At 44.9% G+C, this 63,308-nt stretch overlaps 2 protein-coding genes across 3 annotated transcripts in view; both read left to right on the top strand.

Annotated features, from left to right (window-relative positions):
• The first annotated feature begins 19,287 nt into the window (after positions 1-19,287).
• Positions 19,288-45,999, top strand: EIF4H (eukaryotic translation initiation factor 4H). Of its 2 annotated transcripts, none has more exons than XM_014455381.2 (7): positions 19,288-19,447; positions 36,282-36,469; positions 39,000-39,064; positions 39,153-39,249; positions 39,544-39,603; positions 43,523-43,678; positions 43,935-45,999. In XM_014455381.2, the coding sequence occupies exons 1-7, from the start codon at positions 19,392-19,394 to the stop codon at positions 44,072-44,074; spliced, it is 762 nt and encodes a 253-aa protein (XP_014310867.1). In that variant the 5' UTR covers positions 19,288-19,391; the 3' UTR covers positions 44,075-45,999. The 2 variants fall into 2 exon arrangements, with proteins under 2 accessions (XP_014310867.1, XP_006088297.2); XM_006088235.3 differs by having other exon boundaries at positions 19,289-19,447; positions 43,541-43,678.
• Positions 46,000-54,331: 8,332 nt separating this feature from the next.
• The window catches only part of LAT2 (linker for activation of T cells family member 2), an 11,395-nt gene continuing 2,418 nt past the window's right edge, over positions 54,332-63,308 (top strand). Inside the window, exons 1-9 of the mRNA XM_023753415.1 lie at positions 54,332-54,996; positions 58,800-58,920; positions 59,427-59,466; positions 61,739-61,782; positions 61,960-62,005; positions 62,519-62,556; positions 62,813-62,848; positions 62,927-62,957; positions 63,069-63,079. Of these exons, the coding sequence (XP_023609183.1) occupies positions 58,821-58,920; positions 59,427-59,466; positions 61,739-61,782; positions 61,960-62,005; positions 62,519-62,556; positions 62,813-62,848; positions 62,927-62,957; positions 63,069-63,079 (346 nt within the window). The 5' untranslated portion in view covers positions 54,332-54,996; positions 58,800-58,820. The remainder of the gene's footprint in view (positions 54,997-58,799; positions 58,921-59,426; positions 59,467-61,738; positions 61,783-61,959; positions 62,006-62,518; positions 62,557-62,812; positions 62,849-62,926; positions 62,958-63,068; positions 63,080-63,308) is intronic.

The following is a 63,308-nucleotide window of genomic DNA, read 5'->3' as shown; positions in this document are numbered from 1 at the left end:
CCCCCCGCTGGCCTGATCACCCCCAACTGCCCTCCCCTCCTGGCCTGATCGCCTCTAACCACCTCTGCCTCAGCCCCACCACCATGGCTTTGTCCAGAAGGATGTCCGGAAGGCTCCCGGTCTAATTAGCATATTACCCTTTTATTAGTGTAGATCAGTGATGGTGAACCTTTTGAGCTCGGCGTGTCAGCATTTTGAAAAACCCTAACTTAACTCTGGTGCCGTGTCACATATAGAAATTTTTTGATATTTGCAACCATAGTAAAACAAAGACTTATATTTTTTATATTTATTTTATATATTTAAATGCCATTTAACAAAGAAAAATCAACCCAAAAAATTAGTTCGCGTGTCACCTCTGACAGGCGTGTCATAGGTTCGCCATCACTGGTGTAGATGCTCTCTTATAAATTTGGGTCTTGGCCCTGAATTCTTTCTTAGCCAGAACCCAAGTACCAAGGTTGCTGAACCCAGGTCCAGTGTGACCCCACTGGCCTAACACCTGGTAGTGTTCCCATGGCCTTCAACAGGAAGAGAAGTTCAAGGCTTGACTCAGGTTAAACATTTTGACAAGAATAGCTCAAGGGTGGTGCATTGTACATAGGGGGAAGGAGTTTGAATTAGTCTCCATGTTTAGACTGATTATCTGGAACTGACTGGTGGACAATACAGGGAAAAAGCAAAAGCTGTGTATAGAGATCAGAGCTGCGGAGTGTGGCCTGGGCTTCCTTGTGAGATGGTGAGCTCCTCGTCGCTGGGGATGTCCCAACAGTGGCTGGGGGACCATCAAGTAAACTCATGAAGAGTCTCTTGCATCGGTTAGAGCGTCACACTCCCCTCACCCAGCTGGATACTTTGAGTGTTTTGGTTGTCACAATGACTGCAAACGTTAATAGACAGTGGACATGGCCCTGGAGCATGTGGGACAGTCCCATGAAAAGAACTGAGAACTTCTGGGTGAGAGGCTTGGTTAGAAAATGGCTTTCATCAATGAAAATATTTTTCAAACAACAGCTTCACAGACCCAGAATACAGAATAGAATCAGTGTTTAAAGACAGGGTGGCTCCCACCATGGCCCCGCTCCAGAACCCTAAGGCACCAAAGAACACCTGTGAAAACCACTGAGCTCGGTGGCCTGGGATCCAGATGCTTCTAAAATTCTCTGTCTCTATCACAGGAGTGGGACATCCATGCCAGTCCCCACAGCCACCATCACTCAGGCTCTGGGTTCCCGCAGGCAAACGCTGACTTCTCAGGCTCAGGCTCAGGGACAGCAGTGCCCACCTGCTCTTACAAGGACTGCAGGAAGCATGGCCCAGCCAGTGCCTGGCTTATGGCAGGGGCTCCATGTTCGTTAAAGCCAAATCCAAATTTCATTTATTCTCTTAAATTAGATATACATCCACATGGTAGAAAATTCAAAAGGTGCAAACGATTTTTGCAGCTGCCCCCAGCAGTTGGAGGTATATTCTTTCCCAGGTACTGCACACACTTGTTTTATTGTGTGTGTTTTTGTTAATCTTCACCCAAGGATATTTTGCCATTGATTTTTAGGGAGAGTGGAAGAGAGAGGGAAAGACAGAGAGAAACATTGATTGGTTGCCTCCTGCATGAGCCCTGACCAGGGCCAGGGTCCGAGGAGCCTGCAATGAAGGTACGTGCCCTGCCCTTGACCGGAATCGAACAAACCCAGGACCCTTTGGTCTGCAGGCCGGTGCTCTATCCACTGAGCCAAACTGGCTAGGGCACACACTTTTAAAAAAATATATATTTTATTGATTTTTTACAGAGAGGAAGGGAGAGGGATAGAGAGTTAGAAACATCAATGAGAGAGAAACATCGATCAGCTGCCTCCTGCACACCCCCTACTGGGGAAGTGCCCGCAACCAAGGTACATGCCCTTGACCGGAATCGAACCTGGGACCCTTGAGTCCGCCGGCCGACGCTCTATCCACTGAGCCAAACCGGTTAGGGCACACTTGTTTTTAATGGGTACATACTCCTGTTCCTTGTTCTTTCCACCTCATAACCACAGAGATCACTTCATTCCGGTACATGAAAAGTTTCTCATTCCTTATTGTTGACACCATTACAAATGTCCCCATTTCCCCTCCTTCACCCACCTCCACCCAGCCCTCTCATTCCTTTTTTTTTGTAGTTTTTTAAAATATGTTTATTGATTTCAGAGAGGAAGGGAGAGGGAGAGATAGAAACATCAATGATGAGAGATACTCATTGATATGCACACCCCACACTGGGGATCAGGACGGCAACCCCAGGCATGTGCCCTGACCGGGAATTAAACCATGAGCTCCTGGTTCATAGGTCAACGCTCAATCACTGAGCAATGCTGGCCAGGCTTTGTAATCCTTTTTTAACGTGTACTACAGATACATTAAAATTAGCGTATAAGGAAAACAAGGAATTCGCGCAAAGTGAACGCATTCATGTGACCAGCACCCAGATTAAGATACAGAAGAATCCAGCCCTCCAACTCCAGCATCATGCTACCTCAAAGTAACCACTATCCTGACTTCTAACATTAGAGTTTAGTTTTGCCTGCTTTTGTATATTTACTTTATAAATAGACTCAGAGTATGTTCTCTTTTGTGTTTGGCTTCTTTTACTCAACATTGTGTCTGTGAAATTCATCCACACTGTGTGTAGTTGCCCTGATTCATTCTCACTTCTGTGAGCTACTCCAGCGAAGGAATACATGACAATTTATTTATCCATTCTACTGTTGATGAGCATCTGGATGGGTTCTGAGGTTTAGTTGTAACCAATAGTACTTCTGTGAACATTCTAGTACATGTCTTTTGATGAACCAAATTCTGTTAGGTATTTCTGATAAATAGGTACTTGTGAGTAGACGCCTCATTCATTTTTTGGGGTACACAGTAAACTGCTGTATGGATGAACCATAAATTATAGATATTTAAATCACTTCCACCTTTTTTGCTGAAATAATCTTGTACATATATCATTTCTCATGATTATGAATATGTTGAAAGTGGAATTGCTGTGTTTTAGGGTTCTGTATAAGATTTGTTCCATTACTAAAATAAAATCTAAAACTATTCTTCAAACTAACCTTTCTCCCAGTGTTTCTCAGTACAGGCACTCTTAGCATTTTAGGCAATCTTTACTCTGTGAATTGGTCCAAAGAATCAGATTCATTACATGTCAATTTCACTCCCTAGTGGTTGAGAGAATTAAAAAAGAAATAAAAGTCCCCACACATTTCCCATTGGGAAGAGTATTACTTCCCCTATTGGGGACTACTGTTATAACCAACTCAAGAATTGCCTCATCAGAATTCTTGACCTCTGTTGAAATATCTCCAATGAGGGAGAGATCTCACTGCCTCGGGAAGCAGCCCTGCCAAGTTCAGGCAGCTTTGATCACTGTCCAGTCCGTTCTCCTCCTACATCTTGCAGCTATTATACAAGTTCAATTCTCTCAACATGTGGATGGTAAACCTAACCCCTCTTCAGCTTCAGCTTTCTCTTCTGGCTAAAAATCCCCAGGTTTTCCTCATTTTACATATAGGACATGGTTTCCAGACCTTTCAACATACTGGGAAGGAGCATCATTTTATTCACCTAATTCTACAGCTGTCGTGCTCAGAGCTGATAATGCCACCTTGCCAGTCCAGGAGCATTCCTTTTACTTTATTTAGTCTTTATGAGTTGAACTCTTGTGGCCACTTGTGATAGAAACCAACTCAAACTGGCTTAAGAAAAACAAAGCAAAACCAAAATCAAATCCAGTGGCTCCCAAAGCAGTCCAGCTCAGCAACCCCAGCAAGCCAGGGTTTGCCTCCCTGCAAATGTGCATCAGTCCAGGGAAGGCTACTGATTGACCTGCTGGGTTATGTGCGCACTACTTGGACCAATCACCGTCCCCAGGAAGGTACTATGATTGCCCAAGCCTGGATCCTATGTCCTGGTGTGAGAGATGGGTGAATGCATGAGAAACAGCAATGCTGGCAAGATGAAAATCAGTGGATGTCTATCACGTTACCTTAAAGATGAATGGCATTTGCTTTTTGGAAACCAGAGTTCACTGCATCTCAGAGTGAGATGACTTTACAGGCGACTACAAATTCCACTACAGCACAAGTTAAAGCCAGGTCTCACTTATCCTGAAATACTGCTACTAGCTTTTTCAAACTCCATTTATTCAGCAAACATGTTGCACCCCTGTTTGCCAGGCTTCAGTAGGTAGGTGGGACAGAAATAAACACCACGTTGCCCTTGGACTAGAGGACCCATAGCACAGTGGGGAGGCAGACATGCCAATAGACAGTGTTGCAAAATCAATGCTGTGAGCAACGCTCTGGAGGAGGTGGCACTTGCAATAAGCAGAGAGGAGTAGGTGTTTGCCTGTTGGACATGAGGGAGCATCGAGGACAGAGAAGGAAAGAACATTCGAGGAAAAGTGTGTGCAAGTGCACAGATGTGGGCAAGGACTTGGAGTGTCTCGAACCACTGGGAGTCCAGCACCATAGGAGGATGCATGTGGCAGAGGGGCTGGGGGTGAGGCTAGTAGGATAGGCAGGACCAAGCGTGGTGATACCTGCAGCCCTAGAGCCACCAAGCTCCCTAGCTTTTACAGAACAGCCATCATTCTAGCACCTGCTCCACAGTCTCTTGCCTCCCCTTCCCATGAAGGTAGGTCTCCAAAACCTATTAAAGGAAGCGCCTTGCCACGGGTATTCCTGAGAAGGTGGGAACATCCCAGCCTGAACATTGCACTGTCAACGATATAAGAAATGTCCAAACCTGCAGAGAATTGTTATGAGTTTCAGTCAAACTGAGATATAAGCCTCAGTTTGAGCACATGCAAGACCCCAAATGCTCCTTAAGGGTGGTCTCAAAAAAAAAAGGATTACTCTGGTATTTCAAGGGTGTGTTAACTTGGATGCACAAGAACAATAAACAGGGGGTCTTAAAAACCTTTTACTAAAGAAGTGACAAACCTGAGGCAGTGACTACTACCATGACCTGCCCAGTTAGGAATTTATGATCACATCGCCCTGTGAGGTTGCTTTCAGTTAGATTTGTTATAGCACCCCTTTTTCGTCCACAGCACTGACTGTGTCCTATTGTCCAGGACTGTATCAGGAGCAATGGCTGATGTTTATGCATAAGATCCTGCCCAGGAACAAATTCCAGCTCCCACCCTCGGTGCCCTCTGGAAAGTGGCAGGTGAGTTGCTTAGTAGCACTGTCACATCCTTCTGTCGTGGGTTCACACGTTTTTTGTGTTTGTTTGTTTTTTAGTATTATTTTTATTGATTTCAGAGAGGAAGGGAGAGGGAGAGACAGATAGAAACATCAATGATGAGAGAGAATCATTGATCGGCTGCCTCCTGCATGTCCCCTACTGGGGATCGAGAGGGCAACCTGGGCATGAGCCCTTGACTGGAATCAAACCTGGGACCCTTCAGTCCGCAGGCTGACGCTCTATCCACTGAGCCAAACCAGCTAGGGCGGGGGTTCATAAGTTTGAGTTTAGGACCAAACCCTGCTTACAGCACCATGATATTCCCTTACTATCCCAGACCCGTGTCCTCAGATGGCTGCGGTTTTGGTTTGCCGCAGCATCAAATCCTTCCTTAGCTGGCCCTGCAGCCTGCAGAGAATGAACAAGATTATCCCTGCCCTCCAGGCACTGTCTGGAGAAACCCACATGGACCCTGAGGAAGGGTGTTCCATAGCAGTTGCCCTTGGGAAGAACTGGGTGGCCTGGAACCCAGGGTGTGGGGGAGACAAACTTTTCACCATATACTCATGGATGAATTTTGAATCTTGTACATTGTGCATATAAAGCTTCCTTTTAAAAACAAATTATATTTATATTTATATATATATCCCACGTTCAAAGGCTGTTAAATCGCGTTGTTTACCCATATCTTCAGAAAAAAATCACTTCTGTCGTGGTAAACAACCTGCTTCCCTCTTTATAATGGTCTGGCCCTCTAGCAACTTCAGCACGAAATTATAGCTAATTTGCCTACAAACGTCAGGTGGTCATAATAATCTGGACACTCATTATATATGTATATGTATACATATATGTATAAATATGAATTAGAATATGTATGTTAGAGTATTTTAAGAATATAGAAGTTGAGCTTTCTAGGGGAGGCAACATTTGAGATTGATTTTGAAAGAGAATTAAAATGTACCAATTAGGAAAGTGGGTAGGGGTAGGGGTAACAGAGGGCTTGCTAGGAAAGGAGTACAGCACAGGCAAAGGACTGCAGGCTTGGGAAAGCAGGATGCATGGAGAATCATGAGATGCGTGAGGCTGTAACTGAGGTAACTGAGGCAAACCATGGCCCCGTGGTTAGGAGCACCCCTGCTGGAGGGGCGCTCCAGGAAGAGTCTGAGGATCAGGAAAGGGCTGAGGACAGAGTGGGGGACAAGGAAACCATAAAAGGCCAAGTTTTAAAAGGCAAAGAGGCAATGGCGTGGTCCTGACTCTCAGTTAGTGTCCCTGATCCTTCACAACTCTGTGCCACGCCCCAAGCAGATGAACAGGTGGGACCTAATACACAATCCTGACACACACCCCTATGGCCTGTCCTCCAGGTTGACTGGCTCAATTCATCAAGCACTGGTGGGTCCAAATCCACAGAATGGAATCTAGGCCAACCCACATGCTTCCCACTTGACCTCCATCAAGGTCATCAGAGGCCTGGACCAAGGCTGGAATGCAGGTTGTCCATGCCCTGGAATCAGTCTGACCTGAGCCTGCCAAGGCTGTGGGGTCATGGTCAGCTCCTCCTTCCTCTCTAAGGCTGCAATGTCCAATATGGGGACCACTAGCTACAGATAGTTATTGAAATTTCAATCTCAATTAATTAAAATGAAATAAAATGTGAAAATCAGTTCCACCTTAGCTACCTTCCAAATATTAAATAGTTCAGGTATTTCTGACTTTGAAAATTTAAAAACCTGAAATTTTTCTCATCACACTCTTTAAAATGGCCAATGAAACAGAACAGAACTTGTTTAAAACGCCCGGCTGAGTTCCCATGAAAGAAAGAGAAATAAGGTGCCAGAAACAAGAGGGGACTGACCCCTGCAGATGACAGCTAATGAGCTCACCCTGCGTCTGCCCTGGGGTGAAGATGGGGTGAGCAGCAAGGGCTTGTGCTTAAAGTTCATGGAGGGACAGGAGACAGCCTTGGGGTGCACCTAAGGCCAGAGTGGACTTGAGATCTCTGCATAAAGCTGGGCTCTTGAAAAGCTACACTCTCAGCAAAAGGGCAAACTTGAGAAAACGTGCCCATCGATAAGGCGATAAGCAAGCTTGTCTGTTTCAGCCTGAGAATCCAAAACTCCCAACCCAGCATGGCATGGTTTGGGATGTCAATTTACTGGACAGAGACTGTGGGAAAACTCCCCAGCCAATACCCTGGGGCCCAGTCCAGTGATGCTCTGAGAGCATGAACAGAAGGGGAAAGCCCTGAAGCCATGCTCCCAGGATCCAAGGCTGCAACAGATGCTACGGGAGGTAAAAAATTATTAAGCCCTGGCTGGTGTGACTCGGTTGGGCATCGTGCGGTGTTCTGAAAGGTTGCTGGTTCGATTCCTGGTCAGGGCACATGCCCGGGGTTGTGGGCTTGACCCTTGGTAGGGGCATGCAGGAGGCAGCCAATCAATGTTTCGCTCACACATTAATGTTTCTCTATTTCCCTCTCCCTTCCTCTCTCTCTAAAAATCAACTTTTAAAATTCTTAAAAAATAATAATAGTAATTAAGAATCAGCGACCCTAAGGATGAGCTCACAGTAAGAAATGTCAAAATCCCTGAGGGCACTAGGATTGAAACTGGGAAGACACAACAAACAGAAAAGCTCCAGAATACACAACAATCTGAAAGAGAACTCAAAAATGTCTTAAAAATGACTTAAAAGACTGTTTGCCTTTGGAGGGAAGGAGACTGGAAGTGAGCATTAGGGAGGCTTCTGGGGACACTGGAATGTTCCGTGTCCTGACCCAGGTGCTGGTTACAAAAGTTAGTTCAGTTTTTGAAAGCTGGGTGAGGTGTACACCTATAATTTGTACGCTTTTCAGGATGTATGTTGTAATTCAGTAGAATGATTTAAGAAATTATTGAAGAAAAAAATATTTGGATTAGAACTCTATAGAATAAGACTTTACAAGGGGCAGGTTTGTAGAAGAAACAAAGAGAACTTTTAAAAATTAAGGATGGCCCTTAGCCAGTTTGGCTAAGTGGATAGAGCGTCAGCCTGTGTACTGAAGGGTCTTGGGTTTGATTCCAGTCAAGGGCACATGCCCGGGTTGTGGGCTCAATCCCTAGTAGGGGGTGTGCAGAGGCAGCTGATCAATTATTCTCTCTCATCATGGATGTTTCTATCTCCTTTCCCTCTCCCTTCCTCTCTGAAATCAATAAAAATATATTTTTTTAAAAAGGAAATGAGGCCGAAACTGGCTTGGCTCAGTGGATAGAGCGTTGGCCTGCGGACTGAAGGGTCCCAGGTTCGATTCCGGTCAAGGGCATGTACCTGGGTTGCGGGCACATCCCCAGTGGGGGATGTGCAGGAGGCAGCTGATCGATGTTTCTCTCTCATCGATGTTTCTGACTCTCTATCTCTCTCCCTTCTTCTCTGTAAAAAATCAATAAAATATATTTTTTAAAAAAAAGAAATGAGTTACATATCAGGTAAAATGTACCTGAAATGAAAATTAATGAACTAAGACATATCTGAGGAACACATTATCTGTGCCCAGAAAGCACAAAAAGCTAAAATGATGAAAAATACAGAAGTTAGGAGACATAGAAGAGAGAATAACAAAATCTGACATGTCTAAAAGGATTCTATAAGGAGAAGGAAAGAATGGGGAAAGACAATATTTAAAGAGGTAATAATTAGTAAATTTCCAGAAATGACAAAATACATAAGAAGCACAAACCCTCCCATGCTTAGAAACAGTTTACATTTAGAACCATCATAGGGAAAACGCAGAACGAAGGCAAAAGGCAAAAATGTTTAAATCTATTAGGGGGGAAAATGCTGATTATTTGACAATAAAATTGGCAACAGACAGAAACCATAGCAATAACAGAAGACAAGAAAGACAATGGAATAACATAATCATATTCTATGGGAAAATAATTCTCAACTGTGAAATCTATACCCAGCTTAATCATCCTTCAATAATGAAAAGTAAAAATTTTTTTCAGACAAGACAGAGAATTTATCTCTCACAAAACCTTTCTAAAAGACTTGTAAAGTATGTACTCTGGGAAGAAAAAACTGGAATTCAGAATGAAATGGTAGGTTGTAAGATGTGTAGACAGCAAAGACATTAGTACATATGTATGTGGATAAATATAATAAGCATAGACTTTTAAAAAATATTTTTATTGATTTTTAGAGAGAGAGAAAGGGAGAGGGAGGGGGAGAGAGAGAATCATTGATGAGAGAGCTGCACATCAATCAGCTGCCTCCTGAACACCCTTCACTGTGGTGAACCCACAGCCGGGCATGTGCCCTGATGGGAAATCAAACTGTGACCTCCTGGTTCATAGGTCAATGCTCAACCACTGAGTCACACCAGCCGGGCAACAAATATCTATTCTTTAGAGATGAAAGGGGTTGAATATAAGTCAATAAAGGGTGGTAAGGGCCCTCGAGGCCAGCATGGCTTGACTCTATGAAGAAATGAAGGCCTAGGGCAGTGATGGCGAACCTTTTGAGCTCGGCGTGCCAGCATTTTGAAAAACCCTAACTTAACTCTGGTACCGTGTCACATAGAAATTTTTTGATATTTGCAACCATAGTAAAACAAAGATTTATATTTTTGATATTTATTTTATATATTTAAATGCCATTTAACAAAGAAAAATCAACCAAAAAAATGAGTTCGCATGTCACCTCTGACACGCGTGTCATAAGTTCGCCATCACTGGCCTAGGGTGACCAGATCTTCCCAATTTTGGAAGATGAACAAGAAATCAAGACATTTATATGAATTATTTTCCAATTCTTTGAAAGACTAAAAGGGTGTGCTCTTCTGTAGGAGGGTCAAACTCGGTTTGTGTCCTCCCTCTGCCCGCCAACCCCAGTTGGTGACTTCTGCCCAGGCCACAGGAAGGTGTAGATTTGAACAGGAGCTCTAGGGAAGAAAGGCTGGACCAGTCACCCTGAAAGCAGCCTACATTCTGCCCAATGAACAACTCCACTCTTCTGCCTCCAGGCCTCACACTGCCAGACTGTTCCACCACACAGGCTCCACAGCCAGGGTCCTCTGAGCCAAGAAACTCCTGGCTTTGGCCCTGAGCATCCCTTCCTTCTTTTCCCAATCATGTTCCCCTTGAAACCCAGTACCCTGGGAAGCCAGATCTCAGAGGGAACCCCCCAAAAGGCTGAAATCTCCCTGTTCTGAAGGAGACAACTGTCCAGTGGGAAAGGCAGATAATGTAAAATGACTCCTTGCCACAATACTGCCTGGCTGTGAGATAACAATGTGGGCATTACAGCAGGGAGGGTGAGGGTTCACACTTGGGAGAGACAAAGAAATTTTCATATCCAATACTAGAGGACCGGTACATGAAATTCGTGCACTTGGGGGCTCCCTCAGCCCGGCCTGCACCCTCTCGCAGTCCGGGAGCCCGGGAAGTGGGCCTAAGCCATCAGTTGGACATCCTTAGTGCTGCCACGGAGGCAAGAAAGGTTCCCACTACTGCCACTGTGCTCACCAGCCATGAGCCCAGCTTCTGGCTGAGTGGCACTTATGGCAACGCTCCTGCATTGAGCGTCTGCCCCCTGGTGGTCAGTGCACCTCATAGCAATGGGTTGTGCTGCCGTTTGGTCGATTTGCATGTAAGCCTGCTCAACCGCTCGCTATGATGTGCACTGAGCACCAGGAGGCAGACAGTCAACTGGTCAACCAGTTGCTATGACGTGCACTGACCACCGGTGAGCAGATGCTCTGACCAGGTAGGTTAGCTTGCTGCTGGGGTCCAGCTGATTGGGACTGAGCGAGACTGGCTGGACACACCCTGGAGCCCTCCGCGATCCCTCCCCAGCTGGCCAACCCTCCGCATCCCTCCCTGGCCCTGATCATGCACTGGTGGGGTCCCTCTGCCTGGCCTGCACCCTCTTGCAATCCGGGACCCCTCAGGGAGTGTCGGAGAGCCAGTTTTGGCCTGATCCCCCCAGGCCAGGCCAATTTGTGCACAGGTGCACAAATTCATGCACCGGACCTCTAGTATGTAATAATAATACATGTGAAAATACATTTCAACAGTTTTCCTTTTAAAAACGAATATATTTTTATTGATTTCAAAGAGGAAAGGAGAGGGTGAGAGAGATAGAAACATCAATGATGAGAGAAAATTATAGATTGGCTGCCTCCTGCAAGCTCCCCACTGAGCCACACCAGCTGGGCTATGTGAAAATATTTATAACTTTATTGTCATGTCTGGCATTATGCTAAGACCATTCTATGATTTGATCTCATTTAATCCTGGTAACTTCATGAGGTAGAACATGACAATGTGGACAATATTGATATTTCTGTATTTATTTCACAAAATTTATTTCTAAAAAGTGTTTAGGATGTATAAACTAAATATGCATTGTATTTCAAATATATTTTAACAAAATGTCAAATAAAAACTTATATTTATAAAAAATATTAATGGTTAGTAGAGTAAAAAGATAAAAATAAAGCATTATTCAAAAGTCATAGTCTGGCCCTGACTGGTATGGCTCAGTTGGTTGAGCATCTTCCCATGCACCAAAAGGTCACTGGTTCGATTCCCAGTCAGAGCACATGACCAGCTGCAGACTTGATCCCCACTCCCAGTGGAGGGTGTGCAGGAGGCAGCAGATTGATGTTTCTCTCTCTCTCTCCCTCTCCCTTCCTCTCTCTCTAAAAAGAAATGAATAGAAACATTTTTTAAAATAATAACTGCCCAGCTGGCATGGCCTAGTAGTTGAGCATCAACCTATGAATCAGGAGGTCAGGGTTCAATTCCCTGTCAGAGCACATGCCCGGGTTGCGGGCTCAATCCCAGTGTAGGGCATGCAGAAAGCAGCCGATCAATGATTCTCTCACATCATTGATAGTTTCTCTCTCTCCCTGTCCTTTCCTCTCTGAAATCAATAAAAATGTATTTTTTTAAAGTAACCTGAAAACTACCATTTAATGAAGAACATTAAATGGTGAAAAATTTAAATTGAAATGTTTTTCCCTTTTAAAAAGGTTCATCTCAAAAATATTAAGCAGATGAAACCAGACAGATATTACAAGAAAACTGCAAATCAATATCTCTTATGATTATAGATGCAAAAATCCTCAACAATAGACCAGCAAATCAAACCCAGCATGACCAAATGGTATTTATACCAAGAATACAAGGTTTGTTTAACATCCAAAAATTAGTTAATGTAATGTACCACATCAATAGAATTAAGGACAAACCTCAAAAAAACAACAACACACACACAAAGCATTTGACAAAATTCAACACTCCTTCATGATAAATCATTCAAAAAACTAGTCAATAACTGATAAAAGTTATCTATGAACAACCTCCAGCTAACATCATACTTAATGGTGAAAGACTGGAAATTTTCCTCTGAAGATCAGAAACAAGGCAAAGATATTTGCTCTCACCACTTCTGTTTAACACTGTAATTTTCCCCAGAGCAATTAGGCAAGAAAAGGAAATAAAAATGAATCTAGATTGCAAGGAAGAAGTAAAACGATCTCTATTTGCAGATGACATGATCTTGTGTACAGAAAACCATAAGGAATCCATTTAAAAGCTATTAGAATAAACAAGTTCAGCAAGATTGCAGTATACAAGATCAATACAGGAAAGTCAATTGTATTTTATACATTAGCAATGAGCAAACTGAAAAAGAAGTTAAGAAAACAATTCCATTTTACAATAACAGCCCCAAAATTCCTTAGAAATAAATTTAACAAAAGAAATGCAAAACTTATACTCTGAAAACTATAAAACATTGGTGAAAGAAATTAATGATAATGTAAGTAAATGGAAAGACATCTCATACTCCAAAATAGGAAGACTTAAAATTGCAAAGTTGGCAATACTTCTCAAATCAATCTACAGATTCATGCAATGCTTATTAAAATCCTAGCTGACTTTTCTCAAGAGATTGACAAACTGTTCCTAAAATTCATATGGAAAATCAAGGGACCCCGAATAGCCAAAACAATCTTGGGGGGGTGGGAATTGAAGAATTCACACTTTCTGATTCAAAACTTACTGCAAAGCCACAGTAATCAAGAGTTAGTGCTGGCATAAGGCTAGACTTATAGACCAATGGAATAGAACTGAGTTCAGAAATAGACTCTCACATTTCCAGTCAACTGATTTTCAACAAGGGTGCCAACACAATTATATGGGGAAATCAAAGTTTTCAACAAATGGTGCTGCAACTGGATATCCACATGTGAATGAAGTTGGAGCCCTATGTCACATATATACAAAACTGAACTCAAAATGGATCAAAGATTGCCTTGGCTGGTGTGGCTCATTGGTTGAGTGTTGTCCTGTGCACTGAAAGGTTGCCAGTTTGATTCCCAGTCAGCGCACAAAGCCCAGGGTGTGGGTTCAGTCCCTGGTCAGGGTGTGTGAGGGAAGCAACCTATCGATCTCTCACATTGATGTTGCTCTCTCTCTCCATCTCCCTTCCTCTCTAAGATCAATAAAAATGATTTTTAAAAATGGATCAGAGACCTAAATATAAGAACTGAAACTATAAAACTCTTGGGAGAAAACAGACATAAATCTTTGTGATCCTGGATTAGGCAAAGGTTTCTTAGATATGACATTTAAAGTATAAGCAACTAAGGGGGGAAAAAGAAAATGAAACATCATTAAAATTAAAAATTTTTCCTTCAAATGGCACCATAAAGTGAAAACACAGGAGAAAAAATTTGCAAATCATAGATCTGATAAGAGTCTTCTATCTAGAATATATAAAGAATTCTTACAACTCAACTCAACAATAAGACAACCTAATTTAAAAATGGGCAAAGGGGCCTCGCTGGTTTGGCTCAGTGGATAGAGCCTCGGCCTTCGGACTGAAGGGTCCCAGGTTCGATTCCAGTCAAGGGCACATGCCCGGGTTGTGGGCTCGATCCTTAGTGTGGGGCGTGCAGGAGGCAGCTGATCAATGATTCTCTCTCATCATTGATGTTTCTATCTCTCTCTCCCTCTCCCTTCCTCTCTGAAATCAATAAAAATATATTTTAAAAACAAAGGTTGTGGGTTCATTTCCCAATCAGGGCATATATCTGGGTTGCAGGTTTAATCCCGCTGGGGCGAGTATGGGAGGCAACCAAGGGATGCTTCTCTCTCACATCCTTTTTCTCTCTCTCACCCTCTTCCTCTCTCTCTAAAACCAGTAAACATCAGGATTAAAAAGGGAGGAAAAAAAGGAATGAAGTACTGATACATGCTTCAGCATGGATGAACCTTGAAAATTATGCTAAGTGAAAGAAGCCAGTCACAAAAGTCCACAATTGTATGATTCTATTCATACGGAATGTCCAAAATAGGCAAATCTACAAAGGTAGAAAGTAGATTAGTTAGTCCCTAGTTCTGGGGGAGGATGTGGGGATTAGGGAATTAAGGCTAAGGGGAACAGGATTTCTTTTGGGTAACAAAAATGATTCTAAGATTGATTGCGTTGATGTTTGTACAACTCTGTGGATATACTACAAACACACGAATTGTACATTTTTAAGTTTTTATTTACTGATTCGTGAGAGAGAGAGAGAGAACATCAATTTATTGTTTCAATTATTTATGTATTCATTGGTGGATTCTTGTATGTGCCCAGATTGGTGATCGAACCTGAAACCTTGGTGTATTGGATGATGCTCTAACCAACTGAATTACCAGGCCAGGGCTGAATTGGGCATTTTAAATGGCTGAATTCTGTGGTATGTGAATTATATCTCATTAAAACTGAAATATAATACCAATAAAGCACATGAATTATTGAGTCACGATGTCTTTTTAACCAAAGAGCTCCAGTGGCTACAGAAGCTCTTTGCAATGCTACCCAGGTGAGAACTGGGAGGAGATGGGATGATGAAGAAAGGGTTTTCATCTGACTCCAAATATTTCACTGGTCCAGGTGAGACAAGTGCTGAAAAAAGAGCCACCCAGCAGAAAAGAGAAAATTGGGGGCTGTTGCTATTTCAAATAGAGCAGCTAGGGAAGGCTTTTTTGAACAGAAGCCTAGCCGTGGTCAGCAAACTGTGGCTCGCGAGCCACATGTGGCTCTTTGGCCCCTTGAGTGTGGCTCTTCCTAAGCCTTAGGAGTACCCTAATTAAGTTAATAACAATGTACCTACCTATATAGTTTAAGTTTAAAAAATTTGGCTCTCAAAAGAAATTTCAATCGTTGTACTGTTGATATTTGGCTCCGTTTGCCAACCACCGGAAGGTGGGTGTCGTGCAGTTGTCGTGCAGTTGTCAGAACACAAGTAAAAGCAAAGGCTTAAAGTGGGAAGGTGATTGGGAGTTGAGTGATGGGAGGAGGAGTAGACACATGCAAGCCTTTTAGGCCATAGTGAGGGCTTTGGCTCCTTCCTACTCAGAAAAGTGAGAGGGTTGAGCAGAGCAATAACATGCCCTGATTTTGGGTAGAAGACACATGACGACTTGGGGTGAACACACAATACAGTGTATGATGATGTGTTTGTGCACCTGAAACCTGTCTAATCTTGTTAAGCAGTGTCATCCCAATTAATTCAATAAAAAGAAAAAAGAAGAAACACTATGACTGCTATGTGGAAAATAGACCAAAGGGGCAGAGTTGAAGCATCCTTCGAATATTTCTTCTTATTTGATATATTTTTGAACAGGGTTTTTTTTGTTGTTATTTTGCAAAATCTGCATTTTTTAATATATTTTATTGATTTTTTACAGAGAGGAAGGGAGAGAGATAGAGAGTTAGAAACATCGATGAGAGAGAAACATCGATCAGCTGCCTCCTGCACATCTCCTACTGGGGATGTGCCCGCAACCCAGGAATATGCCCTTGACCGGAACCGAACCCGGGACCCTTCAGTCCGCAGGCCGATGCTCTATCCACTGAGCCAAACCGGTTTCGGCCAAATCTGCATGTTTTTAATGCTAGTGAGCTATAGTTTTGGTTAGGAAAAAAGCATAGTCAGTACTTTTTTTACTCCTTTCTTTTCAACATGTATAGATGGACATTACATGTGTCAATTTTTTTTCACACTCATATTCACGTGTTTGGAAAGTCTTTTTTTAAATTTTTATTTATGCATTCAGTGGTTGCTTATTTTGTTTTGTTTTATCCTCGGGTGAGGATATTTTTCCATTGATTTTTAGAGAGAGTGGAAAAGAGAGGGAGAGACAGAAACATCGATGTGAGAGAAACACATTGATTGGTTGCCTCCTGCACACACCCCAACCAGGGCCTGGGAGGAGGCTGCAACGGAGGTACGTGCCTTTGACCAGAATTGAACCCAGGACCCTTCAGTCCCCAGGCTGACGCTCTATCCACTGAGCCAAACCGGCTAGGGCTATTGGTTGCTTCTTGTATGTGCCCTGACTGGGGATGGAACCTGCAACCTTGGTGTATTGGGACAACGCTCTAACCAACTGAGCTACAAGGCCAGGGCCTGTTTGTAAGGTCTTTAACCTATAGTAACACTCATGCTTGTAACAGAAGCTTTGCAGTAGCTCAATGCAGATGCTTATTATGATTCACACAGGAGTGGATCCGTATAGTTTGTAGAGTATCAATGTTTCTTTGCGCATAAATTGAATATTTAAGTCACTGATTTTAATCTCAACGTAAAAATGACTCATATTTCAGATTATTTTAGATAAGTTAACAGTATTATACCAACAAAACACCAACATTTCACAACTTAACAATAGTATGAATACTGAAAACTGGTATCCAACGACTATTATTCCTATTTTATAGACAAAGAAGTGACACATTAAACAACTTGCTTGAGGTCACACAGCTAGTAAGTGGCTTGGCCAGGATTTAAAATGCAGGCAATGTGAAATGCAACCCATAAGTTAACCACTAAAGGCTTCTCAGCGAAAGTAGCATCTGAGTGGGGCCTTCAAGGAAGGTTCCTTACCCCACCCTCAGGGCTCGAGGGAACTGGTAAAGGCTGAGATATCCACTCCGGGAAAGGAGTTAGAGAACAAATTGGGATCAAGGCTTATGAGGACAAGCTCAGGAGAGATTAGATATCTAACTTTTCCATGGAGTCAGTCACCATATTTATGGAACTTTGCAGTGTTGGCCTCAATCCTCTGCATCCTGAGGGGAAGGTGAAGACCAATGAAGTGGGAAAGGGCCTATCGTCTAAAAGTCTGGCCCAAAAGATTGGCTTCAGGTGCCGGTGGGGTAGAAGTGGGGAATGGACCAGGAGGGAAGGGATGATCCATGAATGGTCTGGTGCTTAGACAACCTTGGCCACAGGTCTTCCTTGAAGCCTTCCCTCCTTTTACTTCATTAATGATAAATTACCTCCTTCTTCTCATGTAGAGCTCTGTGGGAGATGACACAGGGATCCCTCTCAACATGGTTCCTATCTTCCAGGATCTCACCTGGAGGTGACTTTGGCCTGGGACACTTTGAAATAAAAAATTAAAGTACATTCAGTAATAAATATTAAGGTTTCCATTTAGTCAAATGCATTTAAGCGCACTTGAAAAGTAAAGGAGTTATGGGAAAGCGATGTGGAGGGGAGGTCCAAATTTAAACTGCACAAGGAGAGAAGAAACCATTGTTCTCTGAGCCAGGTGCTAAGTTCAAAGCCGTGTGACTTTGGGCAAGTCACTTCCTCTCTCTATGTGTTTCACAACTGTAACTTATATAAGAGATGTGGGAATTATATATGCAAAAAAACACCCATAATGCTGTCAGACACAGAGGAGGTAGGTGCTCCATAGAGATGATTGTGGACCAGGAATTTTATAAAAATTTTCTCATTTAATCTTTATAATCCTGAGGATGTAGGTGACATCCTCCCCTTATGTAGGTGATAAACATGAGACGGTAAAGAGGTTCAGTAACTTGCTTGAGGTCACACAGCTAGGTAAGAGGCAGAACTCAGGTTATGTTGGGTCTATCTAATAGTAAAGTGGAGACAGAAATATAAAAAGTGAGTTAATAGCTGCTTTGTCATCCCGGTACTGGGGTAAAATAGCAGAAAATGTTTAAATTTGTAACATTTTTATACTTTTATACCTGCTTAGTATTACCTTTTTTTTAATAAAGATTTTATTGATTTTTGTAGAGAGGAAAGAAGGGGGAGACAGAGAGAAAAACATCAATGTGAGAGAGAAACATGGATTGATTGCCTCCCGTAACTGGCAACCTTTCGGTGCATGGGATGCTGCTCAACCAATTGAGCTACACCGGCCAGGGCCTTAGTATACTCTTTTTATACTTACTGGGTATATGCAAGAATTCTGAGGTTCTTTTAAATTGTGCCTAGGGTTTGGAGTACCCCACATGACCACAATCTCAATCACAAACCTCAGCAATTACCAATGTAATTGTCAGTGAATAGCCAGTCTGTTACTGCTAGATGGAATTCCCGTCAGGGTTGAATTCTTTTCCAGCGTAGTGACTATGCAGAAGTGAGATGCACCGACTCTTGCTAATTCAGCTACAACCTACACTCTAATCTCATTCCCCACCCTTACCTCAAACCCACATCTGCACTCCCACCGCCCCACAAGCTCGGATCCTGACGCCAAGCTCACCCCTTCAAAGCCCTTCGACCCTGTGCATTCTCAGCGAGTGCACAGCCCTGGGGTCTCCGACCTGGAGGAGGTGACCCTTTGGTGTAAGCCAGCGACTCCTTGGCTGGGAAGAGGTGTCGGAGTGCGGCCAAGCTGAGCGGGATTCCGGGTTCCCGCCAGTTCTGGGTGACGAACAGCTAGGCGAAAGCAGAAAGTACTGCAGGCCGGGCACAGGGTGCAAGGCCAGCCGGGAGGGCGGCCGTCTAGGCGCGCGGACAGAGCCCCTGGAGACTCCGGAGGTCGGGCCAGCCTCACGCCACGGGTGGGGCGGGGCGGTGGCAGGAGGCGGCTGCAGGTGAAGCCGCGGGACTAGCACACAATGGGCCGGGGCCCGAGGCCGGACGCCGGGCGCACACCGCCCCGCAACACGTGGGCCGCAGAGCGCGCCAGGCCGGGCGCGGCGCGGCGTACGTGCGCGCGCATGTGCGTGCGTGCATGCGATTTGCGATCAGGCGGCGCTGCGGACAGCCCCGGCGGCAGGGCGGGGGGAGTTATATTGCGGGGTCCTTCCTCGTTCACCCTGGGTTCCTTTCGGAGCGGAGACGGCAAATGGCGGACTATACCTACGACGATCGGGCCTACAGCAGCTTCGGCGGCGGCAGAGGGTGAGGCGGCCGTGCGCGCACCCCAGCCGGGCGTGGGGGGCGGGCGGAGTCGGGGACTCCCGGGCGGCGAGAGGTCGGGGCCGGGCCGGGGCGGCGGAGGCCGGGGAGAGGCACCTGGAGGACTGGGGCCTGGAAATGGCGCGCTCGGGGAGGGGGCGGTTAGGCTCCCGGGGTCTTGATCGCAGGGCGGATCCCAGGCTCTGCCGGCGACGACGTGTGGTTTTCCCCTTCCTCGGCCTCCAGGCCGAACCGTAGGGGCACTGAGCGCCCGGGAAGACGAGCTCCCGCTTCCAACCCCCTCCCCCAGGACGGCAGGGCCAGCGCGGGGGCTCTGCTGCAGCGCGGGATCGGGGCCGCAGCCTGCCCCGCTCCGTCCCAGCCCCGCCGCGGCCCTCGTGTTGTTGTCCTGTGCCCCCGGCGCCCGGGCACCCTTCGCCCGGAGGCCAGCCGCCTGGGCCACGTCGGGAGGCCGAGAAAGGAGGGACCCCCTTCCCCTTCCGTGGCCGCTGGAGCCGGGAATGGCCCGATCCACGTCGGGGGAGGGGGAACCAACCAAAACAGATACATCAGAGCATTTCCTATTATTGACAGTTGTTACGTGCTTGCTGGCAGAAATTTTTATTTCTCCCTAGTTTCTCGTTCTGACCTAGAGGAGCAATCGCTTTTAGCCGCATTCTGATTCTGGCCAACTAGAGACTATATATAACGGGGGCGCCTTGTTTAAAAGAAAAGAGAAATCCTTCACTTTAATACAAATTACCTCGTGCGGAATTTAGAAGGTGGACTAGACACATCTTGCTGTTTGTCAAGGACACACTTAGCCTTTTGTGTGCTTTCACAGGAAGATTGCTTTCCCAGGATAACACCACAATTGTACCTACCGAGGTGTCCCGCCTCCCGGGTTTCGGTCCCCAGAGTATCATTGTTTTGGTGAAGAATGATCTCTTAATGCCTTGGTTTGGGAATGCCTCCGAACAGGCTTGTTTGCGTTTGGGAGAGGACCTGGTACCATTCATTACACCCTAACGCGGAAGTGGAGCCACCTGTTATTTCAAAGGATATTTTATTTGCTAATAAAAGAAATAGATGTTGGATGACGTGTGAAATTGTTGCCTTTGGGGTAGGTTTCTAGACATCAGATTTGTACTAGAAATTTAATAACTAGGATTATTATTATTATTATTTTAACTTTCATTTAGAAGTACCCGGGGAAACTGCTCTTAAACAGAGTAAGTAGTTCAATATGAGGTGTAATAAGATCCAAGGAGTTTTCATTGGAAGTAAGTCATATCATACTGAGCCCCGGGGACTTTTTTTTTTTTTTTTTTAATTCTACCTTTTCACAAACTTGCCATCTCTTCTGGTGACTTGAGGTGTTTGAGTTAGACTTTTAGTGGCTGTCAGCTTTGACAGTTGGAGTGACTTGAATAATGCAAAGTGAACAAAAGAAAAATTCTCTTGCCCTGGCCGGTATTGTTCGGTGGTCAGAGTGTTGGCTGGTGCAGCACAGGTTCTCTGGTTAGATTCCCTGTCAAGGGCATGAACCTGGGTTGCAGGTTCAATATGTCTCATATTGATGTTTCTCTCTCCCCCCAACTCCCTCCCACTGTCTCTAAAAGAATCAGTGGGGGAAATATCCTCTGGTGAGGATTAAAAAAAAAAGGTAAAATTCTCTTAATATGCTATTTCAAATATCAAAAGACAAATGAAAATGTTAGCCATTTGCCCAGATGTTCTCCAAAAACTGGTATGAGAGAACAGTAGCTAGCACTCTACATCACCTAAGCTTCCTAATAAAAAGTCCCTTTACTGTTAAGCACCTTCTACGTAAGACGAAGTTTTCCATTTGACTTCATATTCATGTAAAAGTACATAGGAAATATTGCTCAGATTCTTAAAAACCTATTGGTGAATTGTGTGTTCATTTAGATAATGTCTGGAGTGAGTCCAGAAATTTCACAGAAGACCAGACTTGTAGTATTGTGGTCTGTACCAAAGCTTTCCTTTTCCAGTAAATGTTATTTTAATTTCATCAATATTAATTTAATTTTATGTTATTGGGATTTCTGAAATTTAGCAAGATGGTAGGATAGTTAGCTGATCAGATATTGTTTAACGATAATTTCAATTGTTACTTGAATTATGTTCACACCAATGTTTTGGTGTTGTTGCTTATGTTCAAATACAATTCTTAAGCATTATATAAAATTATACCATCGATGGAAAGAAAGCCAGTCTTATATTGCTTTGCTTAGTACTTTTGTAAGTCACCTTCCCTCGAGTCCGGTAGTCTGGGGACCACTGATGGTCCATGAGGTCTGAAAGGTTGGCAGCCACTGGTTTAAGGAAACCTTTGGGGCAGCGGTCGCCAACCAGTGGTCTGTGAGGTCTGAAAGGTTGGTGACCGCTGCTCTAGTCTAAAACACCTCAGCTAGATGAGATGCCCTAACTCTAAACCACTTGGGTCACAGGTGAAAAAAATACAAGTTTGAAATGTATAGTCACAATCTAAAAATTTGGCTTTTATAATCACACCTTCCCCGTAAGTTTATTTTATAGTCATATGGAATAACCAGTGCACTTGTAAGCAATATTGAACAACTGCTTGGTTTTCCCAGCCTGTAAAGGCATGTCCCCAGCAGCCAAGAAGAGAACCAGAGGCTACATTGTTGCTCAAAAAGCAAGTCAAGACATTCCAAATTATCACCCTGGCCAGTTTGCTCAGTTGTTAGAGCATTAGCCGTGCGACCGAAAGGTCGCAGGTTCAATTCCCGTCCTGGCCCAATAGATCTCTCTCTCACATCAGTGTTAAAATATCCTCAGGTGAGGATGAAAAAAATTTTTTCCCCAAATTATCAGAGAGTTGGTTGTACCAGATCTTGAATGTATTTTGGGGTTCATTTGTTTTTTTGTGTGGATTTTTTTTTTCTAGTTTGCTAAATTATCATTGAGGCTCCAGTTTTTCATTTGCCGTTGCCAATAAAGTGGAGAGCAATACTGATTTTACATTTCTGACTGTAATAAAAGCCTTTTGAGTGTTTAACCTAAAACCACCAATCCTGAGACTTGGGTTGGAGTTAACAAGAATTGAGGTCGCTGAAATGGTATCTGCTAAAAATTGATTAAACTACCAAACTCTTAAGTATTCTTTTTTTTTTCTCTCTTAAGTATTCTTTATCAGGTTCCTATTAAGGGGGTTAGAATTCTAAACTTTGAGTCTTGTAAAGCTTAGCTTGGCATCTCTAAATTTCTAAGCATATTTTAACTTAAAATTGAAAAGAAAGCAGTGTATAAAAATAGTAGCTATTTCCACTGATGCCAGGATTTGTAAAGGTATTGAAAAGCTGACTTTAAAATTCTGATTACTGCCCTGGCCGGTGTTACTGAGTGGTTGGAGTGTCAGCCCATGCACCAAAGGGTCTCGGTCTGATTCCCAGTCAGGGGTTCCCCGCCCTTTGTCTCTCCTTTTCCTTCTTTCTCCCTTCCAGTCTCTAAAAAAAATCAATGAGGGGAAAATTCTGTTTACATATCAAATGTCAAGTTGTTGGGGTTTGTTGTCATCCTTCTCTCCACTCCCCAGTCTCCCAGTGTGCTTGATTCCAAATCATCCTCTGTGAAAAGTGTTACCACAAATACTTGGTTTTACCAAAAAGAATCTGGGAGACAGTTCGGGCAGAAGCCCTATATTCATAATCAGGCAGACCAGAGCTTGAATGTAAGCTCAGCCATGTGTTAGCTGTGTGACCTGGAACAAATTCCCTTACCTCTCTGAGCCTCATTTTCTCCACATGTAAGATAGAAACTCCTCTGTATGGTTCTTGGGAGTATTAAGTGTGTGTGTGTGTGTGTGTGTGTGTGTGTGTGTGTCACAATATCTAGTACATAAAAATGCTTTTTTTAATTCTTAAAATATTTTCCTTGAGGTTAGTAGAGTGGGATATTTTCCTTGAGGTTAGAGTGGGAAAAGTTCTATTGAGTTAACTAGAGTAAGTTTTTACTCACCTGGCTATATATCTAGGATACAATGAGTATTATAAGTGAGTATTAAGTAATTTGTTCTTTGAAATTGTTGGTTTGTTACAGAATTTATGCTTGGAATGTTTACTATAAATGCCTCTGAGATTTCTAAAAACTTTTTTAGTATATTTTTCACATTTATATTTCTGTCTGAAATTAACCTTAGTATTCTGGGAAGTCTTGAATTATGACATCTAAATTAGGACATCCAAAGCAGAATGTTTGTTGTTGTTGTTGTTGTTAAATATATTTTACTGATTTTTTACAGAGAGGAAGGGAGAGGGATAGAGAGTTAGAAACATTGATGAGAGAGAAACATCAATTCAGCTGCCTCCTGCACACTCCCTACTGGGGATGTGTTCACAACCAAGGTATATGCCCTTGACCGGAATCGAACCTGGGACCCTTCAGTCTGCAGGCCAAGGCTGCAACACTCTGTCCACTGAGCCAAACCAGTTAAGGCCAAAGCAAAATGTTTTGGGGGATGTCAGTCCAAGATCAGTTCCCAGCTTCCCCTAAGAAATGGAAGAGTTGGTCCAGAGAGCCTGCCCTGCCTCTTGACCTTTTCATTAAAGTTGTCTTTTAAAATGGAATGTCCTAGATTCTTTGAAGTTTTCCCCATGTCGTGGTTTCTAAATGTTTCTTCTTGGTGGGGCCCTTTGGATGTACTCCAACATGTTGATACTCCATTGAAAATACAGCACCTCCAGTAAGCATTGTCTAGGGTAGATGGAGACTGGTCTCCCTTATACTACACTCATTCTTCTGTCATTAATCAGTTGATTTTTGGAGCCTTTTGAACTGGCTTAATAGGAGATAGTTGATTTCTCATACCTGCTTCTGAGTTAGGTTTTGGTTGACATAGGTATGTGAACAAAGGTATATATTTTCCAGCCTTACACAGATAAGTTGGAAAAGGGAGTATTTTAATAGCCTTTTCAGGTAATTGTGGTTATTATTTGCTGCTATACCAAAACTCAACTAGCGGCAGTTTCCATAAAGGTTAGTTGCAGTGTATAATCTGAAACTTGATCAGTGGACTCTTCATACTGTTACATTAAGAAATATATATCTCTTTTTAAAAAATATATATATATTTTATTGATTTTTTACAGAGGAAGGGAGGGGAATAGAGAGTTAGAAGCATCGATGAGAGAGAAACATCGATCAGCTGCCTCCTGCACACCCCCCACTGGGGATGTGCCCACAACCAAGGTACATGCCCTTGACGGGAATCGAACCTGGACCCTTCAGTCCGCAGGCCGACACTCTATCCACTGAGCCAAACCGGTTAGGACTATATTTCTTTTTTAACAACTATATATTTTTATTGATTTTAGAGAAAGAAGGGAGGAGAGAGAAATATCCGTCGGTTCCTTCCCATACACATACCGACTGGGAATTGAACCTGTGACCTTCCAGTGCATGGGATGAGGCTCAATCAACTGAGCCACACCAGCCAGAGAGAATGTGTCTTATATTTTGAATGAAATGATACACAAGGGTCATTTAGGCAATGCCAGTAGACTGAATTATGCAGATCTTCCAAATGTTGAAACATTCCTTTATACCGTCTCTAAAAGCACGTTTATTGCTATCACCATCAATTTTCATCTGAAAATTTCAGGTATTGGGAGTCTGCCAAGCTTATGTTGATGAGTACAGGTTTTCTAAAGTTCTGGTTTTTTGCTTGAAAGCCTTCATTTTATCATTGGCAACAGGTACTGTTATAGTTGTTCTCCTTGAAGTGACAGACTCACTTCATTTTCAGGAAAATGTCTGCCAGATACCTGTCTGCATAACCAGTTTGTCAATTCTTTTGGGTAAAAATGATGTTTCATAAAACAAATAGCTAGTACAGCTTGTAACTCACATGAGTGCTTTTCCTGGAGATAACCATCGTACTTCTGTAAGTAGCAGAAGTGCTTTGTCCCCATCTCGTCGTAACATGAGATATTAAAAAGTAGGTCACAATTTAATATAATTAATAATTTTTACTGCTTTATCAAGGACATTCTTTACTGAAGCTAGCTCCCCCCCCCCCCAAATACTACAAGTGAAGCATGAGTAATAATTCATTTTAGTGCCCCCTTGATTTATGCTAAGGCCAATGAAAAGATCAGTGTAGGTCTCTGATAAAAAGGGAAAACTTAACAGGAATACCACACAGTAAGTCTAAGGCACTGTTAAATAGAAGAAAGGTATGACTCTGGAGGACAGAGCTGGAATCAAAGGAAGTAAATTTTAGTGTTTTTTAGAGGTTGAAAATATGAAGAATTGCTACTTGAGGTAATCTGTAATGGGGGAACTTCAGTGTGGTCTATATTGGGCTGGAATTTACCAGTTGCTCATTTTACCTAACACTTAAACATTAATTGGAACATTTTCATATATAAACAGAAGTGGAGACCCTTATGCTGCCCTTACCCAGTTTCTTTTGTGTGTGTTTGTGGCTTCATATATATAACATAAAATTTACCATTTAAGCCAGTGGTTCTCAACCTGTGGGTCGCGACCCCTTTGGGGGTCCAACGACCCTTTCACAGGGCTTGCCTAAGACCATCGGAAAAACACATATATAATTACATATTGTTTTTGTGATTAATGACTATGCTTTAATTATGTTCAATTTGTAACAATGAAATTGGGGGTCACCACAACATGAGGAACTGTATTAAAGGGTCGCGGCATTAGGAAGGTTGAGAACCACTGATAAGCGTACAATTCAGTGTCACTAATGTTCACAGGGGTTGCAATTCAGTAATCACAGTGGTGTGTAACCATTACCATTCTATTTCCAGAACTTGTGCATCATCTCAAACAAAAACTACCCATTAAGCTAAGCTACTCTCCATTTCTCAGAGTTAACTTCATAAACATTTTTTGCTATTCCTGTTTCATCTGTCTTCCCCATTGTGGGGAGAGGATAGAATATTTTAAGACCAACTCCAGCCATCCTAGCATTCAAACTTAAAATATTTGAAATACTTAACTATGTGTCAATTTTTTTAGAGAGAGAGGGAGAGAGAGATAGAAACATCAGTGATGAGAGAGAATCATTGATCGGTTGCCTCCTGCACACCCCACACTGGGGATCGAGCCTGCAACCCAGGCATGTGCCCTTGGCCGGAATCGAACCCAGAACCCTTCAGTCCGAAGGCCGATGCTCTATCCACTGAGCCAAACCAGCTAGGGCTGTGTATCTAATTGAGAAGTTTTTTTTTAACTAGCAGTTTTTCTGTTAACTAGTCCATGTTCATTTTTTCCCAATTGTCTAAAAGATTATTCATGTACGTGGCTTGTTTAAATCTGCAAAAATATTTGATTATAGAAAAACTTTAAACACAAAAGCAGCCTAGTATAATAACCCATTCATATATCTATTACCCACTTTTGTTTGTTATTCCTCACCCGAGAATATTTTTCCATTGATTTTTTTTTTTTAAGAGAGTGGAAAGGAGGGAGAGAGACACACAGAGAGGGAAACATCGATGTGAGAAAGACACATCAATTAGTTGCCTCTGGCATGCACCCCGACCAGGGCCAGGGATCAAGCCTGCAGCTGAGGTATGTGCCCTTGACTGGAATCAAACCCGGGACCCTTCAGTCCATAAGTCGATGCTCTATCCACTGATCCAGGCTAGGGCTATTGTCCACTTTTTAAAAAAATTACCACTCTTATTTCATCTGTACCTCCATGCTTTACTCTTCTACAAATTTCTGGATTATTTTAAAGCAAATCTTAGTGTCATTTCATCTGGAAGTACTTTAGTATGAGTTTTAAAGATAAAAACTTTAAAAAATATGACTTTCAGCCCAGCCAGAGTTGTTCAGTGGTTTCACGTCGACCTATGAACCAGGAGGTCACAGTTCAATTCCCAGTCAGGGCACATGCCCGGATTGCGGGCTCAATCTCCAGTGTCGGGTATGCAGGAGGCAGCTGATCAATGATTCTCATCACTGATGTTTCTCTCTTTCCCTCTCCTTTTCCTTTCTGAGATCAATAAAAATATATTTTTAAAGAAGTAAAAAATGAACTCTAGATTTTAAATGGTGGTCTTTCTATGGCATTTTGTAGTTATCTAAATAATTATAAATTTTAAAGTAAATTGTGTGGTTTTAAACTGTAGATTATATAAAATCCAACATTGAATGGAAATGTGAAACTTCATTTAAAGTTAATTAATTGGAGCTGGTTTGTAGAATGTCATGTCAAATAATAAGCATTCTAATTTAGAAAAAAAAGAACTCGACCTTTTCAAAAGTAAAGTTCAGAACTAATCCGTAGATATAGTTCACACTGGAGCTTTAAGACAGATTTTTTTATGGCAATATTATCTGAGGACCAATAAATAGATCTGAGGATTATGATTTTATTTCCTCTGGAAAATCTGGGACTTTTGAATTGAGTAACCTTTCACCCACATAAAGTTATTATATTAATAACGGGATTATTTCCTTTCATTAGTGTGTGGGAACCCAAAACTTTAGAATGTTATGATATATAACATTTTTCCTAGTAAGAAAATTCCCTAAAAGACTATGTAAACCAGAAGTTCCCCTTATGTTCACTATTCATCTAAAACAAGACTTATAAACTGCCTGTTGTGTCCTATTGGTAGATGATTAATTTAGTGGGTTCTGGCAAGATGAAATGGAATAGAGAATACTGTGTATTTTACTGAGTTAGTGCTGTTGGGCAAGCTTTTTTGTTAGTTTTTTAAAATATGTTTTTATTGATTTCAGAGAAAGGGAGAGAGAGATAGAAACATCAATGATGAGAGAGAATTATTGATCAGCTGCCTCCTGCACGGCCCCTACAGGGGATCAAGTCTGCAATCCAGGTATGTGCCCTTGACTGGAATCGATCCCGGGACCCTTCAGTCCGCAAGCCGATGCTCTGTCCACTGAACCAAACCAGCTAGGGCTTGGGCAAGCTTTTATTTGTGTGAAGTGCAGGCATATTAAGTCATGATGTAAAATGTATTTCTTGGTGTTGGTCACAGCCAAGATAATTTTTTGAATAGCACATAACTACCTAATTGGAGATGTCGTCTAAACACATGGAACCCTCTGTTGTGTTAAAAAAAATTTTTTTCCAAATAAGAATACCCATATTGGTGAGAGAAGTTATTTGTGATGCTAAAGTAGTTGCTAGGCTTGTGACTTCATTGCTTCCCCCCTTGGTCAGTACCAGGTAGTATAATTGGGAGATGAAAGCAGTGTATAGGACAGATCTCCTGCAGAGGCTTCCATGCACATCCTGTAGTAAATGAGCAGTTATCAAGATGAAGGGATTTAGTTTTGAAATGCATATACTTAGAGGGAGATCTACTTGGAAATAGTAAAGTGCCTTAATTCAAGTTGTGTTGGGTTCGTTTAAAAAAAATAAAACACTACAATTAAAATTAGTGTGGCATCTTAGATGGTTTCCTGGAACAGAAAAAAGGACACTAGGTAAAAACGAAGGAAATATTAATAAACTGAACTTTAGTTAACAATGTATCAACATTGGTTCAGTGATTATAACTAATATATCTTACTTAAGGTAAGATATTAATAATAGATGGTGTAAGTGAAATAAGGGCTTGACTTTTGAGAGCTTAACTTTTTTTATTGTCTGGAAACTAGGTTACACATTTTGACTTTTTTCTTTAAGCATGTTCAATGGGTTCTGTCTTTGTTGCTTACTTGTATTTTACTCTTATAAAGATAGTCTTATTGTGTTTTTATGTAGGGTCTAGCATAGTACCACATGCCAAATTATATGTACTAATAAATGTTTCTGAATGGCAACTGAAAGACTAAAGTTGTTCATCCGCCCTAATGAAATTAATCTCAGTTATCACCTAGAGGTAATAGAAGAATACCTAATGGTCCAAATACCAAAGTGAGAGGTTAATACTTCTTGGTATCTTGCCATTGGTCTTGAAGTTTTAAGATTAACAGCAACAGTGCTTAAATTGTGTATAGTTTCTAATGGGCCTAGAAATAATTATAAAAATATTTTCCCAGAAATAACAGCATGTGTCCATTTTTCATTAACTTATACTTTGGAAATAAGTCTTGAACACTTAATTTTCTCTTTCACCTACTTATTGCATCTAATCCCAGCCCTAATGATTTATAATCTTTCTATTTTTTTCTTATGGTCACCCTTTAGTCTCCTTTCAGTCCTGTATATCTTTGCTTAACACATTATCATTTTAAGAGTTCAGTGCTCTCCCTATCTACTATCTGGAAAGTAGAGTCCAACTTCCTGTTGATCCATTCTGCAGGGACTGCCCTCATTGCTATCTCCTCAATTTTCTGCAGTCCTTTGTTTGGAATAGGACTTATCCTTGCTAATTCTCCTTCAGTTGAATTGTCAGCTCCCTTGAGAACAGAGACTAAATCTTAGGTTTGTTCCCACTATACTGTATACTTCGTGGACATTCAGATATTTAGTTGATCTGAGTGAAGAAAAATGATTTGTCTGCAGAGGATTTTGATCATACTTGGAGTTGAAAGTCGGATTTCCTAATACTGAGGATGTCATTTATTACCTTAAAAACTCATATATTGTTTTAAAAATCAATGGACTGTCCCCAAGGGACAGTAAGAAGTGGTAATGAGCAGGAAAGATCATTGCTCAGTGGTGGGATGGTATGGCCTGGAGTTGGCAGCACAGACCTTCTAATCGGAATGGGGAGGAGGAGTCTGCCCGGGCTGCCACCTGTATCACCTGTTTCCTGTTTTATATCCACTGCTGCTAGTCCACCTGCTTCTGCATGAACAGTGTAGCCTCGAGAGGGTTGTCTTCCTGTAACACTTTAGAATTGTTATTAAACTTTTATAAAGCAATCAGTATTTATGAAGTATTTTTATGGTCAATTTTAAGTTTCGTTATAAAATAAAGCTTTGAAATATAACAAGGAAACTGGGGTAAAGAAGTAATTTGGAAGAGGTACTATACCAAACTAACTAAGGTCTCAAATGAGTCTTCTCTATCTTATTTTTAACCTGTTTCAGAAAGTGCTTTTATCTAACACAGCTTATTTGTTTAGTTAGTAGTCCCCCCAGCTTTAAATTAGTGTCAAAAGTATCTCATGGGAACTTTAGCTCAAAGAATATTTCTGACATTTGATTTTTTTATTTGGTTGATAGCAGAATGTATATTTTGTTATGTGCATATGCACTCTCTGGGATTGTCTCTCAAGTTGCTGGCACACTGTAGACGCTTCATAATGTTAGAGTGGATAAATTGAAGCCTACCTAAATGGCCCCAATCCCACTGCCCTGTCGTGTCTTCAGGGAACTAACTGCTTGATGAAAAGCTAAGAAAAACTGAAATCCTGTAGAACTGACTACATCAGATAGGGTAGTATTTAGGACTGCTTCAGTAATTCTTAAGAAAGTGTCTAGAGTAGCGATTTTCACCCTTTTCATTTCATGGCATACATAAACTAGTTACTAAAATTCTGCAGCACACCAGAAAAATAGATTTTTTTTGATGATCTGACCCCAAAAATAGGTATAATTTTGATTTATTCATCCTGGACAGCTATTGTTGCGTTGGCTGTTATTTTTTTTATTGGACAGTCTAAGGGAAAAGAAGTCAGTGCCCCTAACTAACTAGTCAAGTGTTGCATGTTCTAAATATTCTTGAAGCACACCAGTGTGCCTCTTGCTGCACATTGGTGGAAAAACCCTGGTCTAGAGCAAGCATGTCAAACTCGGCCTGTGGGCTGCATGCCTCGTTTATTTGGCCCCTGTTAGCCTTTGAGTTTGACATGCTTGGTCTAGAGCAGTGGTTCTCAACCTTCCTAATGCTGCGACCCTTTAATACAGTTCCTCATGTTGTGGTGACCCCCAATTTCATTGTTACAAATTGAACATAATTAAAGCATAGTGATTAATCACAAAAACAATATGTGATTATATATGTGTTTTTCGATGGTCTTAGGCGACCCCTGTGAAAGGGTCGTTTGACCCCCAAAGGGTCGTGACCCACAGGTTGAGAACCGCTGGTCTAGAGTATTAAACCACTGGTGGTTTTGTGAGGCTAGGGTGAAATGAGCAAGTTGTTGGACTTGGGTTAGTTTAGCTGTTTCCACATCTCTAGCTCTTAAAATACTGCTTCCCTAAAATGGGGTTCTTCTGTCTTCCCAAAGCTGGTTTCTTATCCTACTACATTCTTATTAGTGTCCCCATCATCTTATTCTCATTCATCTAGGCAGCAGCAGTCCTAAAGCTCTTCTGGCTCCCTATTCAATCTGAGGTCATCTGACCCTATCTTTTCAGTTCTACATGGAGCACACTCCCTAAGTTCTCGTGTAAATATTTAATATGCCCTTTTAGCAAGCCTCCCTCCCTCCATTTTCCTGATTTATTAAACATACACATGGAATTTACCATTTCTATATGTTCCCCTTCACCTTATATTTAAATAAAAATGATTGTAGCTTTTTTTTTTTTTTTTTTTACATATACAGCAGGTCTTCAAATAACATTTCGTTCAATGCGGTATCTTAATAACATTGGTGTGATGCTGTGGGAACTTAAACTCTTGGTTTATATTAATTAATTAGTTTATGCAAAAATTGTTTTATTATATATTTTTAACATTTAATTATTTTTCTTTATATATATATATATATAGAGAGAGAGAGAGAGAGAGAGAGAGAAACACTAATTTGTTGTTCCACTTATTTATGTATTCATTGGTTGCTGCTTGTATGTGTCCTGACTGATCAAACCAACAACCTTGGTAATGATCAACCTTGGGGATAATGCTCTAACCAACTGAGCTATACAACTGGTACTTTGTTATATGTTATTTTGCTTAAAGTCGCAGAATCTATCAACGATAAGTGAGAATTTACTATATATATATATATATATATACACACACACACACACACACAGACATACACACACACAAAACACAAAAACACTCACATATGCAAATACAGTTATTTGTGTTTTGTAGGTGCTACTCAGTTGTGAGCTGATTGAAGGCGAGGGACTGTTTTCCATCAGATATTTAATAAATGTTACATAAATGAATTTAAAGTGTTTATTTTTCATACTCCATTTTGACATTTTTCTGTATGTTTATACTGTATCTTATGTATTCAGTATCCAGTTCTAAAGAGTATCTTATTGAAAGTAATTTAGGTTTTATGGTTATTGAGATAATAACAGTTGTGTTGTGCACTATCAGCAGGTGTTAAAAATGCAAAATAAGTAACATTTGCTAGCCTTTGGAGAGGGGGGAGTGGAATGCAATTCACTTAATAAACCTATTTTTTCTGGTGTTCTTAGGACAGAATACAAAATAACCCTATATAATAAAAAGCTAATATGCAAATCGACCGAACAGTGGAACAACCGGTCGCTATGACGTGCACTGACCACCACGGGGCAGACATTCAACGCAGGAGCTGCCCCCTGGTGGTCAGTGCGCTCCCACAGGGGGAGCGTTGCTCAGCCAGAAGCCCTGAGCCTGGCTCACGTCTGGTAACTGCAGCAGCGGTGGCGGGAGCATCTTCCACTTCCACGGCAGTTGGACATCCCCCGAGGGCTCCTGGGCTGCGAGAGGGTGCAGGCTGGGCTGAGGGAACACCCCCACACACACACACACCCCTAGTGCACCAGGCCTGTAGTACTTATTAATTCCTGTTGGGAAGTAGCAGAATTCTGAGTTGTTACTAAACTTAAAATGTTTAGTCATCTCAGAATTATGTCATGGCTTGGTTCTTTTCAGAAAAATGTCCTAAAGAATGATATTTAACCCTGCCAGGTAGCCCAGTTGGTTAGAGCGTCGTCCCCATATGTCAAGGTTGCGGGTTCAATCCCCAGTAAGGGCATGTACAAGAAGCAACCAATGAATGCATAAATAAGTGGAACAACAAATAGGTGTCTCTCTGCCTCCCTCCCTCTGTCCCTGCCTCTCTCCTTCTCCCCTCCCTTCTCTCTAAAATCAATAAATAAAATTTTTAAAGAATGATAATTATTACCAAATATTTACCTGGAGTTTATTTCAAGGAAAGATGTGAAATTTTTTCCATGATACTTCTAGCAATATATGGAAATGAGGTTGCTTTCCAGGACTGACATTCATATTTCCCCTGCAAAAAGGATGACTTTGAGCAGATCTTTGGTTGTTGAGGAGACTCGTTTGTTTTAAATAGTTATTTTAAAAGAAATAATACCTCCCTTTTTTAATTTTTTTCTCCTGTGTTCTGCGAACATTTTATTTTGAAAATGTTTTAAACTATAGTAAAGTTGAAAGAAGGACACAATGGACTCTGATAGATTATTAACAATTTTCACATTTGCTCTATATATACATACATGCACACATATCCTTTATGCGGAACCCTTTGACAATAAATGTTGGCTATTTCAACACCTCACCCCTGAATACTTTAAGTCTCTTGAGAACAAGGCATTCTACTGACTGACTACAGTAGCAGTTGTCACTAGTAAGAAATTTAACATTGATACAGTAGTATCTATACATGCCATATTCAGATTCCTCCATCTGCTTTTTCTTTTTTTCAAAATATATTTTATTGGCTTTTTACAGAGAGGAAGGGAGAGAGAGAGAGAGAGAGTTAGAAACATCGATGAGAGAGAAACATCAATCAGCTGCCTCCTGCACACCCCCTACTGGAGATGTGCCCGCAACCAAGGTACATGCCCTTGGCCAGAATCGAACCTGGGACCTTTCGGTCTGCAGGCTGACGCTCTATCCACTGAGCCAAACCGGTTAGGGCTGCTTTTTCTTTTATAGCTATTCATTTCAGGATCCAAAGATCACACATAGCATTGGTTGTCTTATTTCATTAGTCCCCTGATTTTTTTACCTTTCCTAACTGACATATTTGAAGAACCCCCGCCAATATAGAAGGCATACAATGTAAGCTTGTTTCATTATTAGTGACCAGAGGCCCTGTGCATGAAAATTCATGCACTCGGGGTGTCTCTCAGCCTGGCCTGCGCCCTCTCGCAGTCTGGGAGCCCTCACTCCTTACTGCCCACCTGCTCGCTGCTCCTTAGCACTGCTGTGGAGGCAGGAGAGGCTCCCACCACTCATGGTTCCCGCAGCCAGGAGCCACCATGAGCCTGGCTCAGGGCTTCTGGCTGAGCAGCGCTCCCCCTGTGGGAGCACACTGACCACCAGGGGGCAGCTCCTGAGCACCCGCCGCCTGGTGGTCAGTGCCCATCATAGCAACCGGTCGTTCTGCCAGTTGGTTCATTTGCATATTACCCTTTTATTACATAGGACCTTTATTATATATGATACTAAGTTCAGTTACCTGGTTAAGGTGGTGACTGCCAGATTTTTCCATTTGAGAAGAAACTTTTCCCTCCTTGAGATTAATGATCTATAGGGTGATAATTTGAGATCATGTGAATATCTTGTTCCCCAAAAACCAGTTTATCAGTGGTTTAGGCATCCATTGATGAGTCTGGCCTGAATCCGTTACTACTAACTACATTGCAGAGTAGTGATTTTCTAATTATGTGATTCCTTTTACATTTATTAGCTGACATTCTTATTGATATAAAGAATAGTTCCCCTTCCCGTTCATTCATTAATTCTTCCATTTTAATAGACTACTTTTAAGAGCAATTTTGGGTTCACGGCAAGCAAGATTGAACAGAAATTACACAGTTCCTATATAAACCCTGCCCTTGCACATGCACAGCCGCCGCCCCCCCCCGCGCCCCCCGTTTGCAGAATAGTAGTACATTTGTTACAATCAATGAACTTCTACATTCATAGCGTCATTATCTACATTCATCATGTCATTATCACCCAAAGTCCAGTTACATTAGGGTTCACTTTTAGTGTTGTACATTCTATGGGTTTGGACAAATGTATAATGACCCCACTTATTTTTATATTATCTGCAAAACATTAACCTCGGGTTGTAGGTGGTGGTGATAATGGTACTTGTTACTCTATACATATATACTGTGTGTTAGGCAGGGTTTTAATTTTAAGCACCTTATATTTATTTTTTCAATAACTCAAGGTCTTTATTAGTATTAACCCAATTTTACAAATAAATAAATGCGTAGAGAAGGTGAGCTTAGATCATATGGCTAGTAAGTAGTAGAGCTGGGATTTAAACTGATACCTCTGCAAATTGCCAATGATGAGACACAATCAAGGTCCAGCCTTTGCCACTTCTTAGCTCTGTAACCAAGGACAAGTAAGCCACTCTGGTTATATCTGAGGAAATGACATTGAGGTTTAAATGGATAAGTAATATGCACCACACATTTGAGGACCCAGTGAAGTAATTCATGGGAAGTGGAGAGTATATGTACATAGATTTTACTGCACAAAATCTAAAATTTTTATTAGAATGTTATTCAAAACTAGACAATAGCAAGAATTATATTGTAATGCATTAAACTTCAGCAGCTTCAGTACAACACAGTGACTCGGGACAGTCCACTTTTAGTATGTATTTATTATTACTGGGTGTGAGGAGGGCATTTGATTTGTTTTAGGAGATAAACATTTTGCAAATGCTGATTCTAAGTGAATATGAAAGAACCATAGGAGCCTATGTTCTATTTGATTTTTCCAGAGAAATGTATGTTTACATAGATTCTGTGATTCTGAGGACATTTCTGTCACTAAAAAAACAGGTACTTTTTTTATAAATAATATTAGGAATACTCTCATAATTTCCAGGTGATGTAATTGTACATTAGAGTGGAATGTGTAGCTGACTGGGCGGCATTTTTATTTTTCCTGATCTGGGACAGGAATACATGGGCAGACTTGAATGCTGTCTGTTTCCCCTCCTAGGTCTCGCGGCACTGCTGGTGGCCATGGTTCCCGCACCCAGAAGGAGCTGCCCACAGAGCCCCCCTACACAGCATATGTCGGAAATCTACCTTTTAATACGGTTCAAGGCGACATAGATGCTATCTTTAAGGATCTCAGCATAAGGAGTGTACGACTAGTCAGAGACAAAGACACAGACAAATTCAAAGGTGAGTTTGGGGAAATTCTTATTTTACATTATTGTAAGGGGGGAGGGTCTGAACCAGAATGTTTTAGTGAACTGCAGGGCTCTAATTATGAAAGTTATTTAAATGTTTGCTTGGTCCAAGTAACTGCAATAAACATAGCACTTTGACTCATAGGCCTTCAATTCTACTTGGGGAGAAATGATTTATACAACATCTAGTTTGTAGAAATATGTGGCATATATCCAAGTAAACCTGCTATTTCTTTGCCTGACCTATATAGCAGTCTTGTCTGACACTAAACAAGTTAATGGAAAGAAGTGAACAAAACATCTGAGGATTTTTCAGGTGTATTTCACCTTAGCCAACTTGTGCATTTTTCTTGGTAGTTTTCCTATAATTCAGTTATTTATTATAAATTCCAAAAGATAACCTAATAAGTGTTACTATCACTGTACATTTGTAACTTCAGAGTATGTGTTTGGGAGAGGGTTGAGTCAAATTTCAGATGGAGTTAGTGTATAGATTAGTATCTTAAGGGCAATTGAGCAGAGGAGTAAGAATGAAGAATCAAATGACATCATCATCTAGCTTTCAAGGTTGCCTGAAGGGAAATGTGCCCAGTAGTTAAGTGCCTGGTGCAAGGCATAAGGGCATTTGGTTTACATTATTTATCCAGAAGTGTGTCCATGAAAAGTAGAGTCACTGTGGTGACTTACAGTGGGGAGCTGTACAAGAAGCAGAGGTGTTGCCATCGGAGTGGTTCTGTATGTAGTGGTATATTTTACCTTTTTGAAAGCTTTTTGACTTTAGAACCTGAAGCTTTGTTACCGAGTGATTAAACACCAAAAACAAATATATTGATTAAACTTCTGTAAGTCCCACCTAGTTTGCTTGCTAAAAAGCATTTAGGAATTCGAAGTTAAGATAAAAATGTGTAGGTGAAGCCCTAACCGGTTTGGCTCAGTGGATAGAGTGTCGGCCTGCGGACTGAAAAGTCCCAGGTTCGATTCCGGTCAAGGGCATGTACCTTGGTTGCGGGCACATACCCAGTGGGGAATGTGCAGGAGGCAGCTGATCGATGTTTCTCTCCCATCGATGTTTCTAACTCTCTATCCTCCTTCCTCTCTGTAAAAAATCAATAAAATATATTTTTAAAAAATGTGTAGGTGAAGCCAACTTTTGGGATGAGTCAGTAGCAGCAGCAGCAGCAGGTTTTAGACAGTCTCATAGCGAATCACCTTCCATTTCAGCAGCTCTAGAGTGTGAGGTGTGTGACTGGGCTGGGGTTGCCTCTTTGAACTTTGGAGTGGTTTTCTCAATTTCTCTAAACATTGAATCTACTTAGGGAAGAAGGTGGGAGGGCAGGGGATACTTTCCAGCCAAGCAGTACATTCTCAGTGTAAGTACTTACTGAGCAAATGGAGAACAGGAATCATTTGGACCCAGGCCTTCAAAGCACTTGCAGTCTAGTGGGCTTTGAAGGTAAAGTGTAATCATCACACAAGATCAGGATACTCTGGCAGGAGTGGGGGTGTGCAGGGTACAGTGTGAGCGTATTATAGCAGGGAGAGGACTTAACCCAGATGTAGTCCCCGGGTGCAAGGAAAGAACGTGGACAAGAGTGCTGCACGTAAAAAGAAAGGCTTATCAGAGGTTTTATACCAACTAAGTAGTAGTAGGCACCTTCAGCCTCTCCTTCAGAGCATATCAGTATCGACTTTGAAATCTGTCTTAAAACCCCAATCACAGCCCTAGCTGGTTTGGTGAGTGGACGGAGCGTCAGCCTGCGGACTGAGGGGTCCCAGGTTCAATACCAGTCAGGGGCATGTACCTTGGTTGCGGGCACATCCCCAGTGGGGGGTGTGCGGGAGGCAGCTGATCGATGTTTCTCTCTCATTGATGTTTTAGCTCTCTGTCCCTCTCCCTTCCTCTCTGTAGAAAAATCAATAAAATATATATTTAAAAAAAAAAAAACCAATCACGGTATATCAAAGTCATTCAGAAGTCAGACCCAACAACTCTGCCGTGATCCAAGAAAGGTTTTAATATTATGGTTAAAACATATGAGAGCTTTATAAAAACACAGCTGCTATTTTAGTACCTGTTTGATTAGTACTTTCTAAAAAAATATAACAGAGGGAGGAATAACAATCAAATTCTATTTCTTTATTTAAATATATTTTTATTGACTTCAGAGAAGAAAGGAGAGGGAGGGAGAGATAGAAACATCAATGATGAGAGAATCATTGATCAGCTGCCTCCTGCACACCCTCTATTGGGGATCAAGCCCATTACCCTGGGCATATGCCCTGACTGAGAATCGAACCATGACATCCTGGTTCATAGGTCAGTGCTCAACCACTGGTCCATGCTGGTGGACAAGCTCTATTTATTGAAAAGTAAAAATGTTCATTCAGGCTCTACTAGTCTGTAGTCATATAAATGCAATAAAAGTGGTAGTTCTGATGTGGGCAAGTTGTACAAAATAGGGATCCCATCATAGTTTTAACCCATAATTTCTTGAGAAAATGAAGTTTTTTCTCTCTTACAGGATTCTGCTATGTAGAATTTGACGAGGTGGATTCCCTTAAGGAAGCCTTGACATACGATGGCGCAGTAAGTATGTTCAGGTTTTCTCTGTCATGTTGCTAGTAGTTGAGTTTTTTTCTTGCTAATACTTACACTGTTTTCCCCTTATAATTAGCTGTTGGGTGATCGGTCACTTCGTGTGGACATTGCAGAAGGCAGAAAACAAGATAAAGGTGGCTTTGGATTCAGGAAAGGTGGACCAGATGACAGAGGTGATTGGTTCTTCTAAAACTGAACATACAACTTACTGGTTACAATTCTGGAAGGTTACTAGTAGAACTCTGTCTTGTAGGTCTGATAGATTTTTGTGAGCTTTTATAAACATAAAATCTTAGAATAAATGATGCTTCTGCAAGCCTGGGGTTGTTTTTCCTGTTGGCAGCAAAAACTCTTTAATTTTGTTGAACTTCCCATCATGAGTTGTACATCGTCCCAGTGAATTTTTCCATGTGTGTGCAGCAAGGTAATGATCCGACCTCAACTTTATCTTTTTTGTGTATCCTCAGGAATGGGTGGCCCTCGAGAATCTAGAGGTGCATGGGAGTCCCGGGATGACTTCAATTCCGGTATCAGTATTTAAAGTATCACCACTTAACCTTTTTCAATAGCCTTGCTGCTGTTGTACATTTCTTATGAGTAGCTGGCCTGGCCGGACTACTTCTTTCCCAAAAGGTACCCAGGCATGCAATAAGCCTCTGTTAGAACCTAAATATTCGGGGTAGGACCTATTAGACTGATCCACCCTGTTTTGTCTGTTACCTTTCCTTAGCCAGCTGTTCATTCTCACAGTGCCTTTGTCTCGTGCAGTAGTCTTTCTCAGGGTCTAGCCCCAGGAAACTACTTGGTGGCTGTTTGTGTGTACCACACAAATAGAATACTGTTCGTTACTTCTAGAAACATAGTATGGAGGTTCTAGAAACTTACAGAAAGCCTTTTAACTGATTCCTGGTGGCTCCCCCTAAGATGGTAAAAGAGTCCTTGTGACCTTTTTCTTGAGGGGTGCAGAACTCATGCCTTGATGATGGGCATGATCCACTTTACCATTCCTATTCTTTTTTCTTTAGAGTGAGAGAGGAAAGGGGAGAGAAAAACATCAATTTGTTATTCCATTTATTTTATTCAGTCACTGGTTGATTCTTGTATGTGCCCTGACTGGAGATCGAACCCACAATCTTGGAGTATTGGGACGATGCTCTAACCAACTGAGCTACCTGACCAGGGCCTACCATTCTTTTTCTTAATTTACCAAGGCAGGCCAATAGGTGCCTCCTAGCCTCAGCTCAAGAGGCCTTTTTCATGCCAGGCTTCTGCTTTGAAAGATCTCTTAAACATTTCTTCATCTCGTTACCTTTATTTTTTATTTTTTTAAGTAATTCATATGTGTAGTAAAAATGTCAACTGTAACAGAAAAGTAGAAAATTAAAAATAACTGTTTTCTTTCCTATAAACTTGAGGTTATTTCTGTACTCTTACAATATATGAGAACATCAACACCCCCACCCACCCAGCTATCACCCCCCACCCCCGTCAAAACAAAACTCAATATAAAGTAATGGGTAAGTATGGGGAAACTGGTGCAAGGTGTCCTGTGAGTCTAAAAAGTTTTCAGATTTATTTCCAGTACTGCTTTAGCTCAACAGGTGACTATATCTGTTGAATAATCTATTTTTTAAAAGTCCTATAGCCAATTAGAAATGAGCTTATTCATAAAAGTACAGTATAATCCAGTAAACCTGTAATTTTATGTATAAGCTAGTCTCTGATTGAAACATGCAACAAATGTTTAAAGTCTTAAAGCCAATCCAGGTGCAGCAGTTAGTTGCTCAGTGAGTGGTGGTCTCTGACCTGCCAGTTGTGCATTCCTGGTGCTGTGGAAAGAGCACAGGGAGCTCATAGCTCTGGACCTGTGAAAGTTAACCAATCAATGCCTTTCTACTGTTGACTTAGCTTGGGCTTTAACTCTGAAGCAGAGACATACAGTATAGTGAACAGAGCCAGAGAACCTACCTTGCCGCTCACCAGTTTCAGTGTAAACTGCAATGTTTTGGTGAAGTGCCACATGGTAGCGTAATGCCTACATACATTATTTATGAAAGTAGATCTATGTTATTCTTTAAAAGAATGCTATTTTTTAATGCTATGTGCTGCTAAAAAAATTTAAGCATCAAATAAAAATTAAAGTGTCCCACTACCAGAAATAGCCAGTGTGTTAAACTAAGCTTTGTAAAGAAAACTCAGAAGATTCTCATGCATAATGTGCCTCCTGGAAATCTCATCAAATTGATTAAACGGTATTTGTTAATGTCGGCCTTGCTTTTCTCATAATCTTTCCAATGCTCGTATCATACGACATTCTGCAGTGAAGCTGTCACTGTTAATGTACACGGGTTTTTTTCTCCTGTACTTTGTCGCATCCACCTGGACAAAGTAGCGGTTGTGTTTACCTGTCTCATCAATGTGGGTGTGAGTTGATATGTTTTACTAAACACTGGCAGCAAAAATCACTTAACCTTATTATTAAAGGGAAAGTAACTTTACTTTCATACTCACATGGAAAGGGACACTTCACAGTTTAGATTAGTTTGGAGAGAGTGTCAGGTTAAAAGACTAAAGAGTATTTATTTGACTATGTGCATCCCAACATGTTTTCCCCCAAAACGGTGCTCTGATTTGGTCTAAGTCTTTTTTAGAATTGTTTTTATTGCTTGCTTTGTTAAAATGGGTATTGTTCAACTCAGTCTCTGAACTGGGTTTTCAATAACTTGATCTATTTCCAAAATCCTTGCCACCTTAAAGAACAAGAAAAGTACCACCATTACAGATAGAGTTGATCTCCATATATGCAGTAGTTAGGTTCTATAGAATCAACGAGAATATCGAATTAACAAATATTGATCTTCTAGGGGAAATAACAAGGTCAGGATCCTTTGAGCCTCTGATCACAGCATTTTGTCATCAGCTGTAGGCATAAACTTGTTTTATGTGTGTTTCTATTTAAAGACACTTTATTTTCTATATATTGTTGATTCACTGATATTGAACTTGCCAGCAGCACTGTAACTCCCTGAATGAAGCTTAGCTAGTGTGTGTTTTCTCCCTAAGACACATCACAGCCTTCTTATGCTTAGAAACACAAGACAGCTCTTCAGCACTATTTGGGGGCCATTTTAAACAAAAATTACCAACAAAAAACACAAGAGCAAAAAAAACTGCACTAAATAGGTCGTGAAAAGAATCTCTTTACAGTATGAGCTGAAACAAGGCAGTTATCTTGTTCCACCTCAACTGAGAACACTCGAGTCAGGTGACTAAAATCTTTCACTGCTGTTTGCATGTCTGAATGGCAGCGAAAACACCGCAAGTATTGATTTGGGGGTTACAGGTAAGTTTAGCAAGTAGATGAATTTGCAAATACAAAATCTATTAAAATGGGGATCAAGAATATAGAAGAGTGTGTCAGGCTCAGGATTCTTCTCAACGATACATTCCTATAAAGCTTTGAGCAATGGCACCATCCTTAGAGTGAGTAAAAGTAGTCACCTTTGGGAGCTTAAACAAAGGGGGCAAGCACATTTGTTCAATTACAATCTTATTAGCTATATTTTTACTGGAAATTAACTCTGATTTCAGTGGGCCATACTCTTAAAAGTTTAATTAGTTTAAACTCCAATAACTGAAGGACTTTTACTTAAATACAAAACTAAATAAAACCTTAAAGTCCATTGAGGAAATACTGGTTCTTCTACACACTGATGAGAATTGTAACTTACTCTTAATATTTGTAAATGAGATGCATTTTACTTATGTTGATAATTGTTTTAGCAGATACACAAATGAATGAGGGAAACCCCTTTGCAAGTAGAGGAGGTGAGGTACAGGCTGGGTGTGAGGTGCTCTGCTCTTCAGCATTGCCCCCCTTAGGGAGTGGGCCTTACTCGGATAACTGCTTTGTTTACCACACAGGTGCTTTGCTTTTAGAATGGTCCACCCTGAAACGCAGCAGGAACAGGAAAATGGGGAGTGTCACCCAGAGGTGACTTCGTATTTTTGTTTTGTCTTTGTCTTTTTATTTTTTCTTATTATTTTGCATTCTAAATTGTCACTTCTAGATTTCAGGTTTATCTTTTTAATAACTGTATAGATTTATAGTAGAAAACAGAATAAAATGTGCCTTGAGGATTTTCATATTGTTTTAAGTCGTATTAGAATATAGTCTCAAATGGTGTTTTCCACTTTTCCTGCAGGCTAAGAATTTAAACAGCTTATTTTATTTTATTTTTCTCTCCCAAGATTCTTTTTTATTTAAAAAGTCTGTTTGCATTGAAATTATCAAACAGTTTCACATTTGGACTCATTTTCAATGCATTATACTTTGGAAAAATTTCAGATGCTGGACAAACTAAAGAACTTAAAATTTTAAAATCAGAAACAATTTATTCAACCTATGTAGTCAGCTCTGAGACAGTAGTTTCAAAAGTAATGCAGTGTCCTCTTTCTCCTCAGGCTTCAGGGACGACTTCTTAGGAGGCAGGGGCGGGAGTCGCCCAGGTGATCGGCGAACAGGCCCCCCAATGGGGAGTCGTTTCAGAGATGGCCCTCCCCTCCGAGGGCCCAATATGGATTTCAGAGAACCAACAGAAGGTACGGCGACAACTTGTAAATGGAGGGTACCTTTTCATGATATTTTGTACCTCATAGACATTTGCCTTTTTAAGCCATGTAGTGACTGTAGACCCACCCTTGGTCTTAAATAGTAAGTTTATCTTTATTGTGTATCTAGGAATGGAATAGTTCTTCAAGGCTGTTAATTTTTAGAAATTGGGCTGGGATGTAGAGGTCATTTTACCCGATGGGGAATGGGATCCATTCTTTATAAACTTTGTTTTTTCCCTCCCAGAGGAAAGAGCACAGAGACCACGGCTCCAGCTTAAACCTCGAACAGTTGCAACACCCCTCAACCAAGTAGCCAATCCCAACTCTGCTATCTTCGGGGGAGCCCGGCCCAGAGAGGAAGTTGTTCACAAGGAGCAAGAATGAGCTGGCGGTTGGGAGGGAATGGGGTATGGGGGCAGTTAGAGCAAGACCGAAGCCTGGCTAGCCCCCTGGACCGGCAGTCCTGCAGTTACCATTCCTGCGCCTGACCTTTGTCCTCCTTTCTTACAAAGGAAACACAGAGCTTGTGAGTGCATGTCAGCAGTTAACAAGTGGTTTTTAGTACATTCTTGGCTTTGCTGTATCTAGTGCCTGTTTCGTGCTTTTTTTTTTTCTTCTGCCACTCCTTTCCCCATTTTCTTCTGTCCTTTTTCCTTCTTGTTCCTTGTTTCCTTCCAGCACATGAGTTTCTCTAAAGGGACAAAAGGCAGCCACCATGTGGGGAGCTCTTTGAATTGAGGTGCTGTTTCATTTTTCTCCTTCGCTTTCTCTTTTTACTTTAAACACACTGGCCAGACTCGTCACTTCCTTTGATTTTTTTTTAGTGCTTCTCTTCCGACCTGCATGTTGAGTTCTGTATTTCTGTGGCTTTCACATATACATACACATACACATACACATACATATACACAAAATTAAAATAAATAAATAAATAAATAACAGAAAAGAAGCCACAAATTGGATAGCATCTTGTTTTTATTCAGCTTTGATCAACATACAGATTTTTAAACACCTTGTTTTCAAAACAAGGATAAAATGTCTGTTGATTCTTGCAGATTTCCTCCCGTCCTGTTTATAGGTAGTCCTGTCTCTATGGCCCCCTCCCCAGATGGATTATTTGAATAGGTTCGTTTTGAACAGTGAAACCTAAAGGGTAATGTGAGATGTTAGTAGGGAGTTTACACGGGAGGATCAGTTGAATGCACTACTGTGTTCACTTGTTTTACTGCTTTTTCAACACTGTCCAAACTGGTTCCCTCCTTCACCAGCTGTACGAGAGGCTCCTCTGTCTGGCTGAATGTACCGAACTGCCTGCTGCTGGTCTCCTTTCTACTGGGCACAGGTGCTTTGGGGGACTAAAGGGTAGGGGTGGGGGGGGTGGTAGAGCTGTGCTGGGCTCACTTTATAGTGTGAACATTGCTTTTTCCAAATCCCTGTTATCTGTGTATTCTGCATCTCTCCCTTGCATTTATCTGTTTCCTAGTTTAACAATGAGATACTGTGCTTCCCACCATCCTTTACTTTTATAATGAAAATTAAAATGGGCCTAGAATCTGGCACTTTACTCTGTTTCACTTGATGAATTGAGAATTTTACTATATATAGCTATCAAGAACCTTAAAATAATTGGTAGGTGGCTGTAAGTTACTAGGTCTCATCTTTGGGACAAAGTTCATTGTTCCCACATACAGTGTTCAGCATTTACCCAGGGCTAGGGGTCTAGGCAATAGCTTTTGAGCTTGAACACCCATGTGTGGACAAATTAAATTCATTAGCACCTGCGTCCCACTCATTTTATTGGGAGAAATTCAGGGTCAGCCAGCAGCTAGAGCGGTAGAGAAAAAAGGCCCTCGCCAGCATGCTGGAGGGCTGAGGGGAATCCTGGCCTCCGCAGCACAGTGTGCTCAGATAGTAGTTAGTCCCTAGCTGGCGTCCTTGGTGTCTACTCTGTCTTTGTTACAAGGTCTCAGCCGTTTACAGAACTCTCCCTTCTTTCCTTCCACCTGTCATCTTTGCTTCTGAAATAAGAACCATTTGTGTAACACCAATACTTAACTTAAGAAAGACATGCATTATGTGGTTGTAACCAAACCTGATGCTTTCAGATGACCTACTTATATCTTCAATGTGGAAAAGATTAAGAACAAAACAAATTCATCTACACTTCTGGGCAATCCAGTTGGCTTTTAAATGTAAGAATGGAATTCTAAACACTTAACACATTCAACTATATGACAGAAAGTAAATCTATGGATATGGTATTTTGTGAATGATCTTTTAAATAAAAGAAAACCTTACGTAATATTTAATGCTTGTCTTTATTTTGAGTTATTTTTAGCTGCTCATAAAATTAACCATTTTTAATTTGGGAAGCAGTATCCAAATAGTAGAATACTGTAAGAGAGAAAAGCTGCTTACTTTTGGAAGTTACAGGATTAGTGAAATTATCTTAAGAAGAGCTAATGATGATTAGCAATAGGATGCCAGATCCTCCCCATGCGTGCCGCGCCCCCCCTCCCCCCCCCCCCCGCCATTTTCTAAAAATGTAATTTTCCTAACACACAGGAACCTGGTGTGGCTGTAGTTTTTCCCAATATGGAAGAAATCAAATAATTTGCACAGTGTGCACTTGCTTTTTCTTTTCTTTTTTTTCCATTTGTTTTTTACGCCTGCCTTTTTTTAACTACTTGTTTTTAGAAGAAATTCTAGGTACTCTTCATGACAGTGATGGGTGCTACTCCATAGCAAGCAGATCATGTTTTGGGAAGAACTGCTGTGTAGTTTGATGGTTTTATGACTCAGTGGTCTAGGTACAGGGCTTTGAGCTGTTTGGGAGGCCAGGCTGGCACTGGAGAGTGATGGTAGAGGACCTGGCCCGGTGCGGTTTGCTTGCCTAAAGGTGAGAGCCTTGATGGCAGTTTGACCTGGAGAAAGAAGGTGGGGGCAGTAGGAGCTGTTCTGGTGAGTGCATGAGGGACTGTTTACTTCAGCTGCTGCCCAGCCAAGAACATGGAGGAAAGGACTTGCTGCCGACTGGTGTTTCCTTTCAGGGGGAGTCCCGTCTCCTGGGGGGATTTACTAATGGCCAGAGGCTTGAACTCCAACTCTGTGAGGCCTCTTTCCAAAGGTGCTGTTAGATTCCATCTTTGAAGGACCTGTAGGATGTTCAAACCTTTGGAAGAGTCAGCTAGGCTTCCCAGGAATTCAGAGGTTTTTAAAAATTTTTTGTTCTTGGGGTACACCCCTACCGGAGATCAAACCCACAACCCGGGTGTGTGCCCTGGCCGGGAATCAAACCGGCGACCCTTCGGTGCACAGAACACACAACCAACTGAGCCACACTGGCCAGGGCCAGAGGTTTCTTTATAGTTGAAATGAAACTCCTGTGCAGCTGTCTTCCTGCCTCCCCCCATCTATTGCTATAACTTGACAGCGGTTGCTTCTTATAAGCACCTCCGCGGTATGTAATAGTTCTGTAATATTAAATACTACAGAAAGCATTTTAGTATCTGCCTCCCATCCGTAAGTTAACTGAAGAGAGAAGGATACATCTTTCCCCAAAGAAGCACCTATATAAATAGGCTCAGTTTCATAAATATTTGCACCTACTATGTGAATATTCCAGAGATAGGTTTAAGACAGGTGATGCCTGCTTTCTCTGTGCTATTGAGCTGGCTTCAGAGAAACAAAATTTAATGAAATTACAAATGGGAGTCCCTTTATTATTCATAGGTTTCAGGTTTCTACGAATGTTCTTACATTTTGTCGGAGGCCTGTTTGGTGCAGCGTTGGTGGTTTAGTGGTGAGCATAGCTGCCTTCCAGCGGCCAGATTGCTTCTCCAGGTCCTGGGAAAGGAATTGTGGTCACAGCAGACTCCAGAAGCCTGGGTTTCCTTTCATGACTCACATGTCTGTCTTCAGGGAGGGCTTAGGGAGCAGGAGGCGTAAAGAAGGAAGAAGTTGGAAGTGGACATTTGGGGAAAGGAGGGAGGTGTTGCAATTTTACCTACTGTCCACTTTCAGTTTGTGATTTTTAAGGAATAGCCTGGTTTTCTCAGTGAAGGAGATTACTTGGTAGAGATTAAGTCTAGTACCAAAAGAGCTAATTAATGTCAATTTGTAAAGCCCCTCTGGCTTGAGACTCAGTAGAAACAGCATTTATTTTTTATTTTATTTTTTTATTTATTTCAGAGAGAGGGGGAGAGAGAAACATCAATGATGAGGGAGAATCATTCATCGACGGCCTCTTGCACACCCCACACGGGACCGAGCCTGGGCATGTGCCCTGACCAGGAATCAAACCATGACTTCCTGGTTCATAGGTTGACGCTCAACCACTGAGCCATGCTGGCCGGGCATGGAAACAGCATTTCTTTGCAGTGTGAGGAGACTGGTTTTTAAACAGCCTTATAATCTGCTCTTTTCACAAGTTGTACTTTAAGTACACTTTTCTTTCCCCTCAGTCTTCAAATTCCATTGGCTGTTGAGGTCATGCAGAGTCACTGCCACTGACGAGGTTCACGCTGGACTGTCAGCTGCAGTAGGACCGGACAGGGCCCAGTGTAGTCCATGGTGCTGGATCTGGGGGAGCATGGGGTGGGCAGCCCATTTTCTGTTGAGCTGCTTGCTGTCTGCCCAGTGGGACTTCTCACTAGTGCTCTTTCAGGGAAATGGGGAGGAGAGAAGGAGGACAGCGGTCCATGCTGTGTGTCGCAGGTGGCTATTGCCCGGGCTCCTCATGCGTAAGAGTGGCTGGCCTGGGTCTGGCCACGTGTGGCCTTTTTTGGTGAGGAGCTTTGCTCTATTTTTCATATTTTCTTGGCCAATGTTTTACATCATTGAGATGAGTTACTTTCTCATTAGTGTGAGGTTAACAGGCTTATAAGTATACCTGGTATCTTAAAGTCTTTTTGCAAGTTTTTTGTCATGAAAATGAATCAAAATGATGAAGACTATGTACTTAATTGTAACCTACTGATCTCTCCCCCACCTGTAACCACCCTCTAACTGTAAAATAGTAAATATACAAATAAAGCAAACTATTTCACAGCAGCAGGCTCTTTGGTATTCATTTTGGACACTAGAGAGGATTTGTTTCTTATACCTGTTCTGTTCATTGCAGGGGACTAGGTAAATGTTAATATCATTACTGGCCTAGGCTTAGCTGGTTGCTCAGTGGTTAGAGCATTGGCCTGTGGACTGAAGGCTCTCGGGTTCAATTCTAGTCAAGGGCATGCAGGCTCGATCCCTGGTGCGGGTCAGGGCTCATGTGGGAGGGAACCAGTTGATGTTTCTCACATCAACGTTCCTATCCCCCTCCCTTCTACTTTCTCTAAAAATCAATGGAAAAAAACATCCTTGGGTGAGGATTAATAAACAAAAATCATTACTGGCCGAGAAGCTTATCCTAAACAGGATTAGGAGGGAGGGAATCAGACAAGCTTTTTTTTTAATAACTTGAATTGTAATAGCACCATCAATTTTTTTTTAAAATATATTTTATTGATTTTTTACAGAGAGGAAGGGAGAGAGATAGAGAGTTAGAAACATCGATGAGAGAGAAACATCGACCAGCTGCCTCCTGCACATCTCCCACTGGGGATGTGCCCGCAACCCAGGTACATGCCCCTGACCGGAATCGAACCTGGGACCTTTCAGTCCGCAGGCCGACGCTCTATCCACTGAGCCAAACCGGTTTCGGCTCAATTTTTAAAATATATTATTATTGATTTCAGAAAAGAAAGGAGGGGGAAAGAGAAATAGGAATATCAATGATGAGAGAATCATTGACTGGCTACCTCCTGCATGACCCCCATTGGGGATGGAGCCCACAACTGGGCATGTGCTCTGACCCGGAATTGAACTGCAACCTCCTGATTCATAGGTTCATGCTCAACCACAGCCATGCTGGCTGGGCCAGAGCAGCTTTTTAAATAGCCCAGAGTTTCTGTAAATAGCACCAAGATTCCTTGGAATTGGTAGAATTCTTTTTCACATACATTATACTCTTGAAATTAAAAATGTACTCATTAGGTCCTAGCCAGTTTTGCTCAGTGGATAGAGCATGGGCCTGCAGACTGGAGGGTCCCGGGTTCAATTCTGTTCAAGGGCACATGCCCAGGTGGCAGGCTCGATTCTCAGTAGGGGACATGGAGGAGGCAGCTGATCAATGATTCTCATCAATGTTTCTTTCCCTCTCCAAAATCAATAAAAATATTTTTTAAAAAGAATATACTCATTAGATTTTTTTAAAGTACTTTATCAAAACAAAAAAGGAAAAGGTATGTAACTAAAATGATGAAGGACATGAAGAATTCCAGCAAATTGGTAAAAGGCAACCCAATAGGAAACTAAGCAAGATATGATCATTTATTTCACAGAAGAGGAAATAATGGCCCCAAAATGATGTTCAACTCATTTGCAATCAAGGAATTGTAAATCGAGACTAAAGAAATAAAATACTATTTTACACCCATTTAAATGGCAAGTCAGGAAGCCTGATAAACCAGTCGCTGGAGAGTTTGTGGGTCTCTTCTCCCTTTCAGATGAGTATAAACGTGGAGCTGCTTTGGGAATGAACTTGAACATTCAATGTTCCCATACTCCATACCCAGTGGTTCCCCTCCAGGTATAGATCCAAAACCTCTATTTAGATAATGGAATGTTGTACAGAAGTCTCCTTAAAGGAATGAATGGTAGCCACTCACAGCAACATGGATGAGCCAAGGTCATGGTAACAGAAAGTTTGTCCCAAATGCTTACAGACAGAATGACACTTACATGTAAGATGAACTTTTGAAATAACATGACAAAACCAGTTTGTATAAAAGGTATTTAGGTAGGGTGAGGCGGCAGAATGGAATGTTCTAGGTCCCGTTGGGTAGTGAGTTAATTATCAGAGAGAAATGTCATAAATGACAGGATCGGGGGTGGGAGTAATGCTCATTTGTACCTTGGGAGTTGGGGGTGGCAAGACAACTTCATGGTGGGCTCCAGGGCCTTCTAGAACGTTGTATGTACTTCTTAAGATACATTTTTTCTGACGAAAATCCATAGCTTCCCCTTAACTTTGAGGATATGTGTGAACCCAGGATATTCTCATCCTTAGACTGTTTAGAGTCCTTAGAGCTGTTGCGTTACCACCTAGGCATTTTGCTTCTATAACAAGTGTGCACGCAACTGAGTCAGCTGTGAACTGGAAAGCTAAGTAGCCCTGTTTGGAGTGATGAAAAAGTTTTGGAAATAGTTATGGTTGTACAATATTTTGAGTATAATTAATGCCACTGACTCGCACAGTTAAAATGGTAAATTTTATGTTATATACTAGAGGCCCGATGCACAAAATTCATGCAAGAGTAAGCCTTCCTTCCCCTGGCTGCTGGCACTGGCTTCCCTCTGGCACCTGGGACCTGGGCTTCTCTCTGGTCGCCAGCAGGCACCCAGGACCCGGGCTTCCCTTGCAGCCCCAGCTTTGTCCAGAAGGTCGTCTGGAAGGATGTCCGGAAGGATGTCTGGTCTAATTAGCATATTATGCTTTTATTATTATAGATAATGCAATATACCAAAGCCCATCGAACTGTAAAAAACAAAACAAAGTGCACTGCCGGAGGCCGGTCCATCCTTGCTGCTTGACGCAGTCGCTGCAGGAAAGAGGCATCTGCACAGCATGTGTTTCAGTGGACCTGGCGTATGTAGCATACTGTTTTTAATATGTTTGCTCCCTTTAGCGCCATGTGTTTTAACCAAGGTCACCTCTCCGAGAAAGGTTGTTTCCCCAGGTGGGGATCTTTCCCTGAGGTTGGGGAGGGGATACAACCCCTTAATTAAGTGCCAGGCGGGTAATTAAGCTACATGGTCTTTACTCCCTGGAATGGAGATGAGAAACACCTTACAGGATTAAAATCGGCTGGTATAAATACGGATGTAATAAGACAATAAACGTCAGATCCTCATCAGTTCCTGACCAGAACTCCGACCAGAACTTTGGCTGGAGATCCTGGCTATAGGTCCTGACTAGGCTGCTGACCAACTGAATGCTGTCTTCGTGTCATTCCTTCTTCGCCGACTCCGTCCACACCTTTGGGGACCCCTGGACCTGCTGGGATTGGACCCCAGCAGTGCACTAGAATTTGTACAACTGAACATGAATTGTCTAGTTTTTTAAAGCGTATTTTCTAATTCACAAGTGAATGGTTTATAAATATAATAGAACTTGGAGAAACTTGACAAGCGCCTAGAAAGGGGGCAAGATCCTCCCACTCAGGTCCAAAAAGGGTCTTTGGGTTGACAGGCCCGTTTTTATGCTGGAAGATGGGCTCAGAGAGGGTCCAATAGAGCTCCTGGTCACATTGGTTGGACCTGGAGATTTTGCCAGTGGTCAGAGGTTACTTCCCCAGGACCTGCCATTACTAAGGCCCAAGCCGAGACAGAAGTCGGGAATGTAAAACAGAACTCTGTTCCCATTGGATGTGTTGGAGCTTCTGACCATCTCTGCAGGCAGGAAACCCCAGGGAGGCACGTGGTCCAGGGATAGATGGAAGCCTATCAGGTTTACCCACTTGTGTGAGGAGGGGCCAGGGAGGAGAGCTGCTGGCTTTTACCCACTGATGTCCCTGCGCTCAGTGGTGGAAAGATAACGGGCTCTGGACACTTTAGGGATCTGGATTCAAATCCAGTTAGTCTCTGAGGCAACGTGTTCTCACCTGTGTAAGAAACATTCAGCCAGCAAAAGTGACCATGGAGATTAAATGTAGCCCAGCTGGCATCGCCCAGTGGTTGAGCATCGACCTATGAACCAGGAGGTCACAGTTCGATTCCTGGTCAGGGCACATGTCCCGGTTGCGGGCTCGGTCCCCAGTCGGGGGTGTGGAGGAGGCAGTCGATCAACGATTCTCTCTCATCACTGATCTTTCTATTTCTCTCCCTCTCCCTTCCTCTCTGAAATCAATAAAAAATATATATTTTTAAAATGTAGCCAACACCCTCATGAAATAAGGGCATGTGGTGGTAGTGATTGCACTGGCACAGGTTTGGGAGTCAGATGAGGTTAGTTTCAGTCCTAGTCCCATCACGTACATGAGCAGTTCTCAACCTGTGGGTCGCGACCCCTTTGGGGGTCGAACGACCCTTTCACAGGGGTCCCCTAAGACCATCGGAAAACACATATCTAATTACATATTGTTTTTGTGATTAATCACTATGCTTTAATTATGTTCAATTTGTAACACTGAAAATAAATCCTGTATATCAGATATTTACATTATGATTCATAACAGTAGCAAAATTCCAGTTATGAAGTAGCAACGAAAATAATTTTATGGTTGGGGGTCACCACAACATGAGGAACTGTATTAAAGGGTCGCGGCATTAGGAAGGTTGAGAACCACTGACGTACAGGGATGGGGACAAGCTCCTGGCAGTGAGGGCTCGGGGTGTCTCCCAAAATGAGCTCTAGTCTGTGCACCCCCCTTTTCTCCCACGGGGTGGCAGCAGCGGGCCCAGCCCTCAGTTTCTGTTTCGGTTCTGGCTGAGCCTTGTCTGCACTTGGCCCCTTGCCAGCCTTGGCTGGACCTGGACTGCAGGAGGTCTTGGCCACCCCTGCTAGGGCCACAAGAGACACCCAGTCCCGGCCTAGAGCTGGGGACACCAGGCTCTGAAGTGCCAGACTGATGGGGTGCTGGGGACCCTCGGGGGCTTCCCTGTGACCTCTGGCAGTTGGGGTGCCACTAATCGTTCCATGGCTTTGGGCAAGTTACTAATGACCTGCACCATGAACACTGGAGCCAATCTCTCCCAGTGAGCCGGTGCCTTCCAGACCTCCCCTCACCCCTTCCACAGCGGAGCGAAGGGCTGGTCCCCGTGGGGCTGTGGTCACACTGCCAGTGCTCTCACCCTGCTCTGCTCTCTCCCTGCCTCCTCTGCAAAACCGGGGTGATGAGATGTGGCTCCCAGGACAGGAGAAGCCAGGATTGTCCTCCTGTCCTTCCGCGTGGCTGCCTCTCCCGCTCCCTCTAATGCCTGTGGCTGTCCGTTCCTCTGTCAGCTGCCTTGTCTCCAGCCGTTTGTTCTGTCTTCTCTTTCCACCCATGTCTCATGTTGTGTGTGTGTGTCTGAGTGTGTGTGTGAGTGTGTGTGTCTGAGTGTGTGTGTGTGTAAGTGTGTGTCTGAGTGTGTGTGAGTGTGTGTGTGTCTGAGTGTGTGTGAGTGTGTGTGTCTGAGTGTGTGTGTTTGTCTGAGTGTGTGTGTCTGAGTGTGTGTCTGAGTGTGTGTGTGTCTGTGTGTGTGTCTGAGTGTGTGTGTTTGTCTGAGTGTGTGTGTGTCTGAGTGTGTGAGTGTGTGTGTCTGAGTGTGTGTGTGTGTCTGAGTGTGTGTGTGAGTGTGTGTCTGAGTGTGTGTGTGTGTGTGTGTCTGAGTGTGTGTGTGTCTGAGTGTGAGTGTGTGTGTCTGAGTGTGTGTGTGTCTGAGTGTGTGTGTGAGTGTGTGTCTGAGTGTGTGTGTGTGTGTGTGTGTGTCTGAGTGTGTGTGTGTCTGAGTGTGTGTGTCTGAGTGTGTGAGTGTGTGTGTGTGTGTGTGTGTGTGTACTGCACACCTCTTTTTTGGACTCTTGCTCCCTGAGTATCTGGCTCTGGCTCTTGCTCTGCATCTCTGACAATCGGTCTCTCTCTGGCGCTCCGTCTTCCTGTGTCTCCCTCTCCCTCTGGGTCTGAGACTTGGTTGATTGCGCACTCAGTCCCCGCCTGTCTCTCTCTGTCCCCCTCTGTGTCTCTGTATGCAGTGCGTGTGCCTCTCTTCCTCATTCTCTTCCTCCCTGTTGATCTTCTTCTCTGTCTCTCTCTCTCCCCGATTCTGTCTCTGAGTTTGTGTGCGCGCGTTTTTGGTGTTAGTGTGCATTTGTGTTCTTTAGCGTGTGCTTCTCCACGTCTTCCTACTGTCGCTGCCCGTGTGTGTGTCCGTGTGTGCACTTCCATTTCATTCTTCCTCCCTGTCCCTCTGCGTATCTTACTCTCTGTGTGACTTGTGTTTACACGTGTGTGCTTAGCGTGTGTGTCCATAGCTTTCTTTTCTCTCTCTCTCCCGCTCTCTCTCTCTCTCTCTCTCTCTCTCTCTCTCTCTCTCGTGCATGTGTCTCTCTGTTCACACCAGAGCCTGTCCGGCAGGGCAGCGGATGTGTGAGGGATGATTCAGTGGCTGACAGGAAGCCTGCCGCCTTGCTTGCTGCCCACAAGTATCTGTGGTGTTGGCGTCAGCTCCTGCAGGTGTGTGGGCTCAAGATGAGGTGGCCGCAGTGAAGAGCCCCCAACTCCCAGGTAAGCCTTTCCCGGAGCACCTGGAGCCTGGCCCTGAGGGCAGGGGTCCTGAGGCTGCCCCCGACCTCTGACACCCGTGGGGGTTGGAGTGGCCGCTCCTGAGCACTTGGCGGCCTGCTGGGTGAAGTGGGAAGATGTCGGGACGCCTGACACCCCTTCCTTTGGCCCCACTCCTGCCCTGGTGGCCCTGACTAGGGAGCCCTCCCCCGGGACCCTGCGGCACTCAGAGAGGCAGCCTGGTTCTGGGCCTTCAGCCACTTCCCTGCCCTCACCTTCCCCAGCCCGGTCTGCAGTCCTAGGAGACCTCCAGGGTGGGCCCCTCACTTCCAGAGACTGTGAGGGGCCAGGACAGTGGCCCCCGGTCCATGCCCATGAGCTTAGGTTTCTTCATCTGTAAAATGGAACTGTGATATCTCAGACACGGGGCTACGCACGGGAGAATGGTGAGACTCTACGGCAAGCGTGCCTAGGTCCTGCCCCAGGCCGGACGGAGGCATCTGTCCCTGCCGCCCCCCCAGTCCCCAGCCCGGCCGGCCAGCTCCCTGCTGGGGTCTGAGACGTAAGCCCTGGAGAGCTCCCTGTGCCCAACTCTGTCAACAGGTGGCCCTGGCCTTCGCCACCCTCCATTCCTGCCCTGGGACAAGGGCTGCCCAGGCCCTGCACCAGTCACCCGAGCACTGAGAGCCTCTGTTAGAAGCCCCTGGGACGGCCTCATCTGAAGGCCAAGGTTATTGGGGAAAACGAAACAGACCCCAGAGCAGAGCCCAGTGGCTAAAGCCTTTTGGGGGCTGAGACCAGGGCCTCTCTCTCCACCCCCAGCCTGCCCTGCAGCCCTGGTGGGCCTCAGTCCCCCCATCGACAGTATGACAGGTGCCGGGGAATGGGCAGGATCATCTCCCAGGGCCTCTCTGGCGGGAGGCTCAGACACCGAGGCCCACACCGCGCAGCACTGAGGGCTTTCCCACACAGCTTGTCGCAAACCTTGTTCATATGAAAACTGCCCACTTCCCTTTGTGCTATTTTGGCCTGCAGAGCCACGGCCTGTAACAGCCGCCCTCCTACCCCACCCAGCCCTGCGCGACTTCTTGGAGCCTCTCCGGGGGCCCAGCCTCTCTCCCTCCACCCTCCCCGCCCCATCTGCTCTCGGAACATGGGTGGGAAGTGACGAGAGAGGGCATAGGAGTTTTACTCAAATTAGTCTATTTTAAAAATATATTTCATGATTCTTAAAAATATATAAGAAAAAGGCAAAGGAGCGTGGCCTTCACAGGCAGCGTGCCCCGGGCTTTGGTCCTGCTGCCGTGACCGGCCAGCTGTGTGAGCCTGGACAGAGTGCTCCCCTCTGGGCCTGGTGTCTCCGCATGATGCTGTGGGTGTCTGCGCCAGCTAGCTGAGGGGCTGGGGCCAGAGCCGTGCTCTCTTCCCCTCCCAGCCCCTCTCAGGTCCCAGCACAAGGCCCACGTGAGGCAGGGGAGGGAGGCTCGGGCCTGCCTGTGTGGGGAGCAGGCAGAGAAGGCTCTGGAGAGACCTGCTCCCAGACCCAAAGGCAGCTCTGGCCCCACCAGGCGGCCACTGCCCCTGCCCCGGGAGCTGGATGATGGCCAGTCATGACAGTCACGGCCAGCTGTGCCCCACCTGCCCCAGCACCTTCCATGCCTCATCTCGATGCCAGGTCTCATGTGACAAACCCAGGAAGAGTGCCATTCTTCCCCCACTTAACAAAGGGGCAACCAAAGGCCCGTGACTGGGATTCAATTTTTGTTCCTGGCAGAATCCGCATTCTCCTCCCCAGCCTCCCCCAGTGCCAGGGGGCGGAGATGGACCAGGGCCACCCCTGAGGGTGCTTCACCTCCGGAAGCAAAAGGGCTCTCCGATAGTCAGGGTCCTCTGGGGTGGAGGCCACCCTTCCCCAGAGGTCAGCAGGTCATGTCCCAGGGCTCCAAGTGCTGGCTCAAGTCTGGAGTCTTAAACAGCCCCTGGGGGTGGCCGGTGGTGGACTCAGGTCCCAGCTCTCGCAGGGGGCATGTGTGGGACCCAGCCATGTGTCTGTGCCCAAGTCTCCTTTCGGGACAGAAAGAGACACCGTGCTAACCAAAGGACAACGTTATCGAGGATCCGGAGCCTGAGAGAGCTGTCCAAACTAGCCGGCCAGAAATAAGACCCTCCGTGCGTTTCCCTGGCTGGATGGGATTGACCCCCATTTTACAGATGAGAAAACTGAGGCACAGACAGGAGTTGACCCCAGGCGTCCTCCCTCTAAGGCAGGTGTTCCCAACTTCCAACAGCCCGAGGGGACTCAGGAGGCAGGGCAAGCTGTGCAGACCAGGAGGGCAGTGCCCAGCCCCTGAGAGGAGGGGAGCGGATCCCCTCAAACAGCATCGGGTGTGACAGGGGCCAGTCCTTCTCCCCACCTGGAGGCTGCTCTGTGGCGAGATTTGGGAATCCCCGTGTTCCCACTGACTCACTCAAAACCACGTTCTGGGGAAGGAGAGGTGGCTTCTCTGGGACGGGCCCCTGATGAGGCTCCGCACTGCGCGGAGCTGTCTTGTTGGCTTTGCCCCAGATTCGGGAGCTCCAAGAAGTGAGGGGACAGCCGGGGGCGCACAGGCCTCCCGGGAGCCCGAAGCAGGAGGTGGGCCCATCTTCTCCCGAAGCCTCACCCTCCCCAGCTGTAAAGAGGGGGAAGCCCTCCTCCCAGGTGCCAGATGCAGGAGGCACAGGTGTGCACAGAGTGGGTGCTCAGTGCGGAGGCTCCGTGCACCTGGGGCACCGGCCCCTCAGACAGCCCCTGCTGCCCTCAGCTGTGTCCCGGCTTTTTCGAGGTGGCTGAGTCTCTTGATAGTTTCAATGATTCTCCTTGGAAACCCCCTCAAGGGGGTTGAACTTGCCTTCACCAGACCCTGGTGTGCAGATTTGATCACCAAGACCAGACAATCAGAGTGTGGCCCTGAGGCTGTGGCTGGGACCAGCCACTAAGACAGCAGCCAGCAGGCAGGGATTCAGGGCCTCCTTGCCCTGTAGCCTCTCTCCTCCAGCCCCACATCCCACCATTAGCCACCATGGGCCATACACCAGGTCCCTCTGAGCTCGCTTCTCCCAAGCTCGTCAGCCCACCTCCTCCAAGAAGCCTTCCCTGATCTCCCTCCTCCCAGCTCCCAGGGCAGGAAGAATCTGGGTGCACGGATTTTTAATGAATGGAAATCCTGCCCCCAGCTCCTCCGGGAGGCCATGGATGGGGTGGAGAAGTGCCCACGGTTGGGTGAGGGCTGCTGGGAGGTCCCATGCAGAAGGGTCCACAGACTTTACGCTTGGGGAGTAAAGCTGGACTTATAGGAGGGAGGGGATGCAGTGGGCAAAGCCAGAGTTAGGGTCTGGATGCTGGAACTTGAATCTTGTCTTTCTACTTAGCAATTGGGAGATGTCTGGCCTCCATTTCTTTATCTGTGAAATGGAGCAAGCCCCCCTTCCTCGAAGGGCAATTGTGTGGATTAAGCGAGGGTGTATGCAGGAGTGTGGACACGCACATGGTGCTGCCTGGTGGGTCCCCAGAACCTTCCAGCACTTACCACGTGTTGATGCTGGCCTGGGGGGGTCACGAGTACAGGTCTGGGGTCAGACGGAGGAATCGGTCTGGTCCTGCCCTGGCCCTCCAGCAGGGTGGGAAGGGTGCTCCACAGCCTAGACTCAGCTGTGAGGCTGTCAGGGGCCAGTGGGGGTGAGAAGCCTGAGGGTGTGGGGCTGGGCGGGTTCCTGAGGGGTAGCCCCCTAGCCCTCCCACCCTGGTTCACGTGGTAGTGTTGCAGGAAAAGTGCACCGGAGCCGACATGAGTGCAGAGGCGGAGCTGCTGTGGCCCGGGGTGGCCTTCCTGCTGCTGCTGGGGGCGGTGGCCAGCCTGTGTGTACGCTGCTCCCGCTCAGGCTCAGGTAAAGGCGGGATTATGACGGGGAGGGGTTGGAGTATGACGGGGAGGGGCTGGGAAGGGGAGCTCATGAGCACAATGGAGGAGAGGACAGTATACCCAGCAACTCTCACAGGCCAGACCCGGCTGTGTTTGGGAGGGGCAGATAAGCCTCACAGGATGGGGGTGACTTCCCCAAGGACTGGCCCCCAACTGCACCTGAACACCATCAGTCTGGTTCACTGGGGGGCTTTGGTTTTGCTGGGTCAAGGGGTATGTCTGGGGCAGGGGGTTGCTCTGGACAAGGGAGGAAAGGCTGGGCTGGCTGCCTGCCTGGGGTGTCCACTTCTCTACGCTCCGCTTTCCTAAGTAAGTAGTGAGAGACACCACGTCCATGTCCGGTGGCCCTCAGTGATCGGCAGGCCCCCGTGTCCTGTCCTAGGACAGGGCACAGGCAGGCAGGATGGGGGGCCTTGGGTGTCAGTTCCACCCTGGCTCTGGACGCTTGCTAATCTGGTCCCGTTTTTGCAGGTGCGAAGCGACCGGAGAAAATTTATGAGCAGAGGAACCTGTGAGTGCCTCTGTGTCCCCGGCCCAGTGACTGTGCGCCTGGGGTGTGGGCCTCCCCTCAGGCATCCGGCATGCTGTGCCTCACCCCTTTCCTCACACCTCCTCCAGGCTGGGCTCCGGCGGGTCCCGAGCAGCCAGGGAAGGAGAGGGGGCACCCAGGGCTGCCCAGGCCCTGCCCCAGCCCAGTCAGCAAGGGCCTCAGGAGGAGGGGCTGCCACGTTCCCGCTGGCCCAAGAGCATCTGCAGAGATCCTCCCTGTGAACCCAGCCCGGGGCGGCCTGCTGTGCGGGTGGGGGTGGGTGTCCACAGAGGAATTCGGCCTCTTGGTGCCAAGAGGGGCTGGGGCTGTGGGGCAGACACTGGGCACAGAGCAAAATGTGAGCTGTGTCTGAGTCTTCCTGGGAAAATGCTAAAGGAGCCAGGGAGGATGTGGGCATGTGCCTGGGGGGGTTAAGGAAGGCCTGATAGAGGAGGTGGGAAAGATTTTAAGAGAAAAAGAGACCAAAGGGGATATTCTAGAGGGAGAGAGAACAGTGTGGGCTGTCGCTGACATAGGACCGGGTGGACACTGCCTTGCAGGGATGAGGTGGCAGGTACCGTGTGTCTCGGGGGAGATGAGCTGGATGAGGCCTTGACTGTGGGAAAGGCCTTGGCCTTCGTTCTAAGGACCAAGGGGGCCGCAGAAGAGCTGGAAGCAGGGGCTCCTGTGCAGCAGGAAGGAGGGAGGTGGGGCAGGGATGCAATGGGGTCAGTGAGCCCAGCGGAGTGGTGGGGCTGGGAGATGGAGCTCCAGGCACTTTGAGGGCAGGTGGGCCGCGCTGTGAGTGCTGGGAGGGTCAGCTGTGCCAGACCTTGCAAACCAGGGGGCCACCCTCGGACAGCCCCAGGCAGGGGGCAGCGGCCATGGGCATCCTGACGTTGAGCAGGCGGGTGACTTGATGGAGGGCCTGCGTGTGAACGCCCACGCACACCCACACGCTCCCTGCACACTTGCTCAGGCGTGCACTTCTCACACATGCGGCACTGTATGCACACTCGGGTAGCTACTCACGCACAGATGGGCACACACGCCTTTTCTCATTTCCTTTTGCAACTGAAAAACCACAATGAGATTTGAAAATAGAATTTCCCCATCCAGCCAGGCCCACCCCGGGGGCAGGACCAGGCATCTTTGGCCACTTAGCTGTCTAGATCGCTAGCCCACAGCCTCCACCAGGAGCGGGCTGGGCTCCCTGGTGCCCCTACGCTCCTGCCCCCAGGCAGGCCTCCTCAGAATCTCCCCTCTCCGCTCCCCCCACCCCGCAGCCCCTGCCCACTCAAGGCCCCTAACTGATCTTAGACTGTAGACTAAACCTCCTCATGTCGGGGTGGGGAAATGGTGGGAGGAGGTGGGAGGAGAGCTTGGGTTTCCCCACCTCACTGGGGGTCAGTCCTGCCAGCCTATGTGTGCCAGGCCCAGCTCCTGCATCACTTCCTCCGGGAAGCCATGCCTGGTTCTCTCCTGTGGATTTAGACAGAGCATCCTCCCTAAATCACGTCACCCCGGCCCCCAGCACCCCAGGAGCTCCTAGAAGGCTGGGCCAGGCACCCATATTAATCCAGGGGAGATGCCAAAATGCTTTAATGATTAGCTGATCTGTTCACCATCCTTCCCTGGTGGCTTCCATTCTCAAAGGCACTTCATGGTCCAAAATGGCAGCGAGGGCTCCAGCCCTTATCTCTGCATTCCAGGTCGTAGTAAGAATGAAGGAGGAGGACAAAAAGGCTGTGCCCAGTTGTCAGTGAGTCCTTTAAGGAGCTTTCCTGGAACTCCCAACAACCTTGGCTTGCATTTCACTGACCAGAGCTTTATCACGTGGCCACAAGTAGGTGCAAGGGAGGCCGTGATATACAGTCTTCTGGTGGGCCTGCCGCTGGCTACACAAAAGTCAGGGTTGTGCTTCAGAGGAAGAAGGGACACTGGACAATGACTAGATGCCTGCCCACAGACCCTCCTGGCCATCTCTGGGGGTTCCTGGGTACCCCATGTTGAGAAATGGGTCTTTCTGGCAGCTGACTCTAGGCCAGGGCCATGTGAAAAGGGTGGGCACCCAGTGGGCAGGGCTCTGGCTCTGAGACCTGGAGGGGTGGCAGGCAGCTCCTTCTCCTCACTCTTGCCCTACTATGTGCCTCCTCTCTGTTCCTTGTCCCCCGCTGTCCATCTCTCCTGTCTCTCTGTCCCTTGGGCTGTGGGAGGCCAGGCCCTAGCTCAAAACAGTCCCATGTGTTTCCAGGCAAGAGAATCAACAGAACTTTGCAGTGACCGGGACCTATTCCTGTGAGTCCCAAACAGAAGGGTCCAGGGGCTGGAATCAGGGTTGGGGGAGGGGGGACATATCAAAGTCCCTTCATCCTGAAGGGGTGGCCATGCCCGATCTGGTAGGGTGAAGGGGTGAGGGACCTACACTGGCAAGCTGGCCTTGGGGTCCAGCTAACACCCCCTCGTCCTTTGCAGTGGCCAGGCCCCTGATGGACACAGCCTCTGACCTGGCACCAACAAGGTAGGAATGAGACCCTTGGCCTGGACCCAGAGGGGTCACAGCCCCCACAGGAAGTGATGAGGAGGATCCTGGGGTCCCCACCTGGCTGAGCCCAGGCCAAGACCTTACTTCCTCCTCAGACCTCAGAGTTCCAGTGCCTGATAGAGAAGGGCCCCCCTCCATCCAGGAGGCTGGAGGGCTGTGGCCTTCAAATCCCCCAAAACCCTAGAGCAGTGGTTCTCAACCTTCTGGCCCTTTAAATACAGTTCCTCATGCTGTGATCCAACCATAAAATTATTTTCGTTGCTACTTCATAACTGTAATGTTGCTACTGTTATGAATCGTAATGTAAATATCTGATATGCAGGATGGTCTTAGGCGACCCCTGTGAAAGGGTCGTTCGACCGCCAAAGGGGTCGCGACCCACAGGTTGTGAACGGCTGCCCTAGAGCCATCCCCCTCCCACCTCCAGCCCCCGTGGCTCCTCCTCAGCCCCTCCCCCAGTCCTTGCCTCACTGCACCCCTCCCTTGCAGGAAGGATAAGCTGCTGCAGTTCTCCCCCAGCCTCGAGGGTGAGTGAGCCTCGTACACAGGTGTGGGGCAGGGGTGAGGTGGGACTGAGACAGGTGACTACCTGGTGGGACAGGTACTGTGCAGACGTGCCGGGGAGGTGTGGGGGAGGGGAGGCAGGGCAGCCAGGCCTGACAGGGAGGCCTTTGCAGGAGACATATATGCCAGGCTGGGCGGCCTGAGGGGATTGGCCTAGTGGGGGAGGGAACGAGCAGGTGCAAAGGTGTGAAGGTAAGAAACCCTTGGCCTTCCTTCCAGATTCTGCATCACCAAGGTACCTGAACTTCAGCAAAGGTAGGTGGGCTCCGGGGGTTGGGGCTGCAGTGGGGGCCACCTCCAGGAGCGTGGGCCTAATTCCGCCTCCCCCTGCAGGAAGCAGACACGGATCAGATGCATCCTACATGTGAGTGGCCTTCTCCCAGCCCTGCCTGGACTTCCGTACTCAGGAAGGCCTCCTGCCCTAGAGCCCCCAGCCAGGCGCAGGCAGGCGCTCGGTAGCACTGTTCCCCTTCAGGTGGCTGGTGGGTGTGGGGACAGTGGCAGGGACATGGTCCTGCTCAGAAGGGCCTGTGTGGAGGGGTCATCCCGCATCACCCAGTCAGAGACACGTCACAGGGGCACCTGGAGCCGCTGAGAGGAAGGGCCCTCAGATAGCTCCTCTCTCAGATGGCAAACTGAGGCCCAGGGCAGGTGGAGACTGGTCTGGGTCACATGGCAAGGCAGCTAGTGCCAGGCTGTCTCCCCCTCAGCCCTA

This window comes from Myotis lucifugus, unplaced genomic scaffold (genome assembly GCF_000147115.1).
Source record: "Myotis lucifugus unplaced genomic scaffold, Myoluc2.0 scaffold_45, whole genome shotgun sequence".
NCBI lineage: Eukaryota > Metazoa > Chordata > Mammalia > Chiroptera > Vespertilionidae > Myotis > Myotis lucifugus.
Note: the sequence above shows the minus strand (reverse complement) of the source record. Positions and strands in the feature narration are given on the sequence as shown.

Coding starts and splice junctions, on each gene's coding strand:
- EIF4H (XM_014455381.2), top strand. CDS start 19,392: ATGGCGGACTATACCTACGACGATCGGGCCTACAGCAGCTTCGGCGGC. Junction 39,604..43,522: donor CCGGGATGACTTCAATTCCG/GTATCAGTATTT, acceptor AAAGTAATGCAG/TGTCCTCTTTCTCCTCAGGC. Junction 43,679..43,934: donor TTTCAGAGAACCAACAGAAG/GTACGGCGACAA, acceptor TTTCCCTCCCAG/AGGAAAGAGCACAGAGACCA.